The 72,089-nt window shown below is 35.9% G+C and overlaps 2 long non-coding RNA genes across 3 annotated transcripts; one reads left to right on the top strand and one right to left on the bottom strand.

Moving 5' to 3' along the window:
- Positions 1–35,769: 35,769 nt before the first annotated feature.
- LOC135412056 (uncharacterized) lies at positions 35,770–52,167 on the bottom strand. Of its 2 annotated transcripts, none has more exons than XR_010429475.1 (3): positions 51,931–52,167; positions 39,871–40,519; positions 35,770–36,461 (listed from the first exon to the last, which is right to left on the bottom strand). It is a non-coding gene; the product is annotated as an uncharacterized LOC135412056 (long non-coding RNA). The 2 variants fall into 2 exon arrangements; XR_010429476.1 differs by lacking the exon at positions 51,931–52,167 and adding an exon at positions 41,983–46,981.
- A 793-nt stretch (positions 52,168–52,960) lies between these two features.
- On the top strand, positions 52,961–56,901 carry LOC135412062 (uncharacterized). The gene is made up of 2 exons (XR_010429477.1): positions 52,961–54,162; positions 54,750–56,901. It is a non-coding gene; the product is annotated as an uncharacterized LOC135412062 (long non-coding RNA).
- Positions 56,902–72,089: the final 15,188 nt, after the last annotated feature.

The raw sequence follows: 72,089 nt of genomic DNA, 5'->3' as shown, positions 1-72,089 counted from the left end.
AAAATTAGTCTGAATTCTTCTTTCAAAAAAGTTATCTAATTTGCATAATATTAATTATTCTCACTCTATTTGCTTCCATCTCCGGCAGTGCAAAAATTATGCTGATATATCCAGTTTCTGTCATCAGTTTTCTGTATCTTTCTCAAAACGACAACTCAAAAATTATTTTTGTTTTGATCTATTTTCACTTGTAGCTGAACATCTGTGAAGTTTGCCATAGGTGTAGATAGAAGAGAGAACTGGTTAACCATAATACGAATATTCCTGCAATATTTCTCTTACATTTGGATCAACACGTTCAATGCCAGTCTCTTAGAATGGTCCCTAACCTTCTGTTGATAGCTTTATTCTGAAAATTAATGTTGTCAGTGTGTCATAGAATCATAAAATGATTTGGTTTGGAAGGAACCTTAAAAATCATCTAGTTATAACCTCCATCACGGCCAGGGATATCTTCCACTAAATCAATTTGCTCAAGGCCCCATCTAACCTGGCCTTTAACACTTCCAGGGGTGTGGCAGCCACAACTTCTCCAGTGCCTCATCACCCTCACAGTAAGGAATTTCTTCCTAATATCTAATCTAAATCTACCCTCATTCAGTCTAAGGCCATTCTCCTGGTACTATTGTGACATGCAATTGTAGAAAGTTCTTTTCCAGACTTCTTGTAGGCCCCCTTAAAGTACCAGAAGGCTCCTATAAAGATGTCACTTTACAACACATAACATCAACCACAAAGAAGTCCCTATCTCATTAATATTGTTACAGAAATATTCAATTTGTAGTCAGCACGTATATCAGAGAAAGATGCAGAACAACTGAACTCATATGTTCTTCATTGACTTTTTCCTCAAGCATCCTGATCTCTCGTCCTCAACATTGTAGAAGAACTTCATATGTAATGTGGTATCCAGAAGGAAGAAAAATGGGAAGAAATATGGATAGCACAGGTAGTGCCTGTCACCCCATATACTCAGTCTAGATCTATACTGTCTCCAAATAAAGAAGCCTAAGGGAAAATTTTTGTCTGAATATGATCACTTCTTCTGAGTTGAATGCTGTTCCCCATGCAGCTTAAAATGCTACACCTGATTTCTCTTAGCTTGGTGTATCTTCCAAGAGTTGATTTATTGGTATATTCAAGTTCTTACAGCTGTCATAACTTGACAAACCCCAGAGCCTTCACTCAAAATAGCACTCTAGTGTAGCAACAAATGGTCACATGCTGGAGAGATGGGGTTTATGTTGGGGTGTCGGGTTTTTTTGTGTTGTTTTTTTTTTTTGGTCACAGAAATAGTTACTCTATTGGAGACTTAGAACTTGTAGACTCCATTCTCGACATAGCCAGTGGAGAGCAGTTTGTGCATGTAGGTTAGATGCCTAACTGCATGTTAAGGAATACCTCAAAACATAGTTTTAGTACAAGAAGAATATTTATTCCTTCTATTCCTATTATTTAATTGAAATGTATCTGGAACTAATGAAGTGGAGAAAAATCCTTTTTATTTACTAGTTTCGTAATTTTCCTAAATATAGTACTTGGAACAGCAGTGACAGTGTAGTATTTTCATGGGCAATTTGTGCAGCTGCAATGTAAGAGGCTACCTCACATTAAAAAGGTCTCTATTCCTTCAGATGATCTTATATATTCCTATATTAAAGTATGATTGTCAAAGAATAATAGAAGAAGATCCTGTCATAGATAAATATGATAAAAAACCTTCAGTCCATTTCTCCTTGTTCTTTTGTTACTTCCAACTGTATAAACTAGTTTCAGCAGATACAAATAATTTATGGCCTAAACAGAGAAAAATGTGGGGAGGGGGTCTTCCTTCTGGGGAAAAAACAAAGAAAAAACAACCCCACAAATAAAAAAACCTCAACCTTAGGGTAAAAAGTTATTATTTAGATACGATTGGATACTTATTATTTTGTTATCTACTATAGCATTGCCTAAAATTCCTTTTTTTTTTTTTTTGGTCAAAAAGTGACCTGTTTCATATATGAAAGGTGCACATTAAAAGAATATGAGCTAGCAAATATCTTTACTGAAGCACTGTTGGCAGCTGAGATCACTGACAACTTCCTGGCTGTGATTCATAATCTATATTGGTGCCTTTGAGACAGCAAGCTATTGATTTTTCCCAGTCTATAATCCAAGACCATATACACAGCTTGTTAGACATCTGTGGGAATATAAACTGAGTTTTGATACAATTTAGGGAGCTTCTGTTAGCGGGGCACTTAGTTTTTGTCTTTGAGAAAATCTTTACACATCTGTGTAATCTTGAAGAGATTTTTAACAGATAATTCAATAGAGTTTGGGTTGTTTCTTTTTTTTTTTTTTCCTGTTGGTAAACTACTTTCCTGAGTGGAACTCATATGAAGCAAATATTAAGTGGCAATAAAAAACATATAGGGAACTTTTTCTAATGCTATAGTATTTTTTTTCTTCTTTTTATTTCCTTTGATTTTGTCAAGTATAATTTGAAAGTACTTCTGGTTTCCCATGTTTAATATCTTGTCCATTTTATCCATCCTTCCCAGGAAAACTTTCTGGCCTTTACTGCAATACTTATGGTACATATGCACAAATAACATTCAAAAGAACAATCATTAACTGCAATGCAGTTCCTCCACAGTAAAGGACATTAGACTAAGTACACTAAAATTCTTAAAAAATTACACATAGCTACAAAATACTTTTTGGGTTTAAGTCACTGCACACACTCCCTGATTTATTAAAATTACTGCATTTAGTGTTAATTTTCTGTCTTCTAAGAGTCAGCTAAGGAAAAGGAAAAGGCTAATACAGTTTGAAGCTTATTCACTAATGTAGAGATGCCACAAGGAAAAGTCTCAATATATGTTCTTTTAAATATTTTTTAATATTTGTGCAAGAATACTTTAAGGACTACTATTTAAGGAGGACAACCGAAGTGCTTTATGGGCTTCAGACAACAGAAACATCTCCATGCATGTCATCACATTGCATGTTAATTTGGAAGGTTAGGAAAATATTTACACTGTTTCCAAAATCAAAATAAGGCATTCTTTACTGTATGTGAATTATTATTTAATCAAACTTGGATGATCCAGAAACCATACAGTCAGAATCCGGTAATTGCTCATTTTATTTTATACCATAGCTAAATTTTCTTACACAATAAGGAGAAAAACAAAATGTTGGGATGCATACATATATTAGCAAAATTTTATGTTGGAAAACTGGTCCAATTTTTATAAGTAATAGAAAAAAGTAAACTTTATATTAAATAACATGAAGAAAAATCTCATTGGTATAGACTGCTTCTAAACGGAATTTTTGCAGAAAAGCTTTTCAAATCTAGATTTTAAAATAGTTTTTCATGCACTGTCAAAGGATTTTTTGGCTAGTTCATTTATCTACAGCTTAATTGGTTTCCAGGAAAATAAATTAATTCCCTAATTCTTCATATGTTTATGCATTTTCTCAAGCTGAAGATCATGAGTAAATCAACAGGATTAGTATCATGCTTTAAGTTAAAAAAAAAAGACAGTGTTTTTGCAAGGCCAGAGATAAAGACATGCAAAAAGTTAGAAATCTAGAATAGATTGTGTATTAATTTTGTTTCAACCTAAATGAAACAGCAAAATGCACAACATTACTTCCAATTTTTGTATAATTTTATAGTTATATTTAAGCTGATCTATGTACAAAAAAGTCTTTAAATAAGTCCCCTTCAGAAAAATTAAAACAGTTTTTTGTTTTTTTTTTTTTTTTTTATTCTATGATTTAGGATATTTGGGATAATCTTATATCTTCCAGTCATGGCCTTTCCTACTTTCCTATGCACCTTGGGAGACCTCATTGCAGTCTACAACATACTTATGAGGGGAAGAGGAGGGGCAGGCACTGATCTCTTCTGTGTGGTGACCAGTGATGAGATCCAAGGGACTGGCCCAAAGTTGTGTCAGGGGAGGTTTAGGTTGGATATTAGGAAAAGGTTCTTCCCCGAGGGTGGCTGGGCACTGGAACAGGCTCCCCAGGGAAGTGGTCACAGCATCAGGCCTGACAGAGTTCAAGAAGCGTTTGGATGATACTCTCAGGCACACAGTGTGACTGTGGGGATAGTCCTGTGCAGGGCTAAAGGTTGGACGTGATGATCTTTGTGGGTCCCTTCCAATTCAGCTTATTCTGTGATTCTAAGATATTGTAATCTAATAAGGAGCAAGAGTCCTTGCACGGACTTACCTTGCCTATGCAGACGCCAAAGTGAAATATGAACGACAAAGTGATAAAAAGGCAAGAATATGTTGAAATTTTGGATGCTAATTATAGGTCACCGGGTTATCCAGACACAGCAGCTTCAAGGGGAAAATCAGAGAATTAGCTCTTAATTTTATGCTTCAACACTTCAAATGTCAAGTAAAATATTTTTTATTCATTATTTCTGGAAATCTGAAAGGATTTTGGATCTATTCATCATTTCAAGAATGTCAGAAGATCATTCTTGCTCATATAACAAGAGAGGGAGATTGAGCAAACTCTGGTCATGAGCACTTTAGAAATGCATGTGATAATAAACATGATGAAGTAGGAGATGGAGTGTAGTTATCAGTAGTGTATACACAGTTTTACTAAACAAACTGCTGTTCTTGGAATAAGTAGTTCAAAATTGTTCTACCTATATGCAGGTACACAGTTCAGCAAAGGTTCATCTCACTCAAGTTCAAATACATTTTAAAAAGTGGTTACATAATGAAGAGAAATGTCACTGCATGTCTAGGTCTGTACACTTACAGAAAGGCTGGAGACAAATGCTCCCTTGTTATAATTTTCCAACTGGAATGTTACATACTCAACTATACAAAAGATACAGAAATTGCAGATTGACCTGTTAGTTGCCCTTTCCTATCTTCTAAATTCAGTATTGTAACAAAGGCTGTTTTCTCAATGTGAAAGTGTATGATTTTATTCAAACCATACCATGTGAGAGACAAGTACTTCCATCTTTACTTTTTTATTACTCATCAAAACTCACACTCCTCCTTCACACAACTCCTTTCTACCAGCTCCCTACTGCAATAGTCACAAGCTATCTTTCAATGAACATCATATTGTAAAAAGTAAACACACCTTTTGAGAGTTTGATTGCATGTTTAATTATAGGAAAGCATAAGGACTTGTTAACCAAAATGCATACACTGTACATTCGTCCAGAAACAAACTCTACAGTGTCAGTGAGAGTTATAAAATGCCAGTGTCTCTGGTCAGGATGCTATAAATGCTCTTTCTTTCCTTTAAATAAGAATATCGTTCCACAAAGAGAAAGGTGTTTAATGCCTGTATTGCACCATTGTAGGCTGAAATCAAGTGAGCTTTTGAAGTGGCCATACCTTCATTTTGCCTTTTGGTAGCTTATAGTTCAAATCTGCCTTTGTCTTCAGCTAAAGTAAAGGAGTAAATTCTAGAATTATAAACCTAGTAAATTGTAATTCCTGTTATTTTTAGGACCTAGGATCTGGAAATCAAGAGAGGGCAGAAACTGGTCAAACCCCACTCTGTATAGCGGTACAACACATTACAAAGGCTGTGAGGTATATCCCAGGAAAAGGCATCACAGCATATGATTATCACTTGGATTTGCAAATGGATGTTATTTGGAAACCCCCTTTTCAGGGGAAGTCCTAAAGGTGAACTTCCTTGGTAGTTATGTATTTGTAAGAATTGGGGAGAGAGAGAGAAAGAGCAACGGTGACCACCCATGTCAATGAAAAGAGTGTACATTTTCTCTGATGTGTGAAAGACCAAGTAAGTTTTTAGACTTTCTATTTTTTTTAATTGAGAATAAGACACTGTCCTCCCAGATAACTGAAAAGCAGGGAATCTTCCCAAAGCAAACACCGAAGGGGAACTTTTTGAACCATGTGAAGACTTTCATGATTTGATAGAAATAGCTAATGACCCGTAAGTACATATTTTGAATTGGACTTTTTTTGTACATCAGAAATAAGACAGGGCATCAGTCCCTTAAATTGTCACCATATAATCATGGTGATCATCATCATGGAGGATGATGATGATGATAATAATAATAATAGTAATAGTAATAGTAATAATAATAAAATAGAAAACTTTAAATGTTCATTGTAATTAATGAAAACCTGCTCACTTAAAATTCCCTTTGGTAGTCCATGACATGGAAAGACAAATTCAGTGAGACTTTGTAACTCTTTCTGTGAGAAATAGAGAGAGGCAACTGTTTCTTAATTTTTTTAGATAACTTCAGAACTTCCGGGTTTAGTGAATTTATATTGGATCAACTAATATCACAGAACTTCTAATTCATTTAACTGCTTCTTCCAGAATAGCATTTGTGTTATCTGAGGATAAAAATATATGAGGAAAAATGAGAATGGAGATTTTTTTTTTGGTTATATTTTTATACTAGCAGCAAGAAAACTAACATCTGAAGCTCAGTCATCTCTACTTTAAGGATGGATGATTATTGCTCTTTAAACTGCTTTATTTTTTCTCAGAAAAATATATACTGTGTTCTTTCCTCAACTATGAAGAAAAATAAAGGGTCAGAGTCCACAAGGCTAAAGCAGAGACCACAGGTTCTTAGATAAGCAATTATTTTAATGAAACATTAGAATATTTCTGTGAGTAGTTATGAAGATTTTCATTTAATGTAAAACATGTTAGGACTCGTGTTTTAGTGGGTTTTCAGTTTTTAAAGGTTTTTTTTTTTTTCCTACCAACTCCCAAAACTCCCATTTACTTCAATGGTAGCTGCAGGTGCTGAAAATTCGTTTGAATAGTCCATACTGATTTGAAATTTTGCAGTGGCCTTTCTCTCACACACATGCTTACACATGTTCCTCTTTACCCTTCTCTCTTTTTCTTTCCATCTGCCCAAGATTATGATCAATTTTGCCAGACACAGATACTCCTATAGTGGAGATATAAAAGTTACAAAGAGGCAGTTAACTGAACAGAGGGGAAAAAAGAAAATAAAAATAAATGTGAAGTTATTGTGCTGCCTTTTCTTTTTTTTCCCAGAACTTTTAAAAATAAAATGCAATCTTATAACAAGGAGCTAGATTTCCTAGAATATTAATCAAGACTTGGAGTACATGCAGATGAGTGAATTCTTTAGAAGCACCTCTAATGCATTTTTACAAGGGTCATTGTGTTTTACAATGTAACAAAAAAAAGGAAAAAAAAGAATCTAAATCACATTTTTACTATACTTGAAATAAAAATAAGCAATTGGAAATGCATTGTAAACAGGATTATTCAAACTCAGCTTGCCTTAAGATAGAAGCAGCTTTTAAGCAGGCTGTTACATAAAAGTCCAGTATTGCTGAGATTTTTATGAGCGTAATCTAATGCATTGGTCAGACAAGGTTAAGAATAATGCCCTTGCAGTCTCCCTAGATGCAATGACAGTATTTGATGTGAATAAAAAGGCTACACTTCCTGGGTGTTGGTGAAACTGAACTGCACAGACATCTATTTGGAGATTTGGGTATGAATATTCCTCAGGAAAAAATAAAATCAAATAAAATATCCACAATTTTTTTGAATCTTTTATTTCCTGAGTTTTGTACTTATGCGTCGTTGTCCATCTTTTTCTCCTTTCTCCACATTAGCTTTCAAAACACTTCCTGAGGCTTTTAGAAATGTCGTAAACTTACTGTATCATTACTGATGCACACAAACAGGAACATAAATGAATACTGTATGTGGATGATATTCTTCTTTTTATAACCCATCCTGATATTTCAATCCCGGCTATTACACTGTTCATAAATCAGTTTGGGATCCTCTCTGGCTTTAAAAGTAATTATAATAAATCCAAAGATATGTTTATGTATAGGAGGCCAATTGAACCCTTTGCTTTTCAGTTTCCATTTAAATTGGTCTCCAGAGGTCTTACCCCAGGTTATTTATTCCTTTTTCTTTAGATCTGCTGTACAGATTTAATCTTGCTTCTCTGCTTTGTAAAATTCAAGAGACTCTGTACAGGTGGTTTTCGTTCTTTTTTTATTATTATTGGGGAAAGAACTGTCATTAATTAAAAACAAAATCCATGTTGTATTTTTCTCTGATAATAAATAAACTTACTAAGAAATTTTGAAGACTGGCTTAAGAAATGTTTCTAGAAGCCTTGAAAACAATCAGTCAACTCATTTAGATAATTTAATACAGAACAAAAAATGTGCTAGTCTGCTTTGCAATTTTTTCATTTGCCTGACTGTAAAGTATAATTCAGTTTCTAAGTCCTTTCTGCATCTTTCTGACTGATTAAATTCCCATACAGGAATCATATCAAGGTAAGTTAGCATGTCAGTAGGTGTGGATCAGAGCAACAGAACTGCATGGCTGGAAAGCTTTGTCTGATCACACAGGCTTCTGATTTCACAAAGCTATTCTTCCAGAAATGCAGAAAATGCCAGAGTATCTTGAAAGAGGTCAGCTGAGAGAGAAGATGCAAATCTTAGCAACGACCTGTTAAGAGCAATGTAAAAAATTAAGGAATTTGTTTCATGAAACACAGACCTGAGAAACATCCTTCCACAACATTTTACTTCACCTTTTTCATTTTATCTCCCCTCTTTGCCGGAATAAAATAATGTGAGCTACATGTAAATCTGCGAGGAAAAATCTCCCTTTTCAACTATAATAACTCATCAAATAAACATCAAATATTTCAAATCCTTTTCACTGTCTTTGTATGTGAAACATATAACTTAACCTTTATAAGAGAGATAAAATACAGCGCTTCATATGTTTTGATTGTGATATTGATGTTACAGAAATGGGCATATGAGGAGGGATATTTATGAGGAACAGTACTGTGCTGACTTTAGTATGCATCAAGACTGTTTATATCGAGGAGAGGAATTTTGTAAGACAGGCTTTTTTTTTTTTTTAAGAAAGTCAATGTGTAATTAATCACAGGAGTCTAGAGGGTGTGGCTTTAAGAATATTGTGAGTTATTAAAAAAACTAGAAAAAAATTTTCGTATAGCACTCTGGAAAGTGGGAGATGTTCTAGAGGATGAGGCTGTAGAATTATGAAGTGCTAAACCATAAAACTGGACTAGAAAAAAGGGGCTCTACCTGCAAGGACAAGATAAGCAGGTTAGCTTAAGAACTTTCTTTTAATATCTCACAAAAAAGATTCAAGTTTTCTTTCTAAATTACAAAGAATGTTTGTTTTGATTTTTGATTAAATTATTTAATTTTATTTATTTTCTATTTCTCATAGTATGGCCTAAAATTTTGAAATCTTCTGGAATATTCATTTGTAAAAGGGTGAAACACTTCTACTTTAGGGTTCAGGTTATTGCATTGTCACACCATGATGTGCCTCACCATTTTTAAATTACCTCACATACTGGTTAGAGGATTGAGAGCTATCTACAACTAAAGGATTCTAAGCAAACTGGTCCAAATACTTTTTTCTAACTCAGATAAATGGTCCCAAATGGATCTGTCTTGTTTACAGGACAGTCTTTCCTGGCAACATATTGCACAAACACATCATAAATATCAATCCCACCTATATAACTTTTAAAAATGAAAATAATCTCAGTGTTTTAGATGGTTTCAAATTTCTTTGCCTTTCCCTTTTTTTTCCTGGTTTTGAGATATTAGGTATATTTCTGTTAAATTCTGAACAACTATGTTTTGGTATGTCAGTTTAATATACAGATTTATTAGCTTATCCCATATTTAAGAATTTCTCTAGTCTTATCCTAATCTACTTGAGAAAAATACAGATTGAGAAAATGATCACTGTGTTTGGACATGCACTAAGATCAATGTCTTCTGAACAAAGTTATAATCCATCTTCAGCCTAACACAAACCTTTACTCGAAGTTGCATCTATCTTATTAGAATCAAACAGGTTTTGGTAACATGTGCTTTGCTTTGCTGGATCTATTTAACAAAGAAAAAGTAATTTCTTGTCCAGTCATTTCCAAATGACTGATGCCATCCTCCTCTGTATCCCTTCCAATGAAACAAACTCCTCAATCTTGTGCCCCGGATTTGACTGGGATAGAGTTAATACTCTTCTTAGTAGCTGCTATAGTGCTCTGGTTTGGGAATTTAGTATGAGAATAATGTTGATAATGCACTGATGTTTTAGTTGTTGCTAGGTGGTGCTTACTCTAAATCAAGGACTTCTCAGTGTCTCATACTCTATCAGTGAGCAGGTGCACAAGGTGGCATGAGGGAACTCAGCCAGGACACCTGACCCAAACTGGTCAGGAGGATATTCCATACCACAGAATGTCATGCTCAATATATAAGCTGGAGGGAGTTGGCCAGAAGCCACTGATCTCTGCTCAGGGATAGGCTGAACATTGGTCAGCAGGTGGTGAGCAGTTGCAATGTGCATCACTTTTCTTTCTTCGGTTTTATTTCTCTCTCTCTCTTCTTCTTATTTCAATAATTACTGTCCTTATTATTATTTTACTTTATTTCATTTATGAAAATGTTTTTATGTCAACCTGCAGGTTTTAACTTTTTTCAGTTCTCTTCCCATCTCACTTGGGCCATTGGTGGGGAAAGAGAAAGAGCAGTTGCAGAGTACTTAGTTGTTTGCTGGCGTTGAACCACAACAGTCCTTGAAATTTAATTGAGACTGTGAAACTTATTTTAGTAATGCTTCTTTCTTCAGAAACACAGTTTTGCATAAAAGAAGCTATTGGCATTTTCCTGGGAATAAACATTGTCTCTGTAGATAAAGCCTGTAGGATCTTGAGCCTATTAGGTCCTGAGACACCATTTGGTTTTCAAGTGATTACTTAGTGCCGATTTTGACCTTAGGAATACTTACGAGGTTTATACTTCTGTCTGTCATGGAGACATAGATTTTGGAGATATTCAGTGGGCTACCTGTAAGGTTTATAATAAAAAATAGGAAGGCTAATACTAGAGGTTCTTCTGAGGCTGTCTTCCTTTCCATTTTTCTTCTGAGGACCCCTGGATATGCAAATCATGAGGCTGTGCTGGAAGGCTTATCTGTTTTGCAAACCTTTTATTGGTAGGAAGGACACGAGGGTTGCAGTAAACATTTTTCTGCTGGATATATGAGTAGAGGTTCACAAACTGCATTGAACTATCTGTATTATTGCACAACAGTTTGGATGCTAAACAGGATTTGTTGTGGATAATATTCACCTTTGGATGCCATTTGAAAGCTCTCTGGGTGTCTGAACATATAGGGTTTAGAAATATTAACAGGAGCTTCTCAGTGTCCTTGATTCTCTTTCAAATAGTTTTTACATAACATCCGTGTGTGCCCACATATATCCAAATATATGTCTTTGGATCTGGTTGGGTTTTTTTACCTTGATTGTGGGACTCAAGAAAGGGAAATAATTTGATCCAAGTCATACTAGGATCAATAAGAATCATATCACTGATTTTTCTGTGTAAATAAATTCAGTTCTCAAGTATCCAAGTCTGATCTCAGTTCCAGACATGGTGTTATGATTGCTGCATGCTGTCTAATTCTTGTTTAATTGGTCTTATATAAATACAGAGAAAAATTGTTTTTTAGTAAGTATATTTTAATATGAATAATGGAGAAAGTTTGCCACTACAGAGTGATAAGTTTCTGAGATATTTAGGGTAATACTAACCAACTTAATTTTTATTATTTTTGTGCTTATTCTTGGAAGTTTTCTTGGTATGCATCTTTCTGTTTATTACACTATTGGCAAGTAAAAAAGACAGTCAGATTAAGGAGGCTCCAAACCATCCTGATAAAAAAACCTACATCATGTTGCTGTGTAATAGCAGAATTACACGCATGAGTTCTATGAAAATGAGATGGGGTTTTTTTATTGGTTTTTATTATTATTTTCTTAGACATTTTGAAAGTATGTTTCAGAACTCTGTATCGAACAGATTAATTAGCTATTATCTCATACAATGAAAGTTGCCTAAAATATGGGGTTATATTTTCAGTATACCTACTTGTACCCATATCATGTTTTAAGGTACAAGGTCTAGAAAACTGAAGGAGTGTTTTGTATGTCCTTGTGTATAGTTCTGTTCTTTATCTGATATTATATAGGCCATTATGGAAGACAAAAGAAGGATATGATTGAGACATACACATAATGTATGATAATGAACAAAGTTGGATAATGCTATTTATCTTCTTTTAGCAATTAAAGCAGGGAACAAGTAACTAATACAAAGAGTACAGTAAAAAATGCAAGGAATATCATTCTTAACCTTTGGAACTCCATCCAAAAGATATCTGACTCCTGATTTTGGCAGGATTCAGAACATATATTCTATGATATATATTTTATTAATTACAAATATTCAGAGTGAATAAACAAATGACAAATTATTGTGAAAATCAGTACAGAAAAGAAACTTGAAACTAAGGTAGAATTTCAAGAAGAAATGTCTCTTTAGTGGTATATTACCTACTTCTTTTGCAAAGCTGTAAAGATACAATTAAAAACCAAATATAATTTAAATGGAGAAAATTAAGAAAAAATTTATTAAGAGGCATTAGAATTATTGCTTCAGAAATACTCATTGCTGAAAATAAACCTGAGGGAATGCTTTTCCACTTATTATAAGCCTGATCCTTGATCTTGCAGTTTGCTGAGGTTTGCTTTTTGGGCTGTGTGCTTTAATTGTTTTGGCTACCACCATGCTGAATTGCAACCCTGGCCTTTAACTGCTAAGAAGATATAACTCTAGTAAACAGAACAACATATCCATGGCAACCTACAGTTTTACTTCTAACTCTTCAAAACACAAAAAGGTAATTATTTTTTTTCATTATATTTTTATATTCCTATGGCTCATAATAACAGTGATGACCTCCTGGCTGGGCATTTCCAAGCTATTAATGACAGGCTGAGTTATGCGACCTTGACTTCACCTGGAACCATTAACTTTTCTATCTAGTCATTAACTGCTGAGAAATGCCCTCCCTTTTAGTCATTATTTCTTATATATGCATTTCTTAAATAGGCATTTTCTGTAACAATTACATGTCACAGTAATTTCATATTTTTTATTAATAAGTACTATCTTATCTTTGTGTTCAAGCCACAGGGATCCTTTGACATCTAGCAGCTTGCACATCATTTAAGTTTCTAAGGAAGAGGTCGTCATTTATGCACAGGCAAATGGGAGACAGAGGGTTTAAAACAGCACGTTTTACATGGGAGGAAGAATCCTTGCATCGTTTGAGTTAAATCTATGGAGCATATTCAGAAATGCTGAGGAATTCATTTTTAGATCAGGCATTTAGATGTACAATGTATATATGCCACAATACCGGATAGAAAACCCTTAACGTTAATAGTAAAGGTGACCTCTAAGTTATCCCTCCTGACTACTGGATCTTTAGACAAAATGGTTAGTAATTTCACTGGGATTAATTTGCCAGCATTTTGCAGACCCTTATCTTATTTTCTGGAACTCATAGAGGGATCAGAATCCACATGATATATTTCTCTTATCTGTCAGTACAGCAGCATAAGATAAAAGAAGATTCTTATTGAATGGATATATTTTTCATTGTCCTTCATGCCATAGATTAAATAGTTCCTGTATGATTTTTCTTTTCCTGATAGAGCAAGCCATACTTCTGCATAAATAACTTCTGTGTAATTTGAGAACTCTTATGAAGAGCTCAGTAATCAAATTTTTAGATACTGTAATTAGTGGCCTTACCTGGATCAAAAACTAAATGTTGCTGGAGGAGAAAAAGGTTGTAGTTATTTTCAAGGGTGGTACTTAGTTGTTTGCATGGATGACAAAGATTGTTATCATATATGCTTGGAAATATCAGCAACAGAGGATTTGTTTAATTTGTTTGTTCCTGTAACTCAGACATACAGTTATACTTCTGTAAACAATGTTTGCTCAATGAAGTGCTTAGTTCTTTGCATAGGGCAATTCTCTGACAATATCCTTGACTAACAGGAAATACCTGTCTTATGAAGACAAAAAATGTTTGTTGTTCTTTTTGTTGTTATTTTATTTAGGTGTCTGGTTTATTAGACCACCTAATTTTGTGCAAGAGCAGGGATAAAAAGCAGAGAGAGGTGAACGAGGCCAAAAGAACTTAAATTAAAGAAGTAAACTCTGCAAATCTTGATAAATGCAACTCCACCAGTAAGTGACAATATAGGTGAAATATTTCTCTTTTAAACTTTTTCCATTAGTTTTTTGACAGGAGTACACTAGTTCAGCTTTAATGAGATTCTAGTGTAAAAACTTCAGGGCTAAATAAAAGAAACAAATCAAAAGGACCGGATGATTGCCATTTAATGTGAAAGAATGAAAGTGCAAACAATCATTGTATGACATCTAGCTGTGCTAGTCACTGCAGAATGACAGGTAGAACAATTCAAAGTTACTGATCTAAAGATGGAATAACAGCTCATATGTTTGAAGTGCTCAGAAGATGAAGAAATAAAACAGACTCTAAGATAAGACATGGTTAAGCCTTTTAAATTCCATGCCTTATTGTCAGTATCATTTGAACGCTTTTGTACACATTTTTTTTCCCTCAGAAACTACTTTATCGAAGGAATTACTTTTAAGAGCTGATTTTTATTATTATCCTTCAGGCTGAATGGTGTGCTTTGTTTTTCAACAAGAGGAGAAAAAATGTATACAATGAAAAGTATATTACTAGTTTACTAAGCACACATATTGGATATATTCAGAAGCATTTATTTTGAGGATATATTGTTAAGTTGAGCATTTTAAGCAAGTTCAATAATTCACATGCTAATTTACTCTACAGGTAGCCTGACTTTTTTAACATGCAACGTAACAAATTTGTTATGAATTTCTGTTTATATTTTCCTTGTCTGTTCTTTTCTTCATATTATTTTAAAGCTCTAAGGAAAATCACCTATTCTTTCTTTCAGCAAGCCTTTTTATCAGTGAAATAACCTATTCTAGTTACTGCTGGAAACAATAATCTGTAATTGCTGCTTTCAGTCCTAATTTGGCTTGTCTCTAGTTTTTCATCTCAATCTAATCTAAACCTATTTGAGCAAATAAAATGATATTTACCTCATCCTCTGTTACAAGCTTTCAAGATTACAGGCTTCAGGAAAAATCAATACAAAATACCAGCTTAGCAGCAGGTTTGTGCTCAGAAAGAATGCTAACTTTTCTTTCCTGCATTTTCTGACTCTCTACTCCCCTGGAGTGAAAGCAAACCTTAGACTATAAGGACTGAAAAAAAAAAAAAAAAAAAAAACAAAAAAACAAACCCACAAAAACCCCAGCATTCAATGATGTGTTTGGTTCATGGTTAGTAGCCACTTTTGAGCTTACAAGCCGAAGTGCAGCGCATGGTCAAGCTCCTAACCTTTAGCTTCTGTTTCCACACTACACATCTTACAGAGTTCACCAAAAGGAAGGATCTCGACCTTACGGATGATTTTTCAGACTCAAATGCCATCTTCATTTATTATTTATTTGCTTCAAGCAGTTGGGATTTGAGGTATCATCATACCTGACTGACTGATTTAAGGAAGTGGTCACCTCTCTGTGGGGGAATCTCACGAGAATAAAATCCTATTACTTTCCAAAAAGATTACTTCATTTGCTGCCTGAAATAAGCTTTTGATGAAAACATTTGAATTTTGAGTTTGTAAACAACCAAGAATTCTCAACAGTCTTTTTTTTTTTTTTTCAATACTGAGAAGGATGTCTGTCTGTTTTTATTTTGATTTTGCTTTGTTCTGTTTTTGGACTTTTTGACCAAGAAACTGATTAATACAGAGATATGTATCTTTATGATAATTACACTGCACCTATAAACCTTTTCAAATTATTTGTTCTCTCCACAGGCTTCTTCTTCTCACCCCCACTTTGTGAATGGTCTCTGATTTGAAAAATTATGTGTTACTTGGTCTTTCTATAGACCTATGGGATCATAATCATGTAATAGTTATGTAGTGTTTGAAAGAATCTAAACCAAGTCAAATATTGAACTTAATCACCCCTTTCTGAAATATTTAATTCAGGACTCAAGTTTCCCCATATAAATAACAAAATAGGTACGTCCTTTTCTTTAGACGCCTCTACAAGAGTAAAACAGACACATGCAAAAAGTTTATTTCCCCGAGAATAGCTGCAGTTGTATCAGTGCATTTAGGGGAAAAATGTAAATAGAATATTAATACCTATTTTATTCACCTAACTGTGTTTACTAAATTAGTATTCAAGTCACCCTGGGTACAGAAGTAATGAGTGGAGGGAGGGGGACAAGCACTTCAGAGTGCTTGAGTCTTGGGTGAACTGAACTGCCCTTTGGAGATAGTTTTTTTATTAAATATGGAGGATATCTAAGATAACCTCAGGTGATGCATCCTAAACTTATTTAGGATAAATCCTAAGTGATAATTTTGCTGCCAGCAACTTTCAAGACATAAGACCTATTTTACAGACCTTGTCTCACCCATTCCAGATCTCATTTGCTTATTTAGTGCCTACATAATTTTAAAAACTGGTAAAAGAAAGATCAGTATCACACTGAGTCAATGATGCAATGGACCAATCTTCAGTTTCATTCAGTTTTGGAATACATTCAAGCAGTAAAGTGCCATGTTAGTAGAAACATCACATATTTACATCTGTAAGATTTTATTCTACTATAATGACAGTGGTTAGGAGTGACATAGTGCAAACTTCTTTGATGTAATGTAACCAATGAAGAGAAATAGCTGCCTCCAGAGGACAATTCCAGAGCTCTGTATTGGGAGAGACATTTAAATGACGTCTATTCACTCCACTCCACTCCACTACTCTAGTCCATTTATTTAGCCAATTGTTGTTAGCAGTCTTGTATTTCACTGGCAAGCTCTTCAGAACACTGGTTCTAATACAGTGTACTATCTTGTAAACCCTAGGTACCCCCAGTACAGGAATCAACACAACTACCACCATGAATGATAAAAATAGCACTAATAGCATTCATTGTATTTATCAGAAATGATGAGAATAAAAAATTTTCTTAATTCCTAATCATGCATTTAAGAGATAAGCTCCTGTCAGAGCTGCCTTTTTTTTAAAAGAAAGAATACTTATAAAAGTGTTGGAGGTTGCATAATCTTGATATAACTTCCTCTGAAAAGTCTAAGTTCATAGAAAACTGAAAACACAGAGACAAAGGAAGCAGGTTGGTTCTTAAGAGCAGCTGTTCCTTCCTCTTCTGAGCAGTGTGACAAGAAAAGGCAAAAAAGATAACAGCAGAAGTCACACCTTCTCATCTGCTGAGAAATCTTTGTCTTCCAGAAGGCAGTCAAACCCTAAAATTCTCCTATAGATGCTGAGAGTCAAACCATGGCACCTTCAGACTTAAAAGAAGCTTTTGGATGCTACACAATGCAGGACTACTTTGCCCACATGCACAAATAATGATAGTCTAGAGGGAAATGGGTAAAGAGTCTTTCCCCAGAAAAATTCCAAGACATGATAAAAGCTTCTACTTTGCTTTTGTCACCTTTAAAAAATTATTTTAATTGAACTAGGTCATTTTCTTCTGATTTGCTAGGAAAGGCAGCAGGATGTTTAATTTTGGGGGGGATATTAGATACAGTTTTGTGCCTTTCTATGTTTTTAAAAAGTAAACTTGCTGAAATACCACTAAGAAAAAAAAGAAATGGAAATTGATGTAGAATGGGTTATACTGAATGAAAATCAGACATTTGGATAGCTTTCATTTTAGTTTTCCCTTCAGATACTACATTTATTTTTTCCTGAAATTTGGAATAGTTTCTAACCACTGGATTTTTTTTCTACTGAGATAGTTATTCCTTCATATTTTTTCCTGCTGCTAGGGATTCAGTCTCAATTGGAGGAAGCAGGCATTGAGGTCAAGATACAGTGGAAAAAAGTGTTCCACCTCTATTTTGGGGACAAACAGAAAAAACACCCAATAGTCTGAAACAAATGCAGAAACTCATAAAGAATATTTAATCATAAAATAACTCCCTCCCATTCAGAAATGAGAAATTAGTAGGTAGAATATGCTTCTGCTTTAAAGAAAATTTAGATTTCCTTAAAGTTGAGACTGTAGCCAACTTTAAATTTAACTATTTGCTTTGTACATAGAGGAATTTGGATTGAAATGAAATTCAACATGCTAAGCAGCTGTAAAAATCTCACAGTAAACATCCTTTTTTTATTCTATATTCTTAGGTTGCATTTCTTGTGCTTATCAGTGGATTTTGCCAGACATGTTTTCTGTATTTAGTGAATAAATTGTAACTTTTAAGAGCTTTTTTTCCCTAATTTACAGAAGCAATTTCTTTTCAAATTAATACATACAACAGAACATTCTGAATTTAAGGAAATTAATTGTACAATGTAATGAAAGATTTTTCAAGAGCTAAGACAACATCATTTAAAATAGTAAGCTTATGAATCAGAAATATAATTTTGCTTTTGTTGAGGTTGAAAAAAGAAGGTTTCTTTTATATACTGTATATCCCAAGATGATTTCAAAGCACTTTCACTTAGAAAAGCTAGCTGCTATTACATATGAATTTTCAAAGCTTGCCAAGGCTTTGGAAGGAATGATGAAAATTACTATTGCCCGACCTTCAGGTTTTCTTTGTTTCATAAAAGGCTAAGATAGCATTTTTGTCATTTTTCTTTCAGCTCAGGTCTTTCATCATAAATATCAAAGCATGCAATTATGCCTGCTCATATCCTACCGTATTCTGCCTGTTTTCTATCCATAGTGATGGTGTTCTCTTTTAGGATACCTTTTTCTTTTGTTTTTCGCAAATCTGAAAGAAGTCCCATGTTTTTGTTGAGTGCCATAAATTGTTCATGAAACGCATGTTGCACTCATTGAAAAGAAGAAGAGTTGATTAAAATAGCTTTTATTCTTTTGTTCTAAGCAAAATCCTAAAGTAATGTTCAAGTGTCAATCCCACCAGGATCACAGAAGACTGATTTGGCCTACAGGTGGAATTTTTAAATACTGCTCATTGCAAAAAATGGAACAATTTTCTCTTAAAATCTCTAGTTTCATGATGAAATATTCCTATTGTTCCTTTTCATTTATCATGGATAACTTGTTGTTCTGTCCTGTTTTGTGGTTTCATGTGGTCAGATCATCAAAGGCATAGAATGCCCATAGCTGCTGTTGCCTAAATTAAGTCATAGTTGCACAGTATACTTCAAAATTAGGTTACCTCTCTGTCTTACGTACTCAAATGAGCATACATTTGCATTTTAGCATGTTTACTGATCTATTCCAATTTCTAAGACATCATGCAAGTGTTATATCTGGCTGAAATATTCTTGGCTCATTTAATTCTGAAATATTTTTTATTTGGTTTTGGTTTTTTACAGCCACTACCTTAAACATTAATAAGTTATACAGTAAAAATATTAATTTCCATTAATTGATTAAAGAAAAAAAAAATCTTTCTTGAAAAACAGAACAGTGAATGTTTACTAGTTCTTGTAGGAACACACTTCCCCATTTTTTGTTTTATTATGCTCAGATTTTTATCAAATTTACAATGACACAAGAAATACATTGTTTTCATCAATTTGAACTGTGCTGTCACATGAATGTGAACTTACTGGCTATGTCTTAAGTTAAATGCCAAGGGATATACATTTTCCACATAGAATAAAATTGATTTCAAGCTCCTTTTAATGCTGGTAGAGCAAAAAAAATCACTGTATTTTTAAAACAAGTAGAACTGCCCCAGCATATGTTAATAAAAATAAATATGCCTAAATAGTAATAGTGTTACTCATAGTACTTAACATAAAAAATACTTCTAACAGTAATAATTTTAGAGTAAAAAAAACTTACTATTTAATAAGATTTGCTGATGTAAGATTGTGATAAAATGAATAAAATTGTTTTTAAAAAAATCTTTATTTCTTTAAGAAAGTATTTTGTCATTTTTCAATCCTCTGAAAAAGAGACTATGAGAAAGGAACAAGCAAAAGTGAGAGGCTTTCTGAACATTTTTATTTGCAGGTGGCTTTTGAAACATTTCTCCTCAGCATATAAATATTCCCAGCAAAAACCTCATCATAGTGGCTATATGTATCAATACTGCAAAAGAAAGGAAGATAACGTTCACCATAAGAGAATTCATTAACTCTTAAGACTTCTAAAATATTAATATGACTTTCAAACAACGTTGCTTGCTTATGCAGCGTCCTTTCAATTCACCGTGAAGTTGAGATGATAGCTTGAAATTCTTACTTTACTGTATGTATCCTTCTTCCTACATCAGAGTCTGCATTTGTTTATTTTTCCACACAACGATGAGTATGCTCAGAAATTATTATACATTAAAAAAAACCCCAACAACATGATAAAGTTTCTCAAAGCAGCTGCATGAGAAAATTTTTTATGTTTGTAGCAACTCATGGAGTATTTTGGCCTCTGCCTATCTGAAAATCATCTGAAGTAAGTTGGTCTTTACCATGTTTCTTTCTATCAGCCAAAAACTGCATTTCAAACGTTAAACGTCAGTAATAAAGGTATTTTATGCTGAATAATACTTTAAAATCCATTCTGTTTTCCATACATGATACTTGGATGCCAGAATACTTCAAAGTCTATTCAAAAAGCGACTAATACTAAATTTCTTTTTTTTAAATTGGAAGAAGCTTCTCCATTTTAGCATTCCTTATGCTTACTATAGAATAGTAATGACACAGTTATTTTTTGCAGATTATAAATCTATCTCCCTGTAAGCATTTCATCACCCATGCTGAAGTAATACTTTCAACTAATAAAAGTTTGTCTTTGCTTTTTTTATGAAAACCATAAAAATGGATTAAAAAGTATGCCAAGTAGCAGGAAGACATTCTAAAGTATTCCCTTTTGCCAGAGGAAGATACTGTTAGAGACTGATATATGTGTGATATTTAGGATCAAGGCTGAAGAGACCAGAGCTTTGTTAATGAAATTAAGGCAGTATTACCAATTGTATAAGTGTAAAGTGTGGGTTCCAACCCAGAATCAGGTAGAATACTTCAAAGTTAGGAGGTGGAGGCTTTACTTATTGCTTTCAATATAGGCAATAAATTAAAAACGAAATGAAAAGATGAGCTGAAACATGTATAGTGGGAAACAAAGAATCAGGCAAGGGAGGGTAACATATGTAAAAAACATTATGAGTTACAATGATTTCTGGAACATCATGGCAGCAAAAGAACAAAATAGGCTGTGCAGCTGACAGAAATCAGAAAAAAGAAAGAGAGTCTTCATCCCATAAAACATAAGTCAAGGAAAGGTGTCAATAAAGGGGATTCTGATTACGAAAATCTGTATATTTAGTTCACTAAAATAAATGTATGTAAGTTGTATAGAATTACTGACTTTATACTTAGGAAAAGAATATTGGATGTTTAGCAATAAATAAGATCAAAGATGTTGCTAATTTACTATTACTAGTAATCACTCTTTCTGATAATTAAATAGTAATAATAGTCTGATTCATTCATTAAATCAGTGCAGTGCCCTAACAAGCCAGGTTTAAGGATGCGTGTCCTTTAAAACATTTCCTTCCAGGATTATGACTTCTAAAGACACACAGGAGGAGTAAATTGGAAGTGGTAATGTACAGGAATTGTTTGAAAACACTGGGGCTACTAAACAGAAGTGACCACAATATAAATTATTTCAAAATTGGAGGAATAAGACTCAAACAAAAGAACAAGTACTGTAACATCAAATTACAGAAAGGATTTTTCATTGGGTTTTGTTGTTTCTTTTAATAGCATAACTAGTCAAAGTGGCTCTAATATAAAACATGGGGAAAATTAAATTTTGTCTCAGGATAGACATATGTTGACTGTGTTATAACAGAATTATGGAGATCATAACTTACTACAGCAGAAAATGCAAGACAAAAGTCAGTATTTGTAAATGGCAAAATCTGCAAGACTGCTTGAGTCAAACTGCTAAATCCTATCTTTCCCTGTAGAAAGAATCATAAATTCTGTCAGCCAAACATTTAAAATAGAATAATAGAGCCAAGAAGACAAAAAAAAAAAATCATATATTCAGAGACTAAAAGGCAAATAATGTATTGTTTAAGTATGAAAGAAACAGGAGGTATGCGTGAAAATGTGTGGGTCTACAGGGCTCCCAGGGGCTTGTGGGACAGACTGTGAATGATAAGGACATAGTGATAAAACAGTTTATTTCTTCCTGACAGTATTCAGCTTAAGTCATACAGTATCTTCAAGAGGAGATCTTTTTTCAGTGTTAATCCTACTGTACCATTATTTTCAGATGTCTCAGTTTGTGGATGACACCAATCTAAGTTGTGCTTTGATACGCTTAAGGGAGGATGCCATCAAGAGGTACCTTGACAGGTTTCAGAAGTGGATCCAGGTAAACCTCACGAAGTCCAGCAAAGCCAAGTGCAAGGTCTTTCAGCTGGGTTGGGACAAGCAGAATTATCAGTACAAACTGAGGGATGAATGAACTGAGGGCAGTCCTGCAGAGAAGGATTTGGAAATAATAGTAGATGAAAAATTGGACACCAGCCAGCAGCATGCACTTGCAGCCCACAAAGTCAACCATTTCCTCAGCTGCATAAAGAGAAGACTGGCCAGCAGGCTGAGGGAGGTGATTCTCCTCCTGTCCTTTTTCGTGAGACCCCATCAGGAATATTGTGTCCAGCTCTAGGCCTCCCAGGGCAAAAAAGAAGTTGATATGTTAGAGCAAGTCCAGAGGAGGGCCACAAAAAGATCAGGGTGCTGGAACTCCACTTCTATGAAGAATGGCTGAATTGAGGTTGTTTAGCCGGCGTAACAGAAAGCTTTTGGGAGACAGCTTGTTGTGGCTTTCTTACTAAAAATAAAGAAATAATGGGGTCAATGACCAGAAAATAAATTGCTAGAAGAAGAAAGCTAATCTAGGAGATCACCAGAGAAATAAAGTTGTCTAAAAAAACGCCAGTCAAGTCAAACTAGTCTCAATCCTTGACTATTTGATTTTTTTATCAATGGCACCAGAGGAAGAAAGGGATAATGGGATAGGGGTAGTACAAATTGTTACATAGGCCACCAAAAGTAATGTGTTTACTACCAAGTACAATAAAGTATTTTGCAATAGAGTATTAAGGCAACACACCTATATTTAATGCAAAAATCATTGAATGTGAAGTATCATGAAGAAATCTGACAGAGAAGAAAACCGAAAGTTGCAGTGCAAAGTAGAGTGGAATTTAGGTGCCCTTAGATTTCTAATGAGGCCATACATATAACATCTTTCATAAAATGATGCATAAGGAAGTCTGAATTCACTAATTCAGATATGCAATAGAACATTTATCAAGAGACCTTAAGGACAAGAAAGTAAAAACAACAAGAAAAGATGATGTATCGTCATATGATGATCCAGGATTAGTTTTAGGAAATTTACCAGTAATTAAATAACTGGAATGATCTTCAATACAGTAAGATATTTCCAGGAGTAGTGTAGCACTAAGTCTGATGAGAAACTTGTTTGAACATGTTTTAGGATGGCTCTTTGTGGTCCCTTTGTAAACACATGTTTCTTCTTCCCAACACCCCCCACAGCAACTGTTATCTCCCATGCAGGAATGTCCTGGGAAAGGTGTCCTGAGGTGTCCCATTGGTCCTTGTTAACCCCTTCCTGTGATTGGGTGTTCCTGTAAGCCCCTTGAGACTTCTAATTGGTTAACCTGTGATTCTCCCTAACCCTATAAATGTGACATCCCCAACAATAAACTCTCTCTTGCCTCCTCTCCACGCCCGGTGTGCTGTCTCTGTGCCTGCCATGGGGCCACGTGGGTGGTGGGGGGAGGGGGGAGCACCTCTCCCCTCCAGGCTCGGGGCCTGAAAAACCCCTGCGCTGGAGTCCCCTTTCCCCGTCCCTCAAGACGTCGGAATGGTTCTTCAGATGGAGAAGGAACCACAACTGGGCTCCCCCACGTCGAGGGTGGGGAAAGGGATCTAGAACTGGTGCCCCGTGTGAGGAAACGAATTTACTGAACTCTTCTATGAAGATAGGTGATTCCTAAGGCGCAGATGCGACATCTGTGTTCCCCGACGCCCCGAAGTCTTCCCCAATCCCCCTCAATCCGCCGTAATTGGTGCCACGTGGTGAGGCCAAGATTGTTTGAACTCTTCTGTGAAGATTAGAGCAGTCCTAACGCACAGACTGGGGCGAAGTCGTGCGCAACGGTAGGACCGGAGTCTAAGCGTCAAGGTATTAGCAGACGGCATCACCACAAGAGAGCAGCCTGTTTTGAATACCTCAACCTTCCTGAGGACATTCAGGTAAGGAGCAGACCCGGCATATTCCCTTATAAGCAGACTTCGGCATACTCCCTAAACCTCTCCCCCTGTAAACCTGTAACTACAAGAAGCGTGCATGCCTCTTTAAGAGAGAAAAAGAAAGCTTAAAGAACATATCTAATTCCATCCGCAAGTCATCTAATAAGACTGTTTTGCTAACCTGAAAGATAGTCCCGTTTCTAACAAGGGACTTAGACCACGCCAGCATGGCGAAAAAAGGGTTAAAGCTGCTAGAAACAGCTCCGCAGCAATCCCCCTGCGCGGCTCCCGGCCCCGGGTCGGCCCCGCCGTGCCGCGGCTCTGGGGAAACCCCTACATCAGGCGGCCCCGCTCCCGCCGCTCCAGCTCCCACCGGCCGAGCCGCCCGGGGCGCACCCCGCCCCACGACAGACCGGACCGGACACCCGCGGTACCGCCGCCCCGCCGAGACCCCGGTGCTACTGGCGGCCCCCGCCGATCCCGCCGATCCCTCCTCTGCCTTGCTCCTGCCGCACACAGCACTCCTCACGTCCCACCACGTGGCCGAGGCAGCAGCCGCCGCCGCAGCCCCTCTGGACACCAAGACTGCCTCCGAGAAACAGAAGAAAACAACCATTTGGACTCTAATGAAACTAAAATTAATAGCAATAAGTAGTTTGTTTGGTTCAGCAGTAAATTGGAAGTTTGTGTAAGTGAAAAACTTGTTTATGAATACATCAATAAAAACATTTTTAATTTCTGTTTTATAGGGACACCCTCAGACACTAAGAGAATGGGGTAAATTTAAAATCCATATATCAATAAAGACATATTCATCTTTAAGGAATAAAAAAGGGTGGGATGTAGCACTAAGTCTGATGAGAAACTTGTTTGAACATGTTTTAGGATGGCTCTTTGTGGTCCCTTTGTAAACACATGTTTCTTCTTCCCAACACCCCCCACAGCAACTGTTATCTCCCATGCAGGAATGTCCTGGGAAAGGTGTCCTGAGGTGTCCCATTGGTCCTTGTTAACCCCTTCCTGTGATTGGGTGTTCCTGTAAGCCCCTTGAGACTTCTAATTGGTTAACCTGTGATTCTCCCTAACCCTATAAATGTGACATCCCCAACAATAAACTCTCTCTTGCCTCCTCTCCACGCCCGGTGTGCTGTCTCTGTGCCTGCCATGGGGCCACGTGGGTGGTGGGGGGAGGGGGGAGCACCTCTCCCCTCCAGGCTCGGGGCCTGAAAAACCCCTGCGCTGGAGTCCCCTTTCCCCGTCCCTCAAGACGTCGGAATGGTTCTTCAGATGGAGAAGGAACCACAACTGGGCTCCCCCACGTCGAGGGTGGGGAAAGGTATCAAGAGACCTTAAGGACAAGAAAGTAAAAACAACAAGAAAAGATGATGTATCGTCATATGATGATCCAGGATTAGTTTTAGGAAATTTACCAGTAATTAAATAACTGGAATGATCTTCAATACAGTAAGATATTTCCAGGAGTAGGGAGACCCTTAGACCTGTGCACTGGATTTCTGTAGGACACTGGAAAGGTATACTGGGACACTACAAATGAGCTGCCCAATCATACATTGTGGCATGCTCTCCAGGATCACTCTGATAAAACAATCTTTTTCAGCGCATACATGTATATGTATATACTTCCTGGGTTCAGGGAGCGAAGAGAAATTACCTTAAGACTTGTGACAAAGAGGCTTGCTGGTTAGCAGAAATCTGTGTTTAGCAGGGGAAAGAAAGTTCTAGCCCCTCATATCTGGCTTTTCTTTAGCCTTAGACAGAGTAAATCAAGCAACAAGTTTCACTTAAGGTTGCAGAAGTTAAAGCTCACATTTGTAAATCCGGTTAATTATGTCATATAAGTGGTTTTTTTCCAGCAAATTCGGTGAGAAGGGAGGAGGAAGGGATACACACTAGTAAGAGTCAGGTGTAAAGGATTTCATTTTCGCTTGATTTTCAGTTTCTAGTCAGCTAAGATTCTTTGGATCTTTCTGTATGGAAAATTAGCACAAAACCTTCCTAAATGTATTTAGCTTTTCTTGGGCTAATCCCTTAGCAACTCATTTGTAACTATCCATTGAATTAACATAGCACCTCGTACCCTTGAAATTCTAGGGCTTACTATCTTAGACAAACTAAAGCTTTAGGAACTGTTAATTAGGAGTTACGGGACTTAATTAAGCAGGAGGTGGAAAAAAACTTCTCAAACTCCATATTGTGTTGTAATGTTTATATCTATGCAGAATAGCAGTTAATCTGTTAGAAATAACAGTTACAGTATTTTAGTTTGAGAATCTATATATCAAACAAGAAGAAAAAAACTGAAGTTGACTTGCATAGGCTTTTTGAAGTATGATACATTATGTACAAAGCCACCTCAGTTCCAGCACTGTTGCAAAAGGGATAACTGAATGACAGAAAAAAACTTCACTCATGTCCTGTGATTCAGATAGTGTTCCATAAAAGAAAAAAACAATTTCCAAGATTTTCTGGCTGGGATATTTAGCATGCTGGACTTTGGTCTCTAAAGGTCTTCAGCGCACAGAAATTAAAAAAGTTTTTGAATATAAAGGATTCTTCCTTCTACTAGTGAGAATCCCCTAGAAAGGAAGAAAATTATCTAAAGTTGTGTTTTGACAAGAAGAAACATTTTCAAAATATTATTTCCTGAATAAAGTTCTTGTGAAGAAAGATGTGGCAAGTTTTTAACCTGTGTCAATGAATGACATTGCATTTGGTCTTTGACTGTCTTTACATATGGTTTGTTCTCTCGCTTCAGGACGAAAATATCTGTCTGATGAATCATTATGGATATATGTAGATGTACTAGGCAAAATCTTCAACAAGATACTTTCTCATTGAAGTATCTTAACCAGAACAACATTTTGTGCATGCTTAGAAATCTTATATGCTAAGATAAAGGTATCTACTGCTTTTCTGAATATACTGTTCACAGTTTTATCCTCCAAATCAATTTTAATTTCTAAAGTGAAAAATGTTAACAAACTCGGAAAAATGTCTTCTGATAAGTTAAATGAAAAAATCTACATAAAAATCACCAAAACATCTGACAAACCATGTAAAACTAAATTCATAGATATTAAAGGTGTGATAGGCCTTTCATATTGTGATCATGACTATGGGACAGATGCGACTTGTTTCATCTTTATTGCAGCTTCAAGGTTGCAGTTCATCCATAGGAAATATACTGTGCTAGTAAGATCCAATCCGCAGACTTAGCCAAAGCGTGCAAAGATTAAGTTTTCCTGCAAGGCAATCTAAAAGAAAAATTGGTGCCCCTTCATTCTGTCTTGGTAACTGAAAGAGATAGGCTTAACACCACTATGCTGCTTCAGAACAGTAAGTAGAGTCTACCTCTGAGTAACTTCCTTAAGCATGGGTCCAGATCCATGGAAGTTAATGACACTTTCTATTTTGCTTGAACTAATTAGAAACGGAATTGAGAGTCCTGGTTGCCTGTTTTCCTAAACAAGGTAAATTTGATAGAAAGGTCAGCAGATAACACGGTGAAGTTGATAGCCAAGTAGTGCTAAAGGTCAGCTGTGGATTAGCAAATACCCAGAAACCAAGAAATTGCAGAAAAGGAATAGTTCCCTCCCTGTGTCGCTACTGATGTGGGTGCGGCACTCAAAGAATGCAAGTACAGCATAACCACAGTCTCTGTGTTACATATTTTTCCTTTAAATTTTAGGTCACAAAGTGCGATGGCATCAGTTAAGCATGATTACAAACAGTCCTTTGATGTATTACTGTATGTTGGTTGTATTAAACCATTTCTTGTTTCAATCAGATGCAGAAGAGATCACTTAATTCTGGATACATATATTGTAGAGACAAAGAGATGGTAGAAATAGTGTGATCCTTTTAAGTTTTTATTTAATATATTTATGATCTATATTTCTTTGGGCTTCAAAGAGATTCAAAGAGTAAAAAATGTGATAATTATATAAAAAACCTGAAATGACAATAATATCAGTATCTGCATAAAAGATCACTTATGTAAACTGTGGTTTTTATTTTAGCATTTTTTCTTTGGGGCTCCTAAGTTATAAAAGATGCAGACGCCTTCTTATATCTATCCTTGAAGGTGATGCAGTGTATTGATTTGACACATCTTGAGACCTAATAATCAAGTACATGTTTTTATGATTGGCTGATGTTGCCTTGTGTCTGGCTGCCTAAAGAATGTTAAGTTGACTGAGGTCATCTATAGCCTATAGATAATCTACACGACTAATAAAAATGCTAAATAGACTGTCAATCTGTTTTCCAATCATATCAAACCTCCTAATCCAATTTGTAATTTACAAGATGAAACTAATCTAAAAAATAAAATAAAATATATCTGTTTACTAGAACAGGGTGATATATTACCAGTACACATCTAGCTGCATTTTCACATTTGAGCTTTCTCTTGAAAGGTTATGATAATGAATATCATAGCCTGGTAAATTTTTAACAGATTTTTATGGACAGAACATTGTACTGATGATTATTATCTGAAAAAAAAGCTTTATCTGAGCCTCAGATATGTGGAATGCATTACTCTATAACCTTAAAAATCCATTTTGTGCTTTCTCATAAGGTATTTCAGCTGCAGATTCGTATCTGAGGATGGTATCTTGTTGAAAGTATACATTATATAAATAATAGTAATATTTCGTGCTACATACAGTCAACTCCAAATATTTTCTTTCACTGATGCAGTAAAATGTATATTTTACTTGAGTGGACTTACATATAAAAAACATAGGAACTGTGGCTGTTGAATAGTGCATTTCAGTTCTGTGACAAAGCCCTAAATTTAGTGGTACATCCAAGACCACTCTTCCTCAAACTAGTGGGTGTTAGCAAAGAAACTGTAGTCCAAAAGTTCACACTGTTGGAGAGTATTATATTTTCTTTCCAAGATGTACAGCTAAAGAAATTTTAATATAGACTATGAACTTCCAATTAGTCAGATCATTTCCAAAATTTATCTAGGCTTGGTTTAAACTCACACATAGCAATATATTGTAGGGTCTTCGATAAATTGTGAGTCTTGTTCAGTTATGTGAATACAGCTTTTATAGCACAAGCCAGTCTGCAAAAAGTCTGCTGTAGGCCCTTTAAACCTGATGGGCTCACAGGCAGATGTGGCCATTTCCCAATTTACTATTTGTCAATATATGTTAAATTTATTTTCAGTTTGCTTTCTAAAGATCATATGACTGAAATAATGTAAATGCATTTAGTTTAGGACATTAAATATTGATTTTGAATGGTTTTAATTATATTCAAAAACTCTCACACCTGAGAATCCTATTATTTAGCCTCTGCTTCCAGTTGTAAATCTGTGTATTCAAAAAAAGAATAAGGATTTAAAAATGTTAAGGCCTAAAATTTACCTTGGCTTCTGGTGACCTGTTCTTCAAACTGGGGAAATCATAGTATTTTCCATCCAGCCTAATGTCCCCATTTGCTTTCCCATGAAAACCAGAGAGAAGAGGAAAGGTTGCAGAGTTGCATTTCCCACATCTTATCCTAAACCAGGATGAAATCAAGATCATCCAGACTAGGAGCTAAGAGTTGCTTTCACACCCCAGCCATGCTCTGCCACTAAAAACTACGTAAAGAGAAATAAGTAATGTTTTGCTTACTAGAAGAATGATAAGAATGGAGTTACATGCACAGTTCTAGGAGAGGAATTCACAATACTGACCAAGGTGCTCAACCTCCACATAGAGTGAATGCAAAGAGCTTAGACATGATAAAATGTCAGGTGTGAATGATAAAGGATGTAAAATGAGACAGAAAGGAAAAAGTAAATTAATAGTAAAAAGTTGGACATTATTTTTATTTTCTAAGTCTGTCTTCAAACAGCAAACCTCTAAATAAGTGAAGTTGTAAACTCTTTCAAATTGAATTTTGAGTCTTTTGATAAGATAGGCACAATTTATTTGCCTAAATGCATGTCTACTGTCATTTAAGCCATTAAGATATCATACCTGGCTTCTGCCCTCCCTTCATAATGGAACAGAACTGCAAATTTTTCCTATATTTTTAAATCACATATGAGAATCCATGTTTTTTGTCCGGCCTTTCAACTTTAGGAATTGTCTCTAACAATTTTACCTGTAGCTGAACTGTTGCACACATAATCTCTTGGACTAAGGATCATTTCAAGTGATTATTTTCTAGGTGAGATAATTTAATTTGCAATAAAAATATCTAAACTGCAAGTCAGAGAAAAATAAAAAATACTGTGAAATGTTACTTGGAAATTTCTTAGACAGTTATACCTAAAGTCTGCCTGCTTCCTACAGTGTGTAATAAAAAAAAAATCTACCTTCCTTTCTTCCCATTTCACCAACTAGAAACATATCTGATTGTGATTTCAGTAACACAGAAAGATAATGGCAACATCTTCACCCTTCCTGTAGTAGAGGGCAGGGGCAAAAAAAAAACCCTGGTAGCTCTTAGGAGAATTTATATTCTTTCTTGTTTAGGGCAGCCAATAAGAATGTCGAAAGAGTGAACTCGTTTTACCTATGTCAAAGTAAGGGTCAATGCGAAGAATTTCACCTTAATGAAAGGGTGATGCCTAATGTTGCAATCAAATCCCAGAAGGCCACGTCTGAGCTGATTTTCAGTAATTTCAGTTAATTTTAGTTAGTTCTCAATAGGTAAGAGAATAAAAATATCTTGGCTTTTTCTCTTCCTGTCCCTCTAATTGGCAGCATTTCAATCCAAGTCTTCAGATCTGTGACTTTCATTTTTTCCTGACCATGCCAAGAATATTTTTTGGCATCTGGCATTTTAATAGGAGTATTGCCAGTGACCAGGCATTGGATGGAATCAAAGAATTGGCACTGTATTTTGTAATTTTCACAGAAGCATTTGATTTGATTGACTCTAGAATGCTGATTAGAGGAGATAATACTATGATGCTCTTGAGGATAAGTCACTTAACTCAGATTCATGACTGTTTAACAAGAAGAGCACACAGATTTCTTGCACAGGGCAAGGAATCTGGCTTGGCTGAAATGGACTGTGATGTCTGCCAAGACTCAGTCTTCAGACCATGTTTATTGAATTTATTTGTCAATGATTTATTCTTGATTGTATTAAATCTATTTTACAGCTATATCGATGATGCAATGCTACAATATGGTTCTAATTCATTGGCCATGGTAGAGAAGGATTCAGATAATTTATGGAGGAAACTTTAAAAAGAAAGCATTTTCTAATGAACAAGAAAAACTGCTGCTATTAATATTTCCAAAAGAACCCAAAACAATTTGCAGTCCTTAGTCAAAAAAAAAAAGAAAGCCCTTCACTGAAATACTTAAGTCATGACTTAAGGGTTGGATCAACACTGTCTAGTTACTCTTGAGGAATTTTGTGTTGAAATGCTGTTAATTGGAAGCAGGTATCACTTTAAAAGGTAAGAACTCCACAAAATATATTGTACTTAAGCAATAGATGAAGGAAGAAACAAAAAATTTGCAATGTGCTGTCAGATTAAAGGTTGTTTAAATTTAGAAGACAAATAGACTGTGATATCGATAAAGAGCTATGTAGATTTGTTTTATATTATTGCTATGGATAGAAAAAAATTCAATTTGCCTTTAGGCAAATTTCAGATTTGTAGCTTGACAGAGTATAAGAACACATCACTGCAGCTTTTATGTGAATAAGTCAACTTACTTCCTCCTCAGTGAGTCTGGAACTATGCAAATGTATTTTATGTTTGGAGAGGCCCCTGGTTATATGAAAACAATGTTGTTGTTTCTTTTAGATTTTAATTTAGTATTCTGAGCCTTGGAGGGAGAAATCATCATAGACTCATTTACCCTACAGTCAGTGTGACAATACAGGAGGATGCATTTAATGCCTTAGCAGTAAGCATTTTGAACAGGCATCCAAAGGTGATAAGAACTGAAATAATCTTTGGCAAAATTCAAATGCAACTTAATTGAATATTTAAAATAATTCTCAAGGTATATCTGAGAATAAATTATGTAATGATGTGGTAGAAACTATTTGATTTTGTACTTCCTTCTGCTTAGTATTACCATATATGCTTGGATAGGAGCAAGGCAAGTTTCTTGCTGTGAAAATCATTTGAGATGCATTGTACATTAATGAGATTTTATTATCTCCTGTTCTGATACTTTAATGAATGAAATTATAAAGGTATTTATATAATTCTTTAAAGCAGGTCCTGGTTTAGACCTTCATTTCAAACTGGAATCTCCCCTCGTATGTAGAATTTTTTATATTTTAATATAGATATTTTAAAAATCAAAGAGTTTTCATACACAGTAAATAGATCATATATGAGGGTATGTGATACAACATATTCCTTCTTCAAGGCAGAAATATTCAGATGCCTCTCCAGTCTCTTGCTTATATGTTGAGGTTTTGGTTGGGGGGATTTTTACATTTCATGATCTGTGGAGAAATCCCACATGATAAACATCTATGCCATGAAAATCTGGTTATGCTTTGCTTCATATTTTAAAAAGTAAACAGAATAACCTATGTCTTGGACGCATGCATTACTGACAGCTAAGCCCTCTGTAAGTACTCCAAATGTTGGAATATGCTAATACTAAAAAGGAAGCAATATGAATTTCTTTTGAGAAATAATGCTTATCGTATTTATCAGAAAGTAGACAAAATTATCTCTTCAAACTACAACCTCAGTAAGAATAAAGAAGAAATGTTAAAAATATGTTTCCATGTACACATGAAACTAAGAAATGCATAATTTGTTCATAACTCCAGCTCTATTGCAGTCAAAGCTTAGCTCAGAGGGTCTCTCTCGTGGATGTTTATGAGGGTTCCTCTGTTGTCGGTTCTACCTTTTGTCCTGTCTTCACTTTATATTTACCTGTATTGTGTTCCTTCTTCTGTCATAACTACATTGGCAAACTTGAGAAAATAGGGATTCTATTCACTGGAATAGCTTACTTAAGTCAAGGAGCTGCTATAATAGAACTCTTCTGCCACTGTATACTAAAACAGAAGAATTCTATCTAGAGAGAGTGTTACTGGCATTGCTCTTTGCATGTATCGAGCCTGTATTCATAAATAGATAATCATACAACTCTTTCATCTTAAAAATGAAAAAAAAGAAATTATTTTAGGCTGGTTTCAAAGTCAGAACTCATTCTCAAGAGGAGTGAGTTCTTGTAGTGCTGATGCTGACTAGCAAAGAGGGAAAATCCTGGTGGTCAAGAGGGTTCCTGTATTTAACTCTATGGAGCTGACTACCCACGATGGCCTTAGGGGCAGAGACAGAGATGTCCTTGGTTGCTTTTCGCCTAACAATTCAGTTGTCTTAGTCAAACTCCAAATATGCAGACTGGACATGACAAAGGTCACTTTGAACTGAGTTATTCCTTTTTAATTGCTAGTTGTATTGACAATTCCTTTGGGACCTCAAAATTAGGGATTCTGAGACATAAATGTTGCCAAAACCCTGCTCTTAAACAGTTATATTTTTAGATTTGCACATTTTATTAAAGTCAAATGACTTAATGACCTTATAAAGTTTGAAAACAGTAGCATCAAATACAAGAGTTCGAATTTGTTTTGATAATATTACCTTCTGTGATATCTTATCCTCTTGTAGCATGGTGAAAAATGAATCAGCCAAGTGTTTGCTACTTTTTAAGACTTTCTTTTTGTCTAAGGATGATACATTTTCCTTCAATTTCTTTAAATACTTGTTGACACACCCATTATCTTGGCCAATTACTTTGAAGATCTTTTGAAAGGATTGGGCTGTAAGTGATAATGAAGATAAAGGCATATAGTGTTTAACCATTCTATGATTTTGAAATTATCACTACTGAAGGTAAGCAGGAAGAGAAAATGTCCCTCTTAAATTGCAGGTTTCTTTTTCTTATGAATTCACATGTCAAAGCTGCCTCACGCATACTGAATTTTTGTTTACCGTCAGTTAGATTTTCGCATCTATAGGAGATCAGGCTATTGAAAAAAGAGTTTTGAGAGACTTTTCCCCAGAAGGACAAATCTTAAAAAATAAGCAGAGGTGAAAATGCCATGAGCAGGTCAGGAACAGATCCGCTTCAACACCTCTTAGGCAAACTATTTTTTCTCTTCAGTTTATACCTTAATTTATGTTTTGTGCAATGAATCACTGGGATAACCCTAACATTTGCATTCCATGACTTTTGAATGTTTAAAATAGAAGCCTTTATGTTGAATTGACAAATGGTTTGTATTAATATAAAATTAGATTTAGGAAAATCATTTAATCTATAAATGACATCTGGTATTTACAGCTTTAGAGCCTGATGAAGATAGATGAACTACCTTACATGTTTATAATATTTTGTAAATTTGCAAATGCATATTTAAATTGATTGTATCCCTCTCCCATCCTTCAAATGTCACTGGCCCTCTAAGGACCTAGTTCAAAGCTCATTTTCATTAATGGAAAGACTTACAGGCTAAATGTATAGCCTAAAATTAAACTAAGACTCGGAATATTCCTCATCTCTGGAATACTACTCTTTCTACTGTTCAAGTGTTAGTGTGTTCCTCAGCATAACTTGGGCCTGTGCCAGCTAGTCTTTGGCTGGCTTATTCCTAGTAACTCAGGAGTTAATGTGAAAATCTTGAACAGACACTTTGAGTGCAGCCTCCATGTTCTGGAAGGGGAAAGAGTTTAGTAGGAAGAGTGTGGGATTGTGTCAGCTGGCCTTCATGTCTCTTCCTGAGTAGTCACAATGAAGTCTAAACCAGCAAGTTTGGGGGTTGTTGGGTCTTTGTGTATTCTCACAGCCTTGCATTGTATCGACTTCCTTGCGTAAGACTGCGTTTTAATAGAACTGGTCAGGAGCTTATTTTGATCATAAAAACATTTTTCGTTAAAATGTCACTTCCAGTCCCAGTAAGTGTAGAGTTCCTACTTAACAAAGTGCACAATTCAACTCATCCAAGAACAATAACCATCTGGAGCGGGAAGAGTAAGGTCCCAGCTTAAAAGAATCAACAACTGGGGAACAGGTAGCCTCCAGCCTGTAGGAGTTGTCTTCTGTGAGTTGGCGTGATGGTGTCTGGGGTCTCACTGTGAGGCTGAGGACAGGTGCCAGGGTACCCAGAGAGTCAAATGGGATCAGATCTTTTAAATTTGAAGTGGCTCTTTTCAGAGTGCAGAAGACTGGAATCTAATCCCCTTGACTTGGAAAAATAATATATTTAAAGACAAATATTAAAAGAAAAAAACCCTCTGGACTTCCTTCAGTTCCTTATATTGTATTTTTTCTTCTGTTTCAACTAGCATCTTAAATGTTTTTGATTATGGATTGTTCAGAAATACTTGAATTTTAAAGAACATTTTAAGCAACAGGAAAGGTTAGGATCATATAGATGCTGTCTCTTTGCATGTGTGTGTGATTGTGTATAAACACTCCAGTAAAAGAAATTGTATATTCTGCAAAAAAGTTACATTTATTAATTATTTCTAGTTTATCAGTATTTTTTTCTTCTCTTGATGTTAAATATGTTTGTTTGGAGAAGTTAAGTACAGTTCATACAGTTTTTACAATGGGTTAATACAATTTACTTTCATATCAGGAAGTCTGTGCGAGTTTAGACAGAATTTGGGCCTTTAACATTGTTTTATATGAATGCAGAATGCAATTATTTATTATCTTTTCCTTCTGCACAGGAATATACAAGTCTTAAACCTATATTGCTCCACAACGAATTTTTATTATATATATTTTCTAAAAATCGTTGAGACAAATATGTAAGCTGCAAGTTCTGAATAAACTACAGTTACGACTGAAAGCAGGTACCCCTGTGGTACATATCTGTGTGTCTCTTATACAATGTGTAGTCTCACATAGAAATAAGATTTTTATTTTGCTATATTGTGACCAAAAAATTATTTATGCTTAATGGATCTTTGTCAGAGTGAGAAATAGTGTCAATGCATAAGAGCCAATAGAGTCCTTGAGACATCCTTGCCACGATGGGAAAGGACACATCATTCCTTCAGTTGTGCTCATAATTCCAGTGGCCAGCATGCTTGCACATGTGTTCCTCAAGTGCCAAGAATTGTCTTCAGTGCTCCAAAATGACAGTGTCTGGGAGAACGAATTCATCGCCAATCTGCAGAGCCAGAAAGAGTGTGCATTAGGAAGGAAACGTGTTTTATCTTGCCTGTAATGTCATTGCTCTGTGCTTTTCTCCAGTGCTTTTGTAAGGTTTATGGATAGCCTTGGCCTCTGAAATCATGATGTCTCCAGATATTGCTGCTTTGCCAAGACAAAATAAATCAGAAGAATATTAATGTTAAGACTGAGAATATTCATGGAACTTCTTCAGATTGGTCAATCTTTTTTCCCAGTGCCTAAACTCTACTTCTTTTATCCTTATCAAGGAGACCTAGGGGAAACAAGTTTTCTAACCTGAGCAAAATCTAGGTTTTATCAGCTATAGTAAAAGAAGGGCAAGTTTTTCCTGTGCAAATGAATAATCTCTGTAAGGCTTATAGGAAATGCTATAGACATTAAACATTTCTTCATTTTAGCTCCAGTATTTGCAATGGTTCTATTCAGTTTCTGGTTCTGTTTTTCATCTCAGTTTTTTCCACATTTTATTTAAAAGTTTATTTTCTCTTTTTCTTATGTTGACTTGTCCTACTGGGAATCTGCAACTATCCTTCTGTTGAACTTTCACTAACAGAGCTTTGAAACTGGTTGAAAATGGACTGAAAAAAAAATATATGAATTGTTGCTGGCTAAAATGTGACTGTTAATTTCATATGCATTAAATGGATACTGTTTACAGCTGTATATATCTGGACATTGTGTGACACAACCTTTTGGGTTCACTTTCCTGCTACCTTTGACCTTGCCTATACAAAGCCTGCTTTACAATATCGTCTGATGTGAGCAAAAATGAAGTTCCTTGTGTAGCAGAATATCAGTTTCGTACAGCATAGATGAGAATGCTGTTGTCTCATTTAAATAATACCTCATAACAAGATGTTTTCCAAGGATGCAAGGGGAAAATGCAAGCTGTGTCTGTAAATTATTGGCCAAAGACTATTTTCTGATGACATATAGAAACTGTAAGGAAATGCAACCTATTTGGAGTACTTTTGTCATGGTTAATGGATTTTGTTTTCTACACAATTCTCAAAAAATGTCTGCAGCAACATAGAGATACAAGCTGTTTCCATATCGCTACCAAATTTTAAAAAGGAAAAGCAAAGTGTTCTTAACAATCAAAAAAGAGACCTGAAATTATGATTGTAAATATCTCTAACAATCAATTAATGATATCTGAAATAAATGGGCCTAAAAGAAAGCAATATCGAAATGAAATAAAATACAACTAATACACCCAGAATTGTAAAATTGTTTTAAGAAGAGCTTTTCTCATTACAGCTGAATGTGATTTTCAAGATAAAGGCATTGTAATATGACCCTGTGTGCTGTTCTGTGTGTACAATAAAGCAAGCAAAATTAATCCCTTCCCCTGATGACCTCTAGAAATGAAAACCCATTATAGTAATAATATTTGTACTTAGGCCTTGATGTTTTTGTGCTGAATGTGAATGCTGTGAAATGATTGTATACAGTGGCTGATGAGGACACATGTACAGATAAATACATAAATAATCCTCTTTATATAGGTGCAAGGTGACTTTTTAGATCTGGTATGGAAACTAGTTGAAGTCTAATAAAACTGGTAATCATTTTCTTTACTGCTAAGGCCTGAATCTTATTATGTTGAAAGGTCTATTAGGAATGTTTCCCTTTTAAACATGGAATGTATGTAACTGGATCTTGTGCACAATTTTCCTGTTTGTAAAACTTGAATTAAGCATTGAAATTTCTGCCTAAGTTACTGGTTTTGGTGTTTGCCAAAGTATATATGGTATCAAATACTGTAATACATCTTTGTTGCCAGTCTGTGGTTCGGTTAGCAAACCCCACTTAAAGGGTAAAAGATCTTTTAAAAAACAACATTATTTAGCTTGGAACAAGAATCAATACTCCATATGATATGGTAATGAAACACAGACTTTGCAACATATTGATGGACAGTGAGAAAGTGTGTGTGGTGAGAGGAGTGGGTGTATTTGTGTGCATGTTGGAGGGACCACAATAGTATTAATAGCCTGTAAAGGAGGTTTCTGACATTTGGTAAACATATGAGCATGACACAGAGTACAATAACTACAGTCCAGAAACAATAATACATACATTACTCTGGAAGGCCATTAAGTATATGTAAGCTTTCTTCTGTCAGCATTTGTATTTTCACAGGATGTAGTAGCAAAACGTTAGCTTTGTGGAAAAGGAGGTCAAAAAAGATATCCACATATTATTTTACTATTTTGCTTTACTTTCAATATACGTGTATCTTTCTGATGTGGGCCATATATCTAAGGTGGCTCAGTTTTGCAGAGTCTGGCTTTCTATTTGTCTAAGTGGTAATAAATTCCCATTGATCAGAGCTTAGTGGAAATTAGAACACCCTCCATGAGCCTCAGTTGGGGAGGCTGCTCCCAGCAGACTCTCACTCACATTAAAAGCCCACTGGAATGTTTCAGGATGGTTGGTGTTGCTGCATATTACTTCACAATGTCAATACTAGAAGGCCTATTGATTTGGACCACTTTCTTTAAATAGAAAAAAAAATTAGTATTTGAAAGCAGTAAAAATGGCCAACTGGTGCAAAAATAGCACTACTTTGTCTCTTTTTCATAGGCTGTTCATCATGTTGGGAAAACCTTGAATTACACTGTAATTATTTTTAAAAACATATATGTTGTACTTTCAATATATTGATTGTAAAGGCTTATAGTTGTGACTTCAGCTAAAGAATAAAACTTGACTTTATTAATTGCATTTTATTTTAGATTAAGATTAGGGGGATTTCTTTTAAGCAGTCTGTATAGGGGTTTTGGAGAGGGTGACCTGAGAAAGATACAGATAAAGGCAAGACTTATTAGTCTTTCAGACCTGTACTTCTCAGTGTCAGTCAAGCAGCACTGGCAGAAGAGGTGTGAAGAGGTCTCTTTCTAATGCTGATTTTCATACCACTGTCAGCAGACTGCTAAAAAGTGAGAGTGAGAGAAGCTAAGAAAGCAAAAAGGACAGATATGAATTGGAAGGCAATATATGCTATGCTAGTATCTGCACACATGAAACTTTTTATAATTAGCAAATACCTAAGTCAGACGTTTAAATCCATATTATAAGGAACTAGAAGTCAAGATACATCTGTATGAAATAAAGATTGCCAATAAAGACTGTGTGATTTGGTTTCAGAGGTGGTTTCTTTTTCCTGAAGAGGTTGGGAAGGCTGGAACTCAGCCATCTATCTAAGTGTACCATATGTAAGGAAGGATCTGTCTTCTCTATATCAGCAGCTTATTATCTGATAGTATTTTCAGTATTTTCACCCAGATTGTTTCCCATTCCTTCTTTTGGATTCCGTTTTCTTCTGCAAGATCCTTCAGGATACTTCCTGATATTTCCTCATCCTTGCATGTATGACTTACTGGCAGTGAATGATGAAGCCTGTTGAAGGGATGCAGCTCCTTAGGCTGGCTGGAAATACTCCACTCTACTTCTCCCTGGGCATTCCTCTTCAGCATCTTTCTGGAGCTCTACCACATTGAGGATCCATTTTGAAATCCTAGTACTACTCTATGAAAATAATACAAATTTCTCTTCTAGTTCAAAATGTGGGTTTTTTTCCCGGAACAGCATCAGTTATGCAGAGCCGGCTAAATGAACACTTGTGTTCAAATCACTTACTGATTATGCAAAACAACTCTGCCTGTTATGATACACATTCAGTGCAGAAAATTGCTCTGTTAGTTGGACTGCTTTTCCCGTCACAATGAAACATACATCTGCTTACAGCGAAAAGTCCAAGGGCCTGATTTACTAAAAATTAGTGATCCATCAGATTGATGGGCAATCTGCACTCTTGGTGCCTTGAAATTTCTTGCATCAGTCACTAGATCATGATTTACTAATAGGGTTTCAGGGCTTGCAAAATAGCACAACTCTAACCACATATTAATATTTAATCTGGCATTTTAAGTGCACCTAACAAAAGACCCCAGAGCTGCTGACAGGACCCTAAATTGTGAATTTCTTTAAAAGGAATTGAGTATTTCCATAGCGGTTTCATGTGGAAATCTGAAACAAAAAGAAATACATGAGTTAAGCCCTGCTCATGAACTTACAAGCTTCTGAGTATATTTTCTTGAGAAACTGTTTATAGTCTGGGTTTTTTTTGCAATCTAGCTTCATTAATATATGACAGAGAATTCTTTGGCTGTTTTACTGTCCATAGCTCATGACAGAAGAGAAATTTCAAAACTAATTTCTGTATTGTGTGCAATTAAACAGTCTGTTATTAAAATACTTAATCCACTTGGAAACTCCAGAAAGCTACTAAATGAGGGTAAAAAGTAATATATATATCACAAAGGTGTCTTTATTACCATGAAATTTAGTTATCGAATCTGCATAAACTTAGTAAATTAGGCCTTCTGTGTTTTGTATAGCATTTTTAAGTAACCACGATAGGCAAGAAGCTGAATTACATATCAATAGTGTTTCTACCATTTCACAGCTTAAATAGAGCTGTAGAGTGACTTAATAAGCAACTTCTGCTGCTGCTGTCAGATGAATATTCTAATTTTACAAAATGTATATAGTGCATGTCTAGAAAAGGGTTTATTCGTGTCTTCCATTTTCATATGCCATAATTTATGAAAGATGTTCCCAACACCACCTGTAATAACAGAATGTTTATTAGTGTGCAAATGAGGGTTATAAATGATGCTGCTTATCTATGGAACAAAACACAAAAGACAACTTATTAGCAAAAGACAAATTGCTCAGCAAGTTTCAATGAGCCGCTATGTTTGTCATGAAAAAAACCTTTTATTTGAGCAGATCAATGTTTTTATAATCTATTTAAAATAATATACTTGCCACTAGGTGGCTATTTCTGATCAGATCATTTTACCATTTTAATTACATTTTTAATATCCTGGCTGCATAAACAAAGATAAATTACAAGCCTTGCACAATCTGGCTGCTAGCTCAGGCACAATCTGTAATAATATCAGCTTTTGTTTGTGCCTCCTCTAATTAGATTCTGAAATCTAGGCTTTATCAATCAATAATTTTAATTTCAGAATTGCCTTTTGATCTTACATTTCATGTTTGTTTGTAGAAAATGATCAGTAGGACAAAGCTGATAATTTATGCAGAAACAATCTCTCAGCAGAGTTACAAGCGCATTCCTAGCCATCAACACAACCCCGCAGACTAAGCTTGACACAGGTCTAATTAGCATGCAGATATGTGTCGCCTCATTGGCAATTCAAATTGCTTTTTTATAATGTACCTCAAATTGTGCTACTCAAACATTGTATTTGATTTCCAAAGCCCCCTGGGCATCCCATAATGTCTCCCTTCATCCTGGGTATGAAGCATTTATTGAACAATCTGCTTCAACTCCGGCTATCTTTTCCAAAGCACCCAAATATCATAACCGTGGGACCAGGTTTTCCTCCTTGTCAGACAGCAACTTGTTCTTCTGCAGAGCGGCGGGTGCCACATCCGTAGGTTCCACGATGATATGTTACCTTGCGAGCTCCTGCTCCCGCAGTGGCTGCTCTATAGAGGGCTTCATTCCTGTGCCACTCATCTAAAAAGGGGGAGGATGTCTACAGAGCACACATTAATATGCGGCACATAACCACGTCTCTGAATGCCAGCCTTCCATTCTTCATTAAACAAAATGGCTGGATTGCAGTGATTGTTTTCCCCTCCACGCGCGCGCGCGCGCACAGGCACACACACCACGCATGCAGGCACATACCCACACACCCCCCACACGCACTCTGGCTTTCTCTCTTCTTCTCCCTCATGCACACGCACTCACTTTCATACACACACACACAGAAACACACACACACACACACACACACACACACGACATTCCCTGCCATAGCGCGTGTGTGTGTCGGTGCAGCGAGTTACATGTGAAAAGTTGTCTGTGGCATGTGTGACACGCGAGGAGATTCCTGCCAACGTCAGGGCCCTTTTTTGCCATGCAGCAACAAGTGGCAGAATCAATGGTGTACAGTTATTCAGCAATGTAATTCATTTCACTGGCTTTGGCTCCCAGCCAGATCCGCCATCTGTCTCTTGCTCTCCCTCTCTCTCTCTCTCGCCTGAATTTGTCCTACATTTCGTAATGTTACGTGCTTACCATCCTTATTCTATGCCAGAGGTACAACACAAGCCTCACCCCCGTTCCAGCGTGGAGTTCTGTGAGTTCGGTGGCACTTTGGATATTCCACTTCAGTGCCATAGGAAGAAAAGGGTAAGCAAAAAACAGAGGGATAGCTGCAAAGAGAATGGTGCTCTTCTATCTGAAAGCCAGTGCCTCCGCTTTTTATTTAAAGCATTGATATGGATCTGTCTCACATGGGAACTTTTCCTGCTTCGTTAGAGTATCTTCGTTTTCTTTATTGGATGCTGGCACTGTACGCCACTGCACAGCTCTGTGGAATGCCTGCTGTTGGATACTTGCAGATCCCTGCCACCAAGCAACCTCCTGCATTGGAAATCGGGTGACTACTCCAGGATCTTATGCGTGCTTGCTGTTTGAAGCTGCAGAAAAGTGAATAATCAATTAAGTATTGATTTCTTGTAAGATTTGGTAAATTTCAAAGGCAAGACAAAGAGGATGGCTTAAGGAAAGCACTGCAGGGACTTGGCGTAAATTAGACAACTAACAGCAGTGCAGAATAAAATAACACCTCAACTGAATATTTCCTTGGAAGAATTAGCACTAGCTATTGGAAGACGATGGTGGATTTAATCAAGACGGCAAGCACGCTTGAGTTTTAACCGTGAACCTGAAAGAGGAGCTAATTATAACCACCTTTTTATATGGAGCTAATTTGACTGAATGGATGCAAATGTGCTTTATTTATGGATGAAGAAGCAAGCCTTACAGCATTGACTTTGGGATCATCGCATATGCTAAGCTTTACAGCTTCTCTAAAAGTCAAGCCTACAGTACATTTTTATTTACTGAGAAGGTATTTATATGTAAGAATAAGCTAGCCATACAAAAGATTCATCAGAACAATGTACTGTGGCACTGAGGATCTAATTATAATTTTGCAGCATTTCATGTTTTCTCTAATTTGGTGCTTTTCAACCCTTGCTTGTGATGGGCTATAAATGGGACAATAAATGTATGATTTAAACTATTGTGATTTTCATTGTATAGTTTATTAATCGGACTGTAGTTTTCTTAACGTGTTTCTGAATTATTCAGCAGTAATTTGCAATGAAAGAAGCAGAAATGGTGGGGTGGTTTTAAATTCATTTATAATCTTCTTACAGATCTAAATGTACAGGTTCTACCAGCCGATGAGCTCTGTTATTATAAAAGAATGTTAAAATTTTCAGATAAATGGGGCACTGACTTTACAATGGGCACAATATTGTATAATCAGTAAAAGGAGGATTGTTATGTTTTGACTCTGTGGAGAATGGTCTTGGTTAGTTAACTCCTTCTATGCTGATAATGATAAGCAAATGTACCTTATATGAGAAAATAGGGGGAGAATGTAATGCACTAGTTTGATGTTTTGCCAGTCTGAAACCTTAGCATATTTTTTTTCATTTATTCCCATTTCTGTTACTTTTCTTTTCCCTGTTTGCTTGTCTGGTTTCTGTCGAGGTTTTTTTTTTCCCTCCTGTCTTGCAATCTACATTCCCTGAGCAACCACAGGAACCAAGTTACATTAAGCTTCAACACAAAGACGATGTAAGAATAATGAATCCTCATTTGCATCGACATTTGTATTCAGATTTGCCAGGCTATAAACTTGGCAGATCAAGCGGAATATTAAGTAGAGGCTTCCATGGTAAATTGCGACTCTTGCAATTGCTGAGTCGTTTTTCCTATTTTTTGCATGAGTGTGTGTGCGCGTATGTGTGTGTATGTGTGTGTGCATGTGTGTAAATGTGTATGCATGTGCATATCTGTAGTGGCAGGTAAAGTCTCATGACTACTTGATTTCTGAGAGGCACATTGGCCCTCTTTCTCTTTCAGTATATGATGTCAGATTATGCAAAATGAAGCAGGAATACACCAGCAGTAAGCATTTTAGCTAAAGATACAGTGTGACATATGAATAAGGTATTCGCTCCCTTTTCTAGAGACTTGTGTGAAAGAATTCTTTAAGCAAATGGAGAAAGACTATTGCAAAAGGACACAGATCTTTTGTATCAGTTGGAGGTTTGATTTCACTGCAGGTAGTGTCCAAATCACAAACTCTGAGGTAGCATTAAACCTACCGGCTTCATAACATGATACACTTTTTGATTTGTGGTGGTGCTGCATGTATGCATGTATGATTCCATTAAAAATTTGGGCATTGCTGTACCTACCATCGGTGCTTTGGTTTGGTTGGACTGTTTCCAGCTTTACAGTAGTATGTGCAAGACCTAAGTTGACCCTTCTCTTCCAGGTTGGACATCGAACCTTTTCCTTCACTGACATTTGCTTAAGAAAAGGTGGTCCTAAGTGATCCATTTCCTTAAGAATTCCTCCCTTCTCTCTCTGGATAAACCCTTTTTCAAAATTAATAATTGCAAAAGTGGAATATTTACCTTATTACTACCCTTTGTAACTCTGTGCTATTGAAAATAATTTATGCATGAACTCTGGAAACTTTAAGTTATCCATAACATGGGCTATATTATTTCAGAAGCAGTGAAAAAGTACTTAGTCAACAAGTGCTAAAAAAGCTTCAAGAGTCACATTTGGTACCCATAGATTTTCAAGTAGTGTCTTAGGACTTCAACAAAGCCCTCTGGACAGAACTTAAGAGTGTCATTGAATTAGGAGACATAGGAAATTGTCAGCCATGCAGGAAATTATTCCAGTGCCTTCTTTTTACACACAGCCCCTCCCTACCACATCCATAAAAACAGACCTAGCAAGCAGAATGTCAGTACAGTCCACAGTGTGTGTTTTCATAACTTTTATATTAAAGAGGTACTATTATAGAGAAAAATCCTGACATTTTTTCCAGTCCTTTCTAAACAAGTTAAGGGACTGAATTCATAAACTTAATCTATGGCTGGCCATTTAGCTAATCCATTGAAAAGCAAGCTTAATGTAATGGCCAAACCTGTGGTAAACAATATTATACTGTATAGTTATTGGCTACAATTTCAGTTGAGAAAGTCAAATCAGCTTTGTTTTCTGTAAAAATACACAAACCTCTAATACTGTTTGGATTTACTTTAATTTTGTTTTCACACAGTAGTAGGATAATTGGTCATGCAGGGAATGGTCAGCTGTAATGCAGTGTTCACTAAGGGCAAAAGATGATATGCTGCTTATGTAGAACAGTAACCTGTGGCAGGCAAAGACAGACAGGCATCATTATCTGTTTGCAATTTTTGAGAAGCTTTAGAACTTTATTCTTTTATTATGGGGGAAAACATGGTATATGTTGTTTCCTTCCTTTGAAAGAATATTCTGGGCTACATTTCCAAAATCGTGCTTAACATAGAAGGGAAAGGTAGAACTTTCAAGATATGTTTCCATACTTTACTTCCTTATGGACATAATCTTCATGAAATAATATAAAATTTTGTTGTTTGGGTTAATATATATACCTGTCATGAATTGTTTGGGAAATTTACCCCAAAACAGCTAAAAAAGTGGTCCTTTTCTGGAACAGGAAAACCAGAACAATATCTCAGTGACTTTCAAAAGAAAAAAATCAATTGAAAAGAGTTTTAAATTCCAAATTTATAGACAATAGCAGATTATTAGACTGCAATATTTTTGCTGGCCAGTCATTCACTAAGTGAATCCTTTGAAAAATTAATTCCTCTGGGGGCTTTTTTGTCCCTATACAGAATTCCCCAATTTCTTGCTGCTTATGGCTATAGAACCCAAAGAAATGAGAGAGGAATGAAAAGTACTTTAAGCTCCAAATACGTTTATCACATTCACTGACAAAAAGATAAAAACACTTGGAAAAAAGGAAGATGTGAAACAAATATTTCATGGGAGAAACTCCAATCTGTTCTCTGGCCTTTCAGGTGTACAGTGTTGTTGGGTAAAATATTGGAGTGCTATACAAAACAGAAATGTACTGTGCGATGAGTATTCACCATCACTGGACAGAGTGTAGCACAGCCAGTCTAGTCAGAGCATATGGACGCTTTAGAAGGAAAGCTCAAGGCCTGTTACAGTATTTCAGTCTAGTTCATTGTATTGCTATAAAATTTAAGATTCCAACAACACAGAGCTCACTATATATACTAAGGGTCAGATCTACTGGCCCATAGCATTTAAAGGGAAGCTATCATTTTTTACCATTATTCTTCTGATCGAAGATCCTTTTGTGTAACATACTGTTGTGACGAGTATCATTCAAGTGTTGTATTTCTTACTGGCAGCTTCGTTGTCTGTTTCTGTCATTGGTGTGGACTTCATCTCGGGACTGAACTGCAAGCATTTTGCATCTCAGGAATATAGTTTCCTAAATAGTTTTTTTTCAGGTTTGTGCATGAAACAGCAGTTTGAACTTAGACAATTTAAATAGATTGACACTCAGAAGTGGCTTTTCCACTGGCTTTTTATAAATAATAAGAGTTAAATCTTTCTTTCCAAGGTGAAGCTTCAGTGCTCTCCCGCCTTATAGTTTCTTCAGTGGGATGTCTTTTGAGACACTGTATCTGTAATCTCTGTGCACCTTGGAGTAATGTATAACTAACAATTGAAGGTTTTGTGCAAGATTTTCTAGTTTTGCTGAAGACTTTGCTGGGAGAGTGTAATCCATTGAAACATGCTATATTCCCTACTTTGGCAGTCCAATAAAAAGTTCATGTTTTCCTTAATAAAATAAATATGCTTTCAGTACCAAGAGCTTTCACATGGCAAAGCTTTTAATTTAATTGCCTGGATTGAGTTAGCTATTTTCAGTTTCAAGCAGTCTTTCGATTACTAAAGACAAAATTGTAATAACTATAAATATTGTTAGATAATGAATAAACTGGGTATGCACAAAAATGCCTCAGACCTGAGATCTCTTTCTGTGGTTTATTGTTCATTGAATCTTGTATCAAATTACAGTGCAATCCTGTAATTTGTGTTCATATAGGATCTAGCATAATAAGGCTCCACTTCTGATCAGTATCGTAACATAAATAATCTTAAAAATGCATTGTTTTAGACAATAGACAAGCTTTCCAGGGTGGTTGTTTATTTGCATAATCAGCACTGTCTCATTTAGTGCAGTGGTTACTGCTTTTGGCAAAGTTCTGTGGTCATTAATTGTGCTTTGAATTTCGTTGGGAATTTTGCTTAATGAGAACAGATTTTGATGCATTTTTTCAGCTCTCTGAAAACCATACTGACCTATGCTTCATTATTGTCACAGCGAGTTGCAGAGAGAGCAACATGGAAATCACTTTATTCTGCACTGAACCCGGCCAGCTCTAGGGCTGAATTCAACCGTTGGGTAACAAAACTCAGCAACTGAGCACATGAGAAGACTGAGGAAAGGAGAATCTAATTTTTACGTTTTAGGTTATTACAGTGCGGAGGGTATAGGGGCAGCAGAAAGTTTCTGTGCAATAGAGGAGGGAATACTGGTAAAACGAGTACAGGGAGATGGGAAATTAAACATTATTTTTACTGTTAACCCGATGTCAGCAGTTAAAAGAAAGAACAAGAAGCAGAACACAAATTCCAGTAATTGCAACTTGCAACCAGTTTCTCCTGGATTCATAATTTATGTTGTAACTTGCAATGAACCATGCCACACAGAAGTGGTCCTAGGCTGCAGAAGATAAATCTAATGACACATCAGCTATTGCCACCTGCTTCTGCTCTCAGTAATGTAAGTGGGAGTTTTTCTGTGGACTACACAGGGAGCTGTATTTGGGCTTATCCACAATACGTTGAAGTTACTTGTGCTATACTATGCCACAGTCATAAGCACTGAATAGGGGTTGGCATTTTAAATATATGAAATATTCTGGATCCATATTCAATTTAAAAATTTTTGATCCTGCTCTAAATATTTTGTTATTAATAGAAAGTTGATAGAAGTTGATCATTGCAGTTTAGAAAAATATTTGATTTTCTTTTCAGGAAAATTGAAGTTTTTGCATATTACTGCTCTGGACAAAAAATAAAATTTCCTCAAAAGCACCTTACAAAATACAAATAAAATGCTGCAAAAAAGAGGTTAAAAAGGGTCCAGTTATGAAAATTGTCTTCTTCATCTTACATTTCTCAAATTCATTTTAACTTTTCCTTGCATTTGTATCCTAACTAGCCAGTAAATTCCCCTCTAAAAATCCTTGCAGCCAGAATGATCTTGGTGAATCTTCAATCCAATAAAAATATGAGGATGAACTGGTATCCCACTGACATCTTTCAGAATCTTCTTAACTATTAGCAAGGTCGCTATACCTAAAAATAGAGGGGCAGGCTGTGCTGAAGCTTTTGGTAAGAAATCTAAGTCTGGGGGCAAAATAGAAAAAGTAAAGAAGGGCAGACCTACGCATGTGTTGTTGCATCACAGGAGATGTACTGGGCAGTGCTACCACAAAGAAACTTCCCCAATAGATACAACAGGTAGAAGGAGACAGCAGTCCTCTAGGAAAGTAGTAGGAAAATGCAAGAAAATATACAGCTTTACAGTACACAGAAACATTATTTACATTGTTAAGCAGTGGAATTATTAGAAAAAAAGGACAAAGTACTATCTGGAATCAACAACTGAGTTTTTTATTCTGCTTTCACAGCTTCATAAATTTTCTCACTAACTACATTGTTTTGCACTTTCAGCAGTATTGTGTATGATTTTTAAGCTCCTACCATCAAAATTGTTTTCTATTTCTCATACATACTACTTCAAGAACACTTCTTCTTATACATAATGACTAGAACTGTCTGGACGACCTGCTGAAAGTGTTTCAGAGTTTCTCAGCAGGATGAAAGTTAAAAACAGAAAGAAGTTGTAATCTTGATTATTTGCCAGGAGATCACGAATTGAGGGAGAAAGTTATCTTGTTCTCAATAAAAATGAAGGACTGTGGAAAAAAAAAATGCTTAGCATCCTGTGGGGGGTTTTAGCAAGTTGCCCTCTAGATTTATCTCAGTTATGGATTCCAACATTTTGTTCAGTCATTTTGTTCCAAATGAGTCCAAATTCTGGTGTTTCTTATTACTTACATTTTCTTTCCAATTTATACTTTAATCTAATTCTACAGCAGGACACTTCCAGATGTTTATTCTTGTGAAGTGTTAAGTATCTTAAGCATATGCAGATCCTCTGACCTCAACACCACATAGGTTTTGCTCAGAATACCTTAGTATTTCTTGAAGATTCAGTTAGCATGTTCCATATAATTAGAAACAGAGTACAATGATGGCGATTCTTGAGTTTTGCTTTTATTGGCCTTTTGCATTAAAGAAAAAATAAACTCCTAAATGAGCTAAATCCAAGATTTTGAGGCTGGACAGATATTTGGGATTATTTTTCTTTTTTTTTTTTTTGGAGTGGTAGTGCCCATTTCAAAGGGACATGACTAACAGTACTTTCGAAAATCAGGCCTCTGTCCCAGCTGTGGAATATGGCAATATCCAATCTTTAATCTGCCTTTTGAAAGCATTAACTTTAGTCAATGCTGCATTTTTAACTGCATGTCTTATTTCTTTAAAAAGCAAATCATCACTCATGATGAATTTATCTTGTACCAAAAAAAAAATTTCAAATTTGTTGCAATGTTCATTTTACAGTTACTATATATTCATGCACAATTACAGTTAAGATTTCTATTACTCAGGCTGTTAATATTGTAGGAAATGTAATGCAGAGAAATGTACCAGAGATAGTTCTTGTTTCTACCTCTGAAAAGGCAATACTGGACAGAGCTGGCTTCAGCAGTGTTACTGCCAATACAAAAAGGGAGGAGTTTCTTCCATTCAAAAGGAGAAAAAATATTATCTTTTTATCATCAAATCATTTAGAAAAGAAACCACAGGTGGGAATCCTGAAAGCTTACATGAGTCAGAAAGGTCAAAAACCAATTTCTGACTTGTTGAAGACATCCTCCTGATTCTTTGAAGTGTGATTTTTTTTTCCTAGTGGTATTCTTGGCCAGCCAGGCAGCTTATTAGACAGTCAGACTGCTGCATGTGACTTTTCTAAAGACTGTGTTGGCTTCTTGTTGCACCACTATTTAGTTTAAGGCTTGATCTGGGAAGGTTATTTGGTTTGTATTTGGTGATATCTCTCAGTCCTAAGATTTGCAAGTTGCGAGCATGCCTAACTCTGTAAATCTTCAAAACACGGTGGAAACCCCCATACATATTTTAAAAAATAGTATTTTTTTAATGGAAGTGTTGAGTTACAGAAAAAAAACCCAATAACATCTGAGAGTGGGGATCTGCTTTTGAATGTCTGACTGTGTACTGTGACATGGCCGTAATAGTACACCCGGTAAAACTGTTAATAATTTTTGTTAATAATTGCTAAGAAATATTTCTGAGTAATGCATTTAGTCAAAACATCAATTTTTATATAGTATCTCCAAGAATTTGTCTCCCAAAATATGTACTTACATCTTACATTGTAAATAAAGCAAATGGAGAGAGAAGATCAAGTATAGATAAGGAAGGGAGAAGATTTGATACCCTGTCACTTGATACTAGTCACATTTTCCATGTCAAATATGATAGATTTTTGCTCATAAAAATTACTTTGCTGGGAAGGGGAGAAATAAAAAAGGGGTTATTGACTCTGTTACAGTCCTGATACTTCATCTAAATGCCTTACCAAAATGGAGAAATAAAAGGAAAATTTGAAAAAAATAATAAAAAATACCATAGAGGTAAAATCTCCTAGAAATTTTTCACACACATTAATGATTTTAGCAGTATCTGTCTGGTACTTCTGTAGTAATCTGGTAGCATCTAACAGTAAACAGGACTGGGGGAACATTCAGTGCTAGACAAGAGTCAATCTTGAAAGATAGAATGAGTTTTTTAATTAGAAACAACCTTCTTTTTATCTGGACCTGACTGAATCATTAAATTATTTTTCCTACTTGAATATCCTTTTCTGAGATCCACTTTTATCTTGAAGCAGAACTATGCCATTTGTAAAGGTGGGAAATATCTGACTACAGCTCCTAGTTTCAATTGTTTTTATATGAAACATAGATCTGTCATTATTTATAATTATTATTTCACTAAAATTTACCTTGAAGATAAAGTTTTTCACATTCTTTTTGTAGACATACTAGGACGAAGTTTAGCATGAGTTAGTTTGTTGTTGTTTTCTTAGAAAAGGACCTATCACATGTTGTCCAGAAATTTTTGAGGTATCAATTGCAAATAACCTATTGAAATTTGGAGGCAAAAAATGCACAGAACCCATTTTCACCAAGAAAAAAAAAAAAAAGAAAAGAAAACCAAAACCTATTGGCTTTCAAATGAAGGTTTGCAAATTATTGTGTGAAATACCAACCTTTCATCTCATTCAACAGATCCTATTATGTGACAATATGAATCTTCTAACCAAGCTCCTTCAAACCCTCAGGTCATGGCTTGACAATACAGTAAATCTTGCTTCATAGCTCTTGCTATAGGACTGGAAATGCCACAGCCACTCCTGTGTTTGTACTACCAGCTTTTTGTGGGATCAGATGTCATTTTTCCTCCTACAGCTGACATAAAACCCCTGTAAGAGAAGAAAGGTGATATAAATTCTATATTGCATTTTTGACCAGTTCAGCAGCAATGCAATGGCATATCCATGTCTGAACAAAATCAAATTAGTACTTGATAGTGCAAAAGACTAGCATAAGTGGAGATGAAACTGCAGCCTGAATTAAAAATCATTTCCTCTGTGAGGGCATTCCAAAATATCTGAAATTGCTAGGAGCACTATAAAGTCATATGCTGGAGACTCATTTTAAAATTTGTTCTTTTTTCTACATGTAGACATAGGCACTTAGTGAAGCTTACTAAATTTTTGAGTCTGAAAGTTCTGCCACATAGGGCTCATTACTAGTACTATGAGTAAGACTGCAGTGTGAGATCCTAAAAACCCTGTTGTCCTTTGCCATACAGTGTATGAAAGTGTGGGAGTTAATTTTTTGGGGTTATTTTTTCAGTTGCTACCGGATGTTGACCAGAAAGTTGGAAGGGTTGAAATCCTCCCACAGTAAGTTCTCACTGGTTTTCACTGACAAAGTTTTCATGATAATCATAAAAATTTATAACAATTGTCCCTGACTATGCTTAATAGAAAAACAAGACGGAAAGAACATTTTCAAGAACAAATTGTTCATTTGTATGCAAACTACTTGTCCTGAATTTGTTGAAAACTTCTTGCTTTTGCCTTACGCCCACATCAGCACAGTTCCAAAATATTAAGTTTCAGCACACTTAATTCTTATTGTTCCTGGCAAAGCTTGCAGAAGAAAAGGATTCTGAGGAGATTTCAAAGCTACTTGTGTGCAATGACAGTTGTCTACAGGATAACTGAACTGTATCAGTTAGCATCCTGTCTAATAATAACATGCTTGATATTGCTATACTTTAAATATAATTGTATATTTTTTTAGAATAAAGAAAGATTAACAGATGATCTAACAGTTATTAGTTGCCCAAATAATAAGGCTAATTCATACTTCATTGCATTTCTTAAGTGCAAACACGTTATGACACCCAATAAATTTATACTTGAAACTCAGGAGTTTAAAGTAACTGCTTGCCTAAATAACTGCTCTAAGACAGAAAAGTATTAATCAAAACTGGAAGATAGTCAAAGGCAAAATAAAGGTATGTTCATAAAGTTACAATTTTGCAAACAAGTTAGGTAAAAGGATGTTAGAAGGAGAAGCAGGGGAAGCACTAAAACATTGAAATATAAATATTTTATATTTTTAAAAATGATAAGTATGTTGAAAGAATTTTGTGAGATTCTCAGGAGAAATTTGAGGTATGCCCATTTTTGGTTTTGCTGTTTATGATGGTAGGAAGAAAAGAAATGCAAGTGATTAAGGCATTACTGTAATACTTAAAGTAACTTGGATCACTTCCTGACACCTTTAGGCATTAAGAAAAAAAGTAGCTATAGATATCTGTTTTCCAGCCACAATCTGTGACATCATATTTCTTAATAACAGAGTCTGAAAGAGCCATAATTTTTCAAAACTTGTTCTCTAAGAAAAGTTGGATTCATTTTTTGGGAAACAGAACTAAGAGGTCAGGGTGGGGAGCAAGGAGGTGTGGGGGACGCTTGGGGTGTTTTTGGCATTGGTTTTATGTTTGGGATTTCAGTCCACTTAGGTATCACCCAGCGTGACACTCAAGTCTTATCTTACCAGTGGTTTGAATGGCCTTAACCTTATGCAAGTGAGCTGAAAGTTCATCTCTCTGGCTGTTGCAGAGAACACCAGTCAGCAGCTATGGCGATATTTTTCCTGGCTATTATGAATGTACATTGGATATAAGCTTTTCTTCTGCCTGATGTGTGCAAGGTGATGAAGAATCCCTTTCCATTTTGGAGAGCGCAAGCTGCCTACAAGTCTGACTCTTCATCACCCTTAGAAGTGCTGGAAATAAAGTGGTTGAAATCACCCTTTAGCTGAAGCTGCCAAGCCTTTGTCTACAGGCTGTTTCTGCTGAAAACAGGGGCTGGTATTTTTCAACTTTTCTCTGATCACTTGATGTGCAGTTCCTGATTTCAGAGGTAAGTGCCATGTCGTCTTCTAGTAATGGCAATCAGATAATTCTGCGTGAGTACAGTTTTAACTATCAACTGGAGGTAGTTAAATGCATCTAATAAATAATAATATGATTGTCCCTATCTTGGCTTTCTGTAAATTATGCTATCTGTAACTTTTTGCATTTTTATGCACCAGCATAATAAAATTTTAGTCACATTTTGCTCAGTTTGACTGCTTAAAGAAAGTGGGTGTGCATGTCTGTCTGTTTGTCACTGTGTATACATATATCAAAATAGATTTTCAAGGTGGTAATGTAAAAGATACAAGTAAAGAATTCAGAGATTGGCTGTAGACCTAATCATATGTCTCATATTGAAAGACAATTACTTGGCTTAATTTGTCTCAAAGACATTTTGGCAGCTTTTCGATTGTATTTTTTTGCCAGCAACAGACATCAAAATCAGTGCAAAGATTTTCTTCCCCCTAAACTGCCAAATTAAAACATTGGCTGTCAGTTCCTTCCAGTTCACTGCTTTCATAGAATCATAAAGTAACCAACTATGTGAACAGAAAAAAAGTCTGACAAATATTTGTGTTGGGCTTTTTTCAGTCAGAACTTCATGGAGATGTTGTGTTGGAATGGACCTTAAGATGTCATCTAATCTATCCCTCTGCTCTCTAAGGGATCAGTTACACAGAGTGTTACTGGCAGACATTTGTCTAATATTTTTAAAAAATAGTCAATTCAAGGCCTTCCTCAACTTCACTGAGCAACTGTTCTTCCAGTAAGAAATTTTTCCCCATTACTTTAATTATTTTTTTAATGCAAAAGCACCACTTCCTTCTTTCCTTACCCCCATGGAATATGAAGAACAGTTGATTGTGATGGGAACAGTTCCAGGCGTGGAGAAAAACATACAGCAATTGACAGGATTTTATTATATGGACCTTACAGTTATTATATGGACTTTACTGTTATTATGTGGTTTCATTGTATTCACACTACACAGCGCACAGCCTGGACATGCCCAGGCTTGCCATGAGTTTGCCTGCTCCCTGCTTCCTCCGCTCCTCCCCCTTTTGCCCATGTCCCTATCCTGGTTTGTCCCCCCCTCTTGTCTGTCTCATGCTCCACTCTATGTTCTGGCTCTTTCCCCTCCTGAGATGATAAAAGACCGCGTGCACACGTGAATAGAGGATTCTACTTGCACCCTATCTTGTATTCCGGACTCGTGCTGTGCTACGGTTCCATCCCCCCTTCAGACCGTGGCAGTCGATCACTCTTATAATCATGGCTAGGCTTCGCAAATGAAGATTTGGGACTCTTATAATAATGATTTATTTATGTGACCACTTTTATCACTACTGTTCTATCTCATCTGTTTGATTCTGTTGATTGCCTCAGCAGCTGTATATATAACAATGATCTCACTGGTAGTAGAGTTTGACTCTGTTATCTTTAATAAATATAGGTGTTTTCTAGTGAATCTGATAATTTATTCTATGCATATATACATAAAAGAGAAAGAGAGAGACTAAAGTTCTAAATAAGATTTCTGCAAGAAGTACAAATATATTTCACAATTTCAGAAATTATGAAGCATATACAATATATATTTACTAAGTTGATATATTATACTTTCCACTTGCTGTATATATATGATACTACAGTGTGGGCAAATATAGTACAAAATTACGAATAAACTAAAAATACAAAAATTCATTTAATATCCAGAAAGAGCTTCTGTGGCTTTGGTATAGTCACATTCTGCCTAGTGACCAAGATATTAAAGGGAGTGTCAGCTTCAGGCTAATTATTCCATAGTCAAACATTGTCTTTATGTGTAAGGCACAAAAGCACAAAAGCACACACACGATAAAATCACAAACCACTCATGCTTCTGAGCTTCTAAAACAGAAATAGAGAAATACTATTAAAAATTTGTACTTCAGTTTGGTTCAGATTTTTAAACCAATGAACTCTGGCAGGTTCACATTTTTTCCCAAACAGTTCACCCAACCATCATCAAAATGAGTTGTAATGAAAAGAACTGCAATATAAAAAAAAAAAAGGCTTTGAAAGACCTTAAAGTTCTGAAACTTTTGATCCAACACGTGTTGTCCACAGGCCTTCTTAAAGAGATTTCCAAAAGGGGAAATATATCCTTCTAGTTCCAAATACAAATCTAGAAAAAAGGTCAGAAGGCGAGCGAGTACCCTCATAAAAACTGCAATATTTGGGTCATTTTGCCACAATATGATATATTTTCAAAGTCTACAACTCATTTTCTGGCTTCTAGTTCTTATATTCTTTGGTATTTCATAGCAATTTATCTTTCATGTCATATGTTAAAAATAGGATTCCATGTCTTAACAAATGAAAGAGTTGTAAGATTTCATTGCTACTGCTCCATACTCATCGTTTGTATAGGATTAACACGCTCAGAAGCACAGAGATACTGAGTTACAGCTTCATCCCTCATAAAAGAGAGCACATTTTTATTCGGGGAAAAAGTAGTATCAAAGTACTTTCTAGTTCTTTGCATGCACTTGTTTAAAGAAACTTTTTCTCTCTTTCCTTTTCTCTATATGCCTCCTCTGCTCACCGACCTAAGAGAAAGTGTGCTTTGATTCACTTCTGTCTGTTATGTTGTAAGACTTATATTCTCTAAAAGATATGTTTGGACTTAAATTTGTAAAGTTTTTGTAAAAGATTGTTTAATGATCCAATCAGTACAAAATAATAATGTTGTCAAAAGCAATTTTTGTGTGTGGGTGTGTGTTTGATACCATGGCCTGAATTTACAAATCCAGTCTTACTTGATATGGATCTGTAGAGAATGAAAAGAATTTTGATAGTTAAAAATTACTGGCTTGTTAAAAACCTTATTCTCTTCCCATTTGATCTTCATCTTTGAAACCATTTTAAAATTTGACAAAGGCGAAAGAGGATCTCAGAGAAGGGCAAGCCACAGGCAGCATTTGAAGACCTGGGGATCTGCCATATTTCTACACCAACACATTGGCTTAATGAAAAAATTAATAAATTACTATTTATTGATTTTTTTCACTATTTATAAATTGATGAGAGAATCTGAGATCATGCCATTGTAATATGATCATAAATGAAACCCACCCATGAGTTTTTATTAGGGAAGCATCCACATTTTCATTTTAGTTGATTTTTTCCTTGACTGCAACTACTAAAAACGTCTTTACTGTGAAAATGCCTGAACTATATTTTGCCCCCATTTCAATAGGCATATCCATGTTTCCTACAGCTTGTAGTTTCCCTAATGTAAGGTGGTTAACAAAGGAAAAACAGAAAAGTAGAAATTTTCAGTGTTCTAGAAGGCAGATTGCAAAGGACAAAGCCAAGATGTGAATCTAAGTGTAGTGTGTCACTTAATGATGATAGATCATCTTTAGATACATTGCTTTAAAACAAAGAATTTCACCCTGCAGGGAGCTCTGTTGGGTACAGATGGTATGGGTGACAGTCAATAACTGAGCCTTGTTGTTGCTCTTGCAAAACCTGGCTACAGGGTAGAGAGACCAGTGTCCATCTTCCATGTTCTTGTGAGCACGGGGTACTGAGAAGCGATGATAATGGTGGAGGTCTCAGAACTGAGGTAGAACTGAAACCTATGCAGTTTGGATCACATCCTGATAGCCATACAAACTTATGGGCAAAGACAAACTTACCTGGAAGTAGCCTAGATATGACTTCTTTGGAGAGAAAAAAGCTAGGATGATTGAATGTGCTTCCTGAAGAAAAGAAGTGTCGAGCTTGTGGCACCTTTTAGGGATTGTTTCACTGGCACAACTGGAACAAGCAAAATTACTTTGGAAGCTGTACTTGCAAACTAGAAGAGAGCAAAAAGGGAACATATCCATGTAAAGGTACTGCTTGACAGCATTTTTAAAGGCTCTAAGCAGGTACGCACAAACAATTATAAAGTCAGATTCTGACTGCCAGAGAGCTTCCACGTTAATTTTATCAAGCTTTATACTCAATTACTAAGATTGAACAAATCCCAATGCACAATATTAAATGCAATTAGGCAAAATATGGCTATGACTTGCTAGGCTTTACTCATAGTTTAAACATCAAGAGTTTAAATGAGATTTAAAAAAAACCAACAAAACAAACAAACCCACAAAACCCCACAAAACCAAACCCAAAACAAACAAAACAAAACAAATAAACAACAAAAAACAAACAAACAAAAAAAACCCCACCAACCAAGAATAATCCATCTCATATTGTAAAACTAAGATCCAGAATTTAAGGACCTAAAATGTTTTGGTTTGGTGCTATCTTTAGTATTCTAAAATATTTATAGTACCTATGCACAAAAAAGGGTCCATGTAGAATTGCACATTGCTGTTCACTCAGAAGTGTTTTATTTTGTTTAAGTCACACCCTGAACATAATTGTAACATAGCATTTGAATTTAATTATACCATATTTAGGAAACACCCTGGATTTTATTGCAAGGCTGAATATGCCAAAGATTTGGGTGCTTCCACTGCCAGCAACCAGTAACACAATAAGAAAGTCCAGCTTCCTGTAAAACAGGATAAAACAAGAATTTTTATAGACATAGTGAAAATATATATATATTCATGAGTCAGTGGAATGAGTCACAAAAACCATGTTTTCACTTGAGAGGAAGCAACTTTAACCCATCTTACTGAGTTTTAGAGGGGTCAGTCATATTTTTTGTTGTAACTTGTTTTATGACACTCCCCTCCTGCTTCTCTATTACATACCCTGTGAGTAAAGATCACACATTCTCATGGTTCCTTTAGATCTGGAAAACTCAAATTTGAGACAGCAAAGTGCTTAGAGGTCCTCTTTCAGCTCAAAGAAAAATAATTTCCTTCAGGAGGAGAAACAAAATAAGCTAAAACAGAAAAACTGCTATGAGAGAACAAACTACAGGTTATAGGCTTGTTGATTAGAAAATATCTGATGTCCACCTTCTCTAACTGCTACTTCAGATATTCACCAGTGTGATACTTTTCAATGAAACAGGGAACGAGGCGGCTAAAACTCTAACATGCTCTGAAAATTTAGGACTGGTATTTCTGTTTCCCCGAATACTCCTGAGCTTTAGTGTGATCCTCTAAAAAAAACATTTAAGGATCTGATTCTTGTCTTACTTAATATGCTCTCACTCATATGTTTTGCACTAGACTGGTAGAAAAGTAACTGCATCCATGAATATAACCAGCAATTATAAGAATCACAAGAGCAGAAATATGTTCCTTGGGTAAATATATATCTTATTGAAATAACGCAATTTGATTAAAAAAAAAAAAGGAAATGCAAATATCACAATTAAATTCTTTACACTTAGTAGTCTGGCACTGATTTCTCTCACCTTTTTGCATGTACACACAAAGTGTGTACAATAACACTTGCTGGAATATGCTTAGCATAGATTTGGTGAATATCAACAACAGGAATTTTACCCCTTTGATGCATAAGTAATTGTTACAGTGAAAATTCCTGATTTTTCAAAAATAAATGGTGCATAAAACCACATAAAAGATCAGTTAATATGTCTGAACTTGCTCAAGAGCATGACCCAGCTCAAACAATTGAACTATTTTTTTATTCAGCAGAGACCTCTTAAATTCATTGCCTTACTACACATTAAATCTGCTCTTTTAGCAGGTTTTTCTTTTAGCAGGTAGTCAATTAAGGGGGGGACAGGTGTCCTCATGATAGATGCCATTACAGTGAAGTGTACGTTCTTACAAGGTTTCAGTTATCTTTAAATTTCATCACACATTATTTAAAGAATGGTATCTTAACTAAGTTTAAGGTTTCCTAGGGTAACGATTATATTTTTAAGCATATAGATGGTGAGGGGAGAATACTTTTATTAGTAAGTCTCTTTCTTTTCACACTCTCAATTCTATATATTTTAACTAGGGAAGAAATATAACGTCTTCTTGTAATTCTCATCCTGTTTTCTTCTATTAACTGGTATATGCACTTCAACTTAGTATGGATAAATAAAGGAACATCATAAAGTTATCATTTAGAAATTAAGAATAGGTGGCAAATAGAACATTTAAAATGTACAAGCATTATATTTCCAGTCTTCAATATAAGGGGAATTTTATAGCCTAAATATCAAAAAGGACATAGGCAGATTTGGTGTGACAGAACACAAACAGACCTGTAACGTTTATTGGATTAATTTTTAACTTCTGATCCTTAGAGTGATGACACTCATTGCTGTAAAGAAATAGAAAAAGGACACCAGATTCTTTCATCAAGTGTATGCCATAGAAGCCTAATTTTTTAATTAAATTCCCTACAATTTAGTGATCATAGAAACCAAATAACTGAAATATTAGATGTTTCTGAAATGTAAACCATATTTCTAATGTAAACATTAAAATGCTGTTATAAACAACCATTCTATTCTTAATTAAATTTGCAAAAATCTCCATTATTTCAAAAATAATAAATGTACTAATGGGATTTGATGAGATTACTGTAACTGAACACTGCTATAAGCTCCAAATACTAGGAACACTGTGTATACTACAGATGAATTAGCTGTTCTTAAATTAAGGAATATTACAGGCAGTAATGGCATGACATTCTTTTTTATGGCCATGGCTCGGGTTATAATGTGACAGAAAAAAAATGTAATGTTTCCAAAATGACAGTTTTTAGATTTGTGTTGCCTGAGGTAGTTCAGCTGAACAATAAACTATAATTTGATTGATGGAAAATTGAAGTGGTTCATCTAACTTGCCAGGCTGTCTTACCCAAGGCTTTGGTTTTGCATGTATGATGATGTATCACAGTTTTAGAGATAATGTTGTTTGTATTATACATGAGATTTTTTTAACACATAAAAATGAAGACTTCATTACCCAGTAAAGATCAAAATATGCTATGGATTAGCAAGGAATCAGATTTGTTTGAGGATGGATTTGTACATCAAAATGTGCTCTTTGTGAAACCAAATGATAAATAACATATAGGACCAGAGTGCCTTTATTTTCATGAGCAAATCATGAAATTATGAAATTATTAACTTTAAAGAAAGGTGACATATGCACCTAAGAGAAACAATCGGAGAGTGGTAGCTTTTCCTTTATCCAGAATTAATCCTGTGAAATAACAGACCAGTCAGTAGAAATCTTTTTGAAAGAACAATAACATTTTTATAGATGTATTAATATATACTTAAGAAGGAAAAAAAGATGAATGAGAAAATAATAAAGATACTATTAAATACATGTTGGTACTTTATATAGGGTTTGGCTTTTCTTTTTTTTAATTACTACTGCGTGTTCACCCAGAAGCAGCTTCAGAAAAATTACTCTATAATTTTTTAGCATCCGTGAGAACAATTTTAAATTTCTTAAATTAGTCAGTCATCCGCCACTTTTTTCTCTTAAATGTTTTGCATCCAGCAGGAAGTTTGTCCTCTGCTCTTCTGTCATCAAACTAGTCACACCAGCCATCTCTAAAGAGCTAAAAATAAGGCATGGTATCTAGTTTCAGCTGCTAAAGGAAGCAAGATTTGAGGAAAGGATCATATAGCTGAGAGTATGATTATAATGTCTTGTTTTGATTCTTTTTTTTCCCTTTAATTTCATTTGAAAGGAAAGGCCAGCTGTTGAGCCATTTTGAACAAGGGTCTTTCTTACTCTTTTTATTCCTTCCTAAGAACATGAAATAGCTAATATTGGCTTTCCAAGTGAAACTGTAACACTTGAACTTGAAGAAACAGGCATATTACATCTCTCTCTGCTATTTATTACTCTGCCAAACACTAAACAAGGCTATGATCAAACAAAACTCTGGTAATCCATTCTTCTGGGAGATTTAATTGGCATACTACGCTCTTTATTTTTTCTACACAATGTCCTGAATTACAGATGTTCAAGAGTTGGGCCTTAATCGGCAGATAGAGCTTCTTATTACACAGAAACACAGGGAAATTGTATTTGAAACTATCCTTGAAGTAACAGAAGATCCGTCTGTAATGAGATTTCCAAAATTACTGTAGGGAATTCTCTACAATGGAAGTGCTTTCTTCTTGGGTCATTACATTGCCATAAGTCTTAATCTTCCAGGCATTTTATGCCTTCTCCCTCTGTGTCGTGCTTTTTGTTAGGGTTCAAATGTGGAAATACCATTGTCTTCAAAACTGCTGCTGAAAACTGAACCATACATTCAAGGAGATGAACTGAGACGATGCATCAACAGTAGGATACACTTTCCTCTGCTAGAAAAAACAGAACAAACCGGCCAAACAAATGAAAAAACAGAATAAAGGTCAACAGACAGCTAAATCAAAGACTAAAGGAGAAAAATATTGAATGAAAACTGCTTTTATTTCAGGAATATGGAGAGAAATCTATTTATGGAAAGTAAGGATCAACTAGAAAATATGACTAGAGAAGATAATTTGTGTCTTCTATTCAAATTAACAGAAAGCACATAATATAATCACTTTTATAGAGTTATTAACTCTCTCTGAAAACTATTTCTTTTTTTTACTGCAAATCTGCTTAGGAGGACACCAGAGTCTTACTGTTTGTTAGAGCAGGGAGTTAGGAACGTCCTTCCAGTTTCCAGAAAAATGTAGTAGCTGAAAACTTATTTCCAGTTACTCAGTTGGGAATAATCAACATAATATTTCATCTGAACTAGCACCTCTTTCATCCTAGTATTACTAATGGTTTATTGATAGATATATTTATTTAGGAAAATCATCTGAGGAAAACAACTCAAGAAGAGTTGCTAGGAGAGTATTAGTTGATGAACATGAGATCAGAACTGTTTTGGAGACACGAAAAGGCAAATTTACAAAGTAAGGAGTCAGAGCTAGCAACAGGGAGCTATTCATAAGAGTACACCTTGGTAATGGCTACAGTTCCTGTTGCCATTGTTCAAGGATTCAATGAAATTAAAAGAAGTGTACTAAAGAAAACAAAAGCAGAAGAAAAACAGCTGGGATGACTTGCTTTTCCTGAGAACATCAGAAAGGGGAAAGGAGAGTTAAACCAAAAGTCACTATTGATCCAAGAAAGACTGGTGTGAAATTGGTCCTGAATGTCTTCAAGTTGGGGGAAAAAAGAGAAGCTTTGGAATTGGTTGGTCACAGAAAATCTTGATTAGTCTTCCACTTGAAGCAGTGGGATGAAAGCCAACCTGCTTTTAAGACACTTCGGATACTTTGTATCTCCTAACTACATCCCAACTTGACTTTAAAACATTACGTTCTTTGTTATCATATTTTGTTCCCACTATTTATATGCTTCTGGTTATACAGGTTTTGGGAGGGTTATGCACACATTAAAACCCTTTTTAGAAGGTCTCTTCTCTTTATCTGTGACACATATTACTGTTAGGTTTAACACTTTTGATTTGAAAAAGCTTCAGGCTTCAAGGTCTTGAGCTCAGGTTGATCATATTCTAGATTTTTTAACCCAACTGACTTAACTTTACTACTCAATTCCCATATTAAAATAAATCGTTCTGAAATCCCAAACCTTACCAACTGTCCTACTTTTGTATATTTTCCTTTTAATTTAAATTGAATCTACTTTTTAATTAACTCCATGTTAATTAATTACTTAAAGTTATTTTCACCAAAAGTACTTCTGGGGGATAGTTGATTAAGAAACACATCAGCTAAACACATCTAGGAATACAGAGTTCCTCTGGCTATTAGTTGCATTTGTTCTCCAACACATACCCTGAGAATTAAAATTTCTCGGTGTCATAACTGTTGAGAATAGTGTTTCTCTCCATTAATTTTAGAGATAACTCTATCTATAGATACATTGCTATCTTATATCCTGGATGCAGAGAAGAATTCTATCATTAACTACCCCAACTGAATTTCACCAGCCTTCCAAAAGTGACTTTGGCATTGGAAGAACCCTTTTAATATATCTCTATTCCTTCTTCCTTTTTTCATTACATTTGATCATATGTTGTGTTTTTCTGCCATTTTTTCCCTTTTTGTCAGTATTTCTGGATAAGCCCAGGTGTGTATTTCATACCTGTTTTCTTCTCCAGGGAACTGATCAGCCAAGTTCCTTTTGTCCCCAAATGTCTGTTTCCTGCTCTGGGTCATTAGTTCAGGATTCTCTAATTTGCTGTACAGGTTTCTGGCATTTGAGACATCTTCAAAAACAATTTAAAAAAAAAAAATCTGCAAAATGAGCTAGAAAAGATTAAATCAGGCCTATGGCGGTAATTCAACTGTCATGGTACCTCAGTGTCTTACTAACATGCAGAAAATTTTAGATAGGAAGTTAGTAGTATCCAAGATTTTCAGATGCAGAAAACCAAGTCAGACTGACTAAATGTTTATCCAAGGTCACACTAAAAGTTCTTATAGAAGGATAAAAATATTTACTGCAGTTTTGTTGTATCTCCAGTCCTTTGCCTTAATCAAAATACCTACCCACCCTCCATCCGCCTGCAAGGCAGAATGTAGAAATACTATGGGATTGTTCAAATGGCAATAGAGAAAGGCTCTCCATATGCAATGGCCTGTCAAACTTTGTGACAGTTCACCCTTCACTTTCTCCTGTTAGTTATTGTCACAGCCATCTGTATGCTGATTTGTTTAAAACATAGTTTGTAGAATATGCAACCAAGCATCTGATCCTTAATGTACACATCTAAATTCCTTGAGCTCTTTGAACATTAGAGAAAAGCAACCATTTGTGACTTTTTAATTGGTGTCAGTTGGCTGTATCATTGTTACTACATGACATATGTTACAAGGACTGTTCCTGCTGAAGATGCATAGAATGTCACTTTACATTTTATGCAAGTAGCCAGTATCTCATCAGTTTTGCATAGCATATCATTAGCAACATCACACAGTGTGACAATATGTTGTGCCTAAATATGAAATGTTGATTCCTAGATGAAAATATATTATTTTTAGTTTGGAAAGAATTTTTTATATCATAATGCAGGTTCCTGAACCAAAATAATCCTGTGGTTTGTCACAAAATTGCAAGCTGATAGAGTCTACACAGGAATCTTTTACATTTATTCACATCACCAACACATTGCAAACAGTTGGTCTCCCATTTGTTTTGACCTAAGGTCCTCTTCTCCCTGTATGAGTGCTAGCAGGCTATTTCCAAGAAGCTAATATAGAAAGAGATTTTTGATCTAAAGATTTCTTTTTTCCAAGTACCAAATATCTATGCCTTCTAGTTGGTTGAAGAACATAAAAAGTTATGTTGGTTCTACTTTGCTCTGCCCTCAGACAAAGAGATTATGTGGTCTCCCACTCCTCTTAATTTGAAGAAAAACAACAGATTCTTTGACTTTAAGACCAGGTGAGCCTGTTTATCCTTAGGGAAGAATAAGACATGATGTGAAATCCTGGATTCACTGAAAGCATCAGTGGTAACTTCTGCAGAGCTGGGACCTCTCCCATTGTTCTAGGCATAGAATTCTGTCTTAAATATGAAGGAGATTCCTGAAAATAGGCTTTTAATTCAACAATTTTTTTCCACAACACAGCTCACTTTCTGGTACTGGATGATTTTGAAACAAGACAGAAGCTTGCAACCATTGATAAAGTCTTTCTGAAATACAACAAATATTCAGATTGAAAACTCAAAAGACTGAATAGACTGAAAATATTATTATAAATAATATAACTGCTATAATTTATATATAACATGAGGGCATGCAGACATATAGACTTAAAATTCTCATCTATAAAAAACTTATAAACCAAAATAAATTTTTATGAAACTATAAACATATCTCTATGTTTACAGGATTATAATTATAGATTCTACATTTTAAAGAAAATAGCATCAAGACAACATACCTTCCTCTTTGCATTTAAAAAAACAGGTGAGATCTATATTAAACAAAAACTTGGGAACAGGGAAATACTAAGGGATATATGAACTGATTTTCTATAAGAATGAAAAAAATCTTTTTTTTCCCTGAGTCACCAGCAGGTGATAACCACATAGGGTTTGTAGGAGTAGGATTGATCCTTCTGACATCTCAGAGCTGTAACTAAGGTTCTATAAGGTGGCTTTCCCTAGATATAAATTATGAAACTGACCTTACACTAACCAAAGATCTGATAACCTTCATTCAGAAGAATGATCTGTTAGTTAAACCAAATGGCATTAAACCAAAGTCAGAGAATGTGACAGTTTGTGACCAAGTTTCCTATTTTGAGAGATCAAAAATGCTAAGAGCCTTCCTAAAGAGCGGCATCCATAATTGCTTTTTAGTGTAAAATGCTACTGTGAAACACAGAGATTTCTCACAGGGACAAGAGATGAGTTTTAAAATAACTTCACTAATGACATTGGAAGGCCCACTGGAAAGCTGAAAAACAAGGGACAGTATTTATAATAATCTGTTTTTCTGAGGACAAAACATATTTCTAAAACTGCAGTCAGAAAACCTGGGAAAGGCTGGTTTAGCATAAGGTATGGAGAAGCCAAAGCTGCAAAGTACCACACTCAGAATGCCTCAAATTGTACTGAAATCAAATGGACATGATGTCTTCCTCCATATACACTCTGAGGAAAGTTTCATATACAAAAAAGTAACATTAAAAAGTAATTTTCTGGTGCTTAGAGGTAGCTGTAAAAAAGGATATAGAGGGGACATCCTGCGTTACAAATAGCAGAACCAAAAAAATTTAAAAAATAATATTAATTAAAACAAACAAACAAAAAACACCAAGGAAAAGTTCTGGAATACTTGTTCTCCTTTTGATCTTTGTGTGTTTCCTTTGAATTTCTCATTCCCCAGTCTGCTACTGCTGAACTGATTATCCCAGGACAGTCCCCGGTAGACGTTATAACTTCCTAAGTAGCCTCCTTAGAGTGGGAAAGCAGAAGGCTTGCCAAATTGCCCTGAGGTCTGGAGGGGTTTGGGCCCCTACCCACCTGGACAAAGCATGAAAATGGCTGTAATGAGGAGTCTGACACACACTGAAAATCTCCTTACAAGTGGAATTCAAGATCACACTTTTCAGAAAAAGTGTGTGATATCTCTCAAGCTAACATCTTGGCTTCCATACAACATCTCCAGTGGGGCCATCCTCCCTCTTCTCATATCATTCTCTACAGCATCGCATGGTTTGCCCACTTGCTGTAGTTGCAGGTGAGCTCTTCCTTAGCCTGTAAGAAATCATTATAAGCTTCCATGAAGGAAGATAGAGCACGGCCTGTATATCACATTGGATTGTTGCTTTTTGTAGTATCTGTGAAGAACACCTAGGATTAAATGAGCACTCCTAGCCCATGGGCACTGATAGAACAGAAAATCAAAATGAGTCCTTGGGTATTTATATTTTGCCTGTGTGATGGGAATCACTTGCGTAGGTTGCAAGTGTGGCATGGGACTCATAGACTCATTCAGGTTAGAAAAGACCTCTAAGATCATCCTTAACCTAAAACATCCCAAGTTCACCATTAAACCACGTCCGTAAGTGCCACATCTACGTCTTTTAAATACCTCCAAGGATGGTGACCGCCGCTTCCTGGGCATCCTGTTCCAATGTTTGACAACCCTTCCAGTGAAGAAATTTTTCCTAATATCCAATCTAAACATCCCCTGGCACAACTGAAGATCACTTCCTCTTATTCTATCACTTGTTACTTGGTAGATGAGACTGAAAACCACCACATTACAACCCAGAAGGCACATCTACACTAGGAGTCTGTGAGGAATGAGAATGCTAAAGACAATGAGCAAGATCCAGCCTGAGGAATGATTCCTACCCATGCCCTTGACTTTTCCATCATTAGCAGTGCTGTTCTCTTGTTCCTCCTCTGCCACACTAAGCAGTGAGAACAGATTCTTGGAAATTTTGCCACTGCTTGTGACTAGGTGTCCAAAGAGACTCAGCTTAGTTCTTGGAGCAGATCCCAAGGAACATCATGTTCTTCTCCATATTAGCTTAGGTACCAGGGGTGCATAGTCAAGTTACAGAAACGGCTCGCAGTCAAGTACCAGCACCTTATTGCCATATGATGACAACCGACTCTTTTGTTAGGGAGAGGTACTCTGCAGCTGTGGGATTAATATTATATTGACCTGATTAGTGGTTGTCTCAGCTGGACTGTGGTCTTACAACAAAGAAAATCAGCTCATAGTTGTGAATGGTTAAGTCCTGTCTTCCCTACAGATATTCTTGGTCCATGTTATAGCCTTCCTTCATGTCCTCTTGCTTAATCTGGTACTGATGACAGACTGTCTATAACTGTGTTGCATCAAAAAGGCAGCACTTTAAGGATTCAATTGTAAGAAGAAACAAACAGGGTCATCAAAACCATCATTGTTAGCACAGTGGTTGGCTGCACTGCTGCAGCAGCAGAAAGACCTGCGTAAATATTCAACTCTGTCTTCAGATGTGAAGTTGTTTCTTACAGTTATAAAATATGTTTCCACTCGGTTACAATTATTTTTGCATCTTGTGAATCCTTCCCAACATTATTAGTGGCAATTAAAAAAGAAGAAACTAAAACTACTAGATAAATTTATTCATGACAGTAGAATGACAGCAGACACCACCCCTTGAAAGAACATTTGTTATAGATTCCTTACAGAATTAAGGAATGGCTAAAAATTGTTCTCATATATTAATCTTTTGTGAAGGGATCTAAACTGTAAGAAGAGATCTGCATTTACTAAAAGTATTATGTCTTTTGTAACATTTTGTTTGAAAACGGCAGATATAGAACTGATTGAAATCACAGTCTTATGCAGTGAGTTATCGTTTCTGCAAGTATAAAAGTCCAGGAGAGAATGAAAGGTTCCTATAATTGTAGCAAACTCTTTGGAACATGATGTAGGCCAACATCTGTTGTTTTGTCTTCATATAACACTCTTATTCAAGAAAAACATAAAAATATGTTTGGAGTTAATGAAACATGGATTTTTTTTTTTTTCAAGGATACAGTAATTTTTTTCAGTCTATTACACTCTGTTTCAGACATGGGCAATACATTGAACTGCTTTCAGGAGCTGAGGCTTCAGAAAGGTATTTAGATTTTATTGCTGAGTCAGATACAGACATCATAAACACAGATCTTACTCTGCACACCTGAGAAAGGTCAGTCCTCAGAAAAAGTCTGGGGGTTTTTTGCTTTTGAAAGTAATACCATGACACGAGTCATGAGGTCTCATTTTGTATCACTTAAAAAGATTAAATAATTTTTTAAACTATGATTTCTTAATTCATAATCCACTAATGATGTTAAACTCTAATTCTAAACACGGAGCTTGTGGGGAAAAAGGTGAAACAGCTGAAATTCAGAAAAGGAATGTTGATATCACCAGTTTAGTCTTGGGGACAGACACAAGCAGAAAATTGAATTTTTTAATCTTATATATGTTTACTATAAATACATAGAAAAGGTGATACATATTCTTTTTTTCACTTTCACATTCAAGAAGCAAGACATTTTCAGCTCAGAAGTGCAACTAGTCGCACTGGTCTATGCCTTTATCTAAACTAAACTTGTGATCTTGGTCTGATAGGGAGCCACAAAGACCTCCTCAAATTCTTCTTCAACAGCATATTAATTATGTGAGATTGAGAAAATCTTTGCAGTAGTTGGTATTTTTCTTTTCCGTGCTGAGGTCCTGTTTCAAGGTCCTCTTTTGAATGCTAAAACTTTAGTGGTGGACTTGGCAGTGTTAGGTTAATGGTTGGACCTGATATGTGAAGAGCTGTCTCTCAAGAACAGCCATGAGCAGGTTGAAAGTCTGTGGATAAGAATCAGAGACCAAGGCAACAAAGGGAACCTAGTGATCAGTGTCTACTATGGGCTGCCTGTTCAAGTGAAGCCTTTTTGCTCCAGCTACAGGAGGGATCATACTCACAGGCTCTCATTCTGCTAGAGAGAAGGTGGTTTTAAGATTTATTCTACTTCTTATTATCCTGCTCTGATTTTGTTAGTAATAAATTCGGTTAATATCCCCAAGTTGAGCCTGTTTGGCCTGTGATGGTGAGTGATCTCTTCTGGTCCTCATCTCAACTCATGAATCTTTCATTATATATTGTCTTCCCTGTCCAGTTGTGGAGGGGAGTGATAGAACAGCTTTGGTGGGTGCCTGGCATCCAGCCAGGGTAAACTCACTGCAGAAAGTCACATCCAGGGATAGTGGTTAACAACTCAGCATCCCAATGGACATCAGTGACAAGTGGTGTCCCTCAGGGGTCTGGTTTGGTACCAGAGTTATTTAATATCTTCATTAATGAAGTAGAAAAGATAGAGTGCACCCTCAGCAAATTGGTAGATGACTTCAAGCTGAAGGTGCAGTTGACACTCCTGAAGGATGGCATGCCATCCAGCAGGGCCTGGAAAAGCTCAAGAGGTGGGCCCATGTGAATCTCCTGTGGTTTAATACAACCAAGTGCAAGTTGCTGCACCTGGGTTGGGGCAACCCGCAATATCAACACAGGCTGAGGGATAAACAGATCAAGAGCAGCCCTGCTGAGAAGGACTTGGGAGTGCTGGTGGATGAGATTGGACGTGAGCTGGAAATGTGCTCCTGCAGCCTAGAAAGCCAGTTGTGTCCTGGGCTGCATCAAAAGAAGCATGGCCAGCAGGCCGAGGGAAGGAATTCTTCCCCTCTACTCTGCTCTTTTGAGGCACCTAGAGTACTGCATCCAGCTGTGGGGTCCCCAGTACAGGAAGTACATAGACATGTTGGAGGGAGTCCAAAGGAGGGCCACTAAGTTATTAGAGGGATGGAGCACCTCTCCTGTGAGAAAAGGTCAAAAGAATTGGGTTTGTTCAGCCTGTAGAAGAGAACGCTTTGGGTTGATGTAATTGTGGCCTTCCAGTAGCTGAAGGGATCCTACAAGAAAGAGGGAGAGGGACTTCTTACAAGAGCATGTAGTAACAGGACAAGGGGCAATGACTTCAAACTGAATGAGGGTAGGTTTAGATTAGATATTAGGGAAAAGTTCTTTACTGTGAAGGTGGTGAGGCACTGGAGCATGTTGCCAAGAGAAGTTATGGATGCCCCATTTCCAGAAGTGTTTAAGGCCAGGCTGGATGGAGCTCTGAACAACCTGGTCTAGTGGAAGGTATCCCTGCCAACAGCAGGAGGGTTGGAACTAGTGATCTTTAAGGTCCCTTCCAACCAAACCATTCTATGATTCTATGATCTTAAAGGTCTTGTCCAGCCTAAATGGTTCTAAGATTCCATATTCCCCAACTCCTTCCAGGAAGTGGCAGTGTCTGCAGGAAGAGACAGCCCTAGCAGCAGCACACTGTTCTGAGAAGGGGCTTGGGAGCATCAGGATATGTAGTCACCAACTGTGGTCCAAGCAATGGGCATACTTTATTTCACTATCAGAACTGCACATTGCCATCACAAAGGCTTCAGAGGTAGATTTCTTCTCTGCTTCTGAGTTGTTTAGCTTTACCACTCAAATATTTTGACCCCAAATTTTTTCTTATTTCCATCTCTTCTAATTCCAACTGAGGTCACACTGTCACTCCCAATCAGTGTGGTAGCTGCAGACTGACTAAACAGATTGACGTCTGTGAAGTCATTAAGACTGAAAAGAATTCACTAGAAAATCAGAATTTGTTGTTCTGATGTGCCAGGACTGTTAGTTTTAATTATGCATTTTCTTTTGGGGGTGCCATGAGGAGGATTGGAAGAGCCTAGTGAGATTGTGAATAACAATCTTGGTCATGTAACATTTAAAAGGTCTCAGAGAGTTTTTTATTTTCTTATGTAAAATTATTTGATGGGTCATTTTCACTTTTTCTGACATTGATATCAAAAACATGATTCACTGTTCTGAGTCCCTATTCCAAATAACCTTGCTGCTGTAAACCAAACAGCTCTGAATGCCATCACAAAACACCTATGAGAATTAAAAAACTTTTAAGACATTAGGTCCAGCCCATAAGCTATAGT

This window comes from Pseudopipra pipra, chromosome 1, assembly GCF_036250125.1.
Source record: "Pseudopipra pipra isolate bDixPip1 chromosome 1, bDixPip1.hap1, whole genome shotgun sequence".
NCBI lineage: Eukaryota > Metazoa > Chordata > Aves > Passeriformes > Pipridae > Pseudopipra > Pseudopipra pipra.
The sequence above is the reverse complement of the archived record's forward strand: the minus strand, read 5'-3'. Positions and strand labels throughout refer to the sequence as shown.